This window comes from Ictidomys tridecemlineatus, chromosome 6 (genome assembly GCF_052094955.1).
Source record: "Ictidomys tridecemlineatus isolate mIctTri1 chromosome 6, mIctTri1.hap1, whole genome shotgun sequence".
Classification (NCBI taxonomy): domain Eukaryota; kingdom Metazoa; phylum Chordata; class Mammalia; order Rodentia; family Sciuridae; genus Ictidomys; species Ictidomys tridecemlineatus.
Genome location: NC_135482.1, coordinates 92,516,459 through 92,588,547, shown reverse-complemented (window position 1 = coordinate 92,588,547; position 72,089 = coordinate 92,516,459). Strand labels below are relative to the sequence as shown.

Sequence of the window (72,089 nt, the reverse complement as noted above, 5' to 3'; positions counted from 1 at the left end):
ATAGTTTCCCAGACATCTAAGATCTCTCATTCCTTTTCTTCATTTGTTTTAAATAAACTAGGTGAAAAGAAACACTTGTCCAACTCAGGCGTGGATGGGATATCTGGAGAATCACAGACAGAAACTTCTAGGGAAAGGTTAAATTAATGGAGTTCTTGGTTGAGGACAGCTATGATTTTTCTTTTTATGTAGATTATTTCATCACCCTTTTCCGACATTTTTACTGAAAGTTTCAATTTTTTTAAAAGATAGTGCTATATTTGGATAGGGGTATAGTAAGACCCATTTGCAAAAGGCTTGATTCTCAGAGTAGCATTATTGGGAGGTGGTGGAACCTCTAAGAGGTGGGGCCTAGTAGGAAGCCTTAGGTCACAGAGAGCATGTTCTTGGAGGGGATATTGGGATCCCCCCCCTTCCTCTACCTCTTTACTCCCTGGCTTGTGATGTGAATAGTTTTGTTCTACAATATATTTCTGCTGTGATGTGCTGTCTTCTCAGAGGCCCAAGGCAAAAGGGCTAACTGATCATGGATTAGAACCTACTGTGAATCAAAATAAACCTTTTCTCTTTATAAATTTGTTATCTCATGCATTTTGTTATAGTGATGGGTAGCTAATACAGATATTAAATATCAAATCAGAATTATACAACTATTCAAGTACTGTTATCACACACCAAGTGTTTGCTGTATACTAGTTACTCTGATAATAGCTTTTTACTCATTGTATTATTTATGTCTCATAATAATCCTATAAACTGATCATAATTACTCACATCTTCTATATAAGGAAATAGAGGCTCAAAGAGGTTCAGTAGTACACATAGAAACTAAATGGCAAAGGCAGTTCAAACACAGAGGGCTGATTGATGCCAAAGAATATGCTTTTAGTCATTGATATAACCATGAAATGTTTCCCAAGGTCTGACACCTGTGTAAGTTATTTTGTGATTATGTCTATAGGTTTCCTTGAGTCCCTAGTTTCAGAATTAAAGATAAAATTATACAGCCAGGCATGGTGGCATACACCTGTAATCTCAGTGGCTTGGGAGTCTGAGGTAGGATTGTAAATTCAAAGCCAGCCTCAGCAATTCAGTGAGCAACTCAGTGAGACCCGTCTATAAGAAAAATATTAAAATGGGCTGGGGATGTGGCTCATGGTTAAGCACCCCTGGGTTCAGTCCTGGAACCAAAAAAAAAAGATAAAAGTTATACAGAGATATGCATATTTGAAGTGATAATTTCTTCAATGTCCTTTAAAACAGGACAATAGGAATTAAAGACTTACATATTGCCACTGAAGCCCAGAAAGTTAAATGACATGTAAAAACAGAGACAGAGATAAGTTTAGTATTGGATCCTACAGCCCCCATCTCTATCCTATTCTCTGCATACTGAAGTGTCTGCCCAAAATAAATTACTTTTCAAAAAACTTTTAGCTTACTTGGAATCACCAAGTCTGTCACCTGACACTAATTCTGTATTGGTATAGAAAATGCCATCTCCTCGTGTCTATAAAGCCAATTTCTGTAGTTACTTATATCTCAAGAAAAATTGGAAATCTAGGCTCACTTTACAAAACACTCCTCCAACTCAAAGCAAAACAGAGAGCAAGTTCTGTGTCTCCAGTCTTGGCTTGGAAAGCCTGGCTATTTATTCATCAGATTCTGGCTGCTTTTTCTGGATGAGATGCACTGAAGTTAGAGTCTGGGTAATTTCTCCCATAATACCATTGTCTTAGTAGGAGAGGAAGGAATCCTTTTATATCTGTTTTACCTTCATTTCACACTCTGCCACTTGTTTGTAGTCTGCTTTTACTATTCAAATTCACTAAGATCAAAATTGTTCTTCCTTTATTAAATAATATGCACTACCAAGAAATGGAGCCGAGTAACCTGTAGGAATTGAGGGAGATACTGGTGAGGGCTAGAGATGGGTATCTTAAGAGTAGGATTGGCGAGGAGGTGGGATGTGAGAATCCTGGTGTGACATATCCATGGTGGAGGCAGAGTGAGAGCGTGCTTGCCCTTTGTAAAGACACGAAGGAATGGGAGAGGATGACAGCTTTGCTACCAGATCACGGTACACAAAAGCTTGAGGGTACAGTTGTAAGTTGCAAGAAGTCATTTTAGGGATGACAGAAAAGACACTCTGAACAACAGCAAGTAATTGAAGAAATTAAGTAAATATAATAATGAAAAAAATAATTATTAAAAGAAGATAAAAAAGGTCACTTTTAACATTGAAATAAGAAAATATTCTTGAAATACTTCAGCCACAAGTATGTATCTAAAAGGACCTTATGTCTCATCCAAGGGTACTTTTTAAATGAAAATTTTAATCTTTCTTAAGGTGACTTGAACTTCAGGTAATCGATTAACTAGAAGAAAATCTGGTAGCTGCATGAATCAGATCTACCAAATTCCTCCTGTGCTCCGACTTGAGGCATTTCACTTATTCTTCAATTGCCCTCTTGAATCAAACCAAACCAAAACAACAATAAAAATTAGGAAAGCGAGCATCCTGCAACTCCACTCCACGGTGGTGTTCTCTGCACACCCTTCTACCTCCTGGGACAGTCATCGCGTAGGCTGGCTGGGATTCTGAGGAAAGGCTCTGTGGAAGGGAAATACCCCTCTGGCTAAGGAATGTGGAATAAGAAAGCCTTGATTTGGATTCTGGCTCTGCCACTTACTTTTGTGTGACATTTCACAAGTTATTTAAACTTCTGAGCCTCATATTTCTCAGTGATCCAATTAGGGATTATAAAACCCAACTTGGAACACTGTTGGATGGATTAAATGAGAGTACACAAAGAGCTCCCAGCTTAATGGCTGGCATGTCATACCATGGGGTACACCACACACACACACACACACACACACACACACACAATTGCACACATGTTATTTCAAAAACTATTGGTTCAACCTCATCAACTTAGTGTTACTTCTGCCTCCCTCCACCACTCTGAACTTGGGGGAATAGATTGCTTGTGATAACCGAAGCAGAGGAAATGAAAAAAGTGGGAGAGACGAATCAGTGGGATTCAATCATTCTCGTCCTCTGAGAACAAAAGTCAAATCTGGAAAGCTCAGTTTGGTTCTGACACGGCCACTCAAATGGCTGTGTGACTGTTGGGCAAGTAAATTGTTTATGTTTTCAAACAGAAGCATTGGAATAGACCTGTATAGTTTTGTGCTTCTAAATTACTGTATCCATGAAATGGATAAAAGAGATAGAGAAGTCATTATGTAAGACAGTGTTTGAAGGAACATTCTGTTCATAATACAATTTTTCAAGTGGTTCTTCCAGAGCTGACTGGTGTTTGGATGTCTGCACTGAGCTGAAAACCACCAAGAAGATATGTTCCAAAAGTTGCATTCAGATCTGTGCCTGCCAATGCCCTGGTCTCTGGTACTTCTCAATCATAGTCAAATAACTTCATTTATTTGAAGTAGACGTTGATGTGCTTTGGAATCCTTGGGACAAGAAAAGCAATCTTTGCGACCAGGGTTTGCTGAGAGAAAAATCTCCTTGCCATGGAAGATATCTGAAACTCTGCAATTCCTCTCCTCGATTCATCATCTAGTTGTTGCAAACTAAGAGGTGAAATGAAATTCAGAAATGCAAGTTTAAAGAGGACACAAGAGGAAACATTTCCAGGGTAACAATAGGGGGAGTACGGTGTAGAGCATGCTTTTGCTGATTTAGCAAAGCAGTGAATTGACCTTGAAACAAGATGCTGTCCACACTTGATTTCTCCTTGAAAGAATTGTGATGGAGAAAAGACCATGAGATGCGGCTAGGGTGACCCGTGGAAATTTACTTTAGCCCTGCCCTCTGGCATTGCTTTAAGAGGTCCTCAAATCAGCATTTGTTTAGATCTTGGTGGCCTCACTTCTGACTCCAATTCTTCTAATTTATCATTCTCTGTGCGTCCTGTTTTCTCACATTCCTACTTTATTTATTTCCTGCAATTATGGAATTTTGAAACTTCTATTCTGTTGAGAGAATGAAAGGAGACTTTTTACCAGAATCTTTCTCAGTCCTACATGAGGGAGAATATGAATAGGACCAAAAGGAAGGGAAGGTAAACTGATGGGAACAAGATGTAACGGGATTTCTTGTCCCTTTTCTGAGTAAGCAATAGAAGGACAGGTGAGATGGATCTGGGTGTGGGATGAGTGAGGATGAGCGTCTGACCTGGGCACTTGCTGACCTCGTTTCTTCACTAGGCTGTGAGCTCTCTAAGGCTGGCCTCTGGATCGAATTGATCTTTAAAGTTCACAACAGCCTCTCATTACGTACTGAATTATGCCAGTATCCCTCTTACACACATCTCCAATTTCCTCAAGGCATAATGAAAGAGTGGAACAGAGCCAGGGCTCTGGAGTAAAGAAGGCTCAATATGAATTTGTTCTTGCTTAAAGAAGAAAGAATTATCGTACTGAATTTTCATATTGAGTTAAAGGCATCTAGTGTATTTTGTTATTAATTGTATGATACTTTTTTTGTGAAGCTTTTTTATTAGAGCATTATAATTACACATAGTATTTGGGTTCATTGTGACAAAATCATACATGCAAGGAATTTGATTTCAATCCCCAATGCCCCCTTTCCCTTCCTTCCTCCTTCCCCCTTTTCTCTTTTCTCTCCTTTATTGACCTGTCTTTCACTCTTTTAAATTTCCTTGATTGTCATTTCCTTTTTTAAAAAATATATATATTTTTTAGTTATAGTTGAACACAATATCTTTATTTTATTTATTTTTAATGTGGTGCTGAGGATCGAATCCCGGCCCTTGCACATTCTAGGTGAGCGCTCTACTGCTGAACCACAACTCCAGCCCTTGATTGCTATTTTCTACATATGCATACAGGTGAAATCTTTTTGGTACATTTATAAATGTATAGAACATGATATTGCTAAATTCATTTCTATTTTTACCGCTGTCCCTCTTTTCTCCCTCTCTCTCATTCTCCTTCTATTTCAGATCTTCCCTGTATCTTTGTGATATCCAATCTCTTCCCCTGCCACCTTCTTTCCCTTCTTTTGCTCTAGCTTCTACATACTAGAGAAGATATTTGACTCTTGATTTTTTTGAGTCTGGTTTATTTCACTTGGCATAATCTTCTCCACTTCCATTCAAATGCCATAATTTCACTCTTCTTTATAGCTGAGTAAAACTCAACTATGTGTATGTACCACATTTTCTTGATCCATTCATCTATCCACAGGCATCTGGGCTTGTTCTATGACTTGGCTATTGTGAATTGGGTTGCTATGAACACTGAAGTTATTATATGGCTATAGTATGCCAATTTTAGTTCTTTTGAATAAATCGGGAGAGTGGTACATTCCTAGTTTTTTGAGGAGATTCCACATTGCTTTCCTTAGTGGTTGGACTGATTTGCAGTTTTATGCAATTTCCTTGCAGAATACTGAAGTTGTCTGCTTACATGATTGCATTCAGCTTTGGATTTTAAGCTCTTCAAAGGAAGTCAGGGTGTGTTTTACTCATTTTTGTAGCCATCGACCCTTATACTTCCTCAAGCATGCAGTAAGTGCTCATTTGTGTTTCTTGAACTGAGCTTGTCTGCAAACCTAGTATAGCACTCGAACACCAGAAAGGCTCAATATAGTTGGTCTTAGCAGTCTACTACAATAGTCTCAAAACTTTAACTGAAAATATCATTGCCTTTCAATTGTAGAATAAATTCAATTTTTTTGTGAAGGTAGGAAATGACTGTAATGGAAATACTAAATAATTATAGAGTACACTCAAGGGGGCATATGCTGTTTCACTCTGATTTTTTTCTACTTTTGGCTTGTTTAGCAATCCAACTATTACATTAAAATGAATATCCTTTTATAAGATAACAACATTTCTAAAAATAACATTGCAAAAATAAATTATAATTTGTCTTGAAGGAAAATCTCAGGGAAACCTTTTGAAAAGCAAGAATTCCTTCAGAAAAGTAAAAGTAAAAAAAAAAAAAGTTTTCGTATTGTATTTGGGATGTAGATTCCCCTCCATGTGTTTTTCTTACCATTGGGGTTTTCACATCTCAGTTACTTGAATGAACCTGTGCCTGCCACATAAGTTTGCGTACAAAAGCTGACTCTGTGTGTAGTAGTACCAAATGTCTGCAGGTTCTGGATATAAGAAGTTCAATGGAAAGAAAATAAGAAGCTAAGAAGATTGCCAAAGTTGTAGATTCAATTAATTTAATTAGTTACTTTTTCATGACCTTCATAGGAATAATTAATATTTATTAAGAAGTGTTTCAATTCTTTCTTTTCTCACTTTTTTTTTTCTGGCCCATCAAAACAAGTCTCTCATCTATGCCAGGTAGTTAAAAACAAAACACAACTTTTAGGGTAAAAAGGAAAAAAAATATGAATGTAGTATCTATAAGTTAATTCCTGAAAAAGAATATGTCTCTCCTGAAGTTTCTCCCTTCTCATCTAGACTGAATAGCTGAAGTGAAGAAAATTTTGTCTCATTTTCCCTTTTCCAAGAAGTTGTGCTGTATTTGTTGGAATGAATTTCAGTACTTCTTCCTCATCCTTGGATGATGATACCATATAAACTCTCTCACAAGGTCAGCAGCCAGAGCTAGAGGATTTCTGGGGATACATGTTTTGAAGCCAAAGGTTTTGGGAATAAATAGGAACTCAGACACAGATATTGGCTCTTCTCTATACCATGGACTCTGGAAAAAAGCTGTTTCAATGCTTAGTTTAATATTCTGTTGCCAGAAATTAATCAAATGGACAATGGATCAAAAATAAAAATGTTCCTGGAACAACTGAAGGTCAGTTTTGACCTTAGCTAATCTGGCAACTGGACTTGGATTTCTCAGACCCCATGTTTGATCTTTGTATTATGCCTTGTCCTTGGACTCACCCCTTCTAAGGCCAAGCACAGTTCATCTGACTAGAAATTTTCCTGTGCAGCCTCAAAGATAAATGAAAACCCTGACTCACTTCTCATCTGCCAGTGTGTCTTTGTGTTGCATTAAAATAAAGCAACAACTTAGGCTGCTGTGGAGAGATTGGCAAGATTGACTTGCAGGAATGGTTTCCATATGGTGTAAGATTAGTTGCTCAAGCACAGGGCAGTTAAAGAATCCGGAGGTATTTTGTGTGTCCTGAAAGAAAGGTCAAGAGAAGAGATATGAAGGCATATCAATGATTCTCTGTATAGAATCATACAGACCTTGGCACATATCCTATTCTTTAAACTATCCAGGTCTTTTTAAATGATGCTTTAAGGAAAAAATTGCCGCTGACAGTATGCACCAATGTTTTAAAAATAAAATGTATGCATAAAGGGGGCAATTTTTTTAAATTACCTTTACATCAAATATAAGCACTTTTGCTGAGGTCCAGGAATTAAAGGTATGCAAACAGCTGAACAAATCTGTAATTTTGGCCTCTTAAAGGTCAGATATTTCTAGAGCTCTAAAATTCAATATGCATATTGTGTTAGTTAGCTTTGCATTGCTGTGACAAAAATACCCAACAAGAACATCTTAGGCAACAGAAAGTTTATTTTGGCTCATGGTTCAGGGGTTTAGTCCGTGGTCATTGGAGTCCATTGCTTTGGGTCTAAGGTGGGCAGAGCATCATGGTGGAAGGGTGTGGTGGAGGGAAGCTGCTTAGGACATGGTAGCTATGAAAGAGAGAGAGAGAGAGAGAGAGAGAGAGAGAGAGAGAGAGAGAGAGAGAGAGAGAGAGAGAGAGAGATATATCACAGGGAAGATGCATATGCCCTTCCAGAGCATACCACTAGTGACCCGCCCCTTCCAGGAGACACTTCGTGTCCAAACCATACATATATGGATATAAAATATAATTCAAAGTGTTATCATGATATAGATAATGTAATTTATTTTTATAAAGTACTTATGGGGAAACAGAGGCTCAGAGTTTTCAGTTGACTCTGACCAGAAGCTTTCATGCCTTGAGCCTTACCTGATCTTAAAATAGTTCTTAGTGTGCATATTTATTTTGTGTATATCATTTGCAGTAGATTGCATATCATTCATATTAGATTATTAATATATGAAGAGTAAAAATTAAGTTCAACTCATATCTGTATTACCATATAACATGTTACATTACTAGCAAACAGTAAGCATTTAATAATTCTTTGCCAAATTGAATTGATAAATACAAGTTAATACACTGATGAAAGGGCAATATCTAAGCATAATAATGATATTTTATGAATTTGTTCATTTAGTCACAAAACAATTATTATCTACATACTCTATGCTCCATACTGTTTTAGAGTTGATATCTTTCCAGAAGAAAATTACATTTTTATAGAGTAAGACAGGAAAACATGTAAATAACTAATTACAATACTCTGAGAAAATTTTTAATTGATTGTGTAAAAGTCATTATAAATAGATAAAACATGAAAGTATAACCAAGATAAACATGAATGCATCTCACATTTAACATGTGTGTACCTCATCTTGCACCTTGAAATAGATCAAAGAAGAAGTTACACAAGTTATCAGGTAAACAGATTCTAAACCTGGGTATTTTAATGTACCTTTCCTAGAAATTCAGTAGCTGCATATCAAAGAAACAATACCCATTGTTTTTCTAACACATTAAAAAAAATAACCTACATCATGACATAAAAGAAGTTTGGTAATTCCAAAGCATCAATATCATATAAGCTGCATTTTCTGATCATGATGCAATAAAATTTGAATTCAATATCAAAAGATTAGCTCAAAAATTCCCAAACATTTTGAAATTAAATAGCATATTACTGAATAATCCCTAGGATAAAATAAGATAAAGGAAAAAATAAAGTAACACTTATATCTGAATAATAATGAGACTACTACATATCCAAATTTGTGAGAACCAATTGAAGGGAAATGTATAGCATTATTGTATTACATACATTAACTATAAAACAAATGAGGTTGAAAATAAGTGAGCTAAGAATGCAATCCAAGAAGTTGGAAAAAGAACAGAGCAACCCAAGGAAAGGAGGAAAGAAATAACAAGGCTGCAATAAGAAAATCAGTGAAAAAAGAGAAGAAAATGTAATAAATAAAATTATAAATTCATTGTTTACATGTCAAATAAGCAAGACATCTCTGCAAATACAAATGTAGCAAACCCAAAAGTATCCTGAGAAAAATTAGGAATTTTGAACAAATCAATAAATGTCAAAGAAACTAAAATGTCAGCCAAATACCTCTCCCCCAAATCTCCCAGGCCCTGATGGCCTGTAAAGTGTAGACCTATGAATATGAATATGTAGACCTATGATACTATTTTTGAAAAATAGTATCTATTGTATAAAAGTTGTTCCACAGAATTAAAACAAAAAGTTAAGGATGTTTAACTCATTTTGGGAAATTAGTGAGCTCTTGATTTTAAGATTAAATAAAAACACTACTGAAGAAAACACATTTACAGGCAGAAATATGGAAGCTGTTCATACTAGATTACTAAATAAAGCATTAGCCAACAAAATCCAAAAAGTTGAATTAAAAATTAGAAATTATATGTACTGGTCAGGTGGGCTTATCCCAGGAACTGAATTTTTTTTTAAACACTAAAAAAGTCTATCAATGATATTCACCATATACTAGATAATAAGAAAAAAATCATATAGCATCTCAATTGATGAAGAGAAAAATCTATTGGTGTGTATCTTTTGGATATATATATATATATATGAAATATGCTACTAGCTCGAAGAATATATGTATGATATATAAAAATATTATTAAGTTAGAGATAGATGAGAAATTCTTTAAATTGGTAAAGGTTATATAATAAAAATTTTCAGAAAACATTCCTCCTAATGCACAAAGTAGAGATGCATTTTAATTAGAACTAAGGATAAGAAAAGAAACCTCCTGTTATCAATATAATTTTTCATCAGATTGGAAGACCCAAACCATGTTATATAGACAGAAAAGACATAAAATTATGAAAGAGAATAATAAACAGTTTTTGGAGACAATATTATGAAATAACCTAAAATTAATTGTTAAATCAACAAATTATTAAAAGTAGTGAGTTTTGCCACCTTGCCTATACAAGAGCAACTGACATTAATATCTACATTTATCTGTAGCAACAGTAACTAGAAAAAAAAAAGAATGGTATACATGTCACAATATCCACAAAAATTTTGAAATCTTCTTAAGTTAATTGAACAAAGAATACATGGAATCTCTATGAAGAAAACTCTGAAAGTAACAATAGTGATGGAAGGTAATCTAAATTGATGGATGTATCTTTTATTACCCACAGGTAGAATGATTTTCTATAGGAAAGGTAGCAGAATACAACAGTTACTAATATAGCATTATGTAAAAATGTGGATGTGTAACCGATGTGATTCTGCAATCTGAATACGGGGTAAAAATGGGAGTTCATAACCCACTTGAATCAAATGTATGAAATATGAGATGTCAAGAGCTATGTAATGTTTTGAACAACCAATAAAAAAAAGAATTTACTGTCAAAAAAATCAATTTTCCTGAATTTCATCTATAAGCTCAAAGCAGTCAATTAGAAACTTTGAGATTTCATAAAGATAATCTCAAAAGTTTTTCATTTAATTTTTTCACATGTGGGTCTTCAATCCATCTGGTAATATTTTCATATGGTGTAAAGCAGGGTCTAATTTTGTCTTTTTCCATATGAATGGCAAATTTTCGGAGCCCTCTCGATGTAATATTCCATTCTCTCCCCATTGATTTGCAATGTCTTCAAGCTCTCATAAAAGAGGATCTATATCTAGTTTAAGTGTTTCATTATGTTGTCCTTGTCTCCAAAATGTATCTTCTAATTTTCCAAAAAATTTCGAAGCTATTTAGAAGAGGAAGTACATGGTTTGGATATTGTTTGTTCCTCAAGTTTCATGTTCTAGAAATTTAGTCCCCAATGTAACAATATCAAGAGGTGGCAAGAACTTCAAAGGCACTTTGGTCATGGGCCCTCTACTATCATGGAAGGATTAATAGAGTTCGTGTAAGAGTGGCTTAGTTTCCATCAGAACGGGTTTTTATAAGCTAATTTGGCTTCCTCAGCTCACTTTTTTTGCCTGTTTTCTTACCTTGTGACCTTTTCTGAATGCACAGGCTTGCTTTTCCACCATAACGTCCTTACCAGAAGCCAAAAGATGCTGGTACTATGCTCTTGAACTTCTAGAACTGTAAGCTAAATAAGCCTCTTTTTCTTTACAAATTACTAAGCCTCAAGTATTTTGTTATGATAACAGAAAATGGACTGAGACAATTTCTCCCCCTTTTGTTCTTAAAATTAGTTTGGCTATTCTCGATCTTTTAACTTGTCATATAATTTTTGATTAATTTGACAAATTTTATTTAAAATATTACTGGGATTTGAAATTTTACTTTAAAATTTGAAATTTTACTTGGCTTTATTGATGAACTTTGGAAGAAATGACGTCTTTAGAATACTGAATCTATTCATTTGTAGTCATCATGCATTTTAACATTCCTTTAGTTATTCTATATTTTTCATAAAAATTTACATCTTTTCCCATGAAGATCTTTTATGCCTTTCTTTTAATTTATTGTGAATTTTATTGTTTTTGTGAATGGCATTTAAAAAATTATGCTTAAATATAATTTCTGTTAGTGTATTTAGGAACACTGGATTAAAAAATATGTTGTTTATATAATCTGATAAATTCATTGAGCTCTCATATTAATTTTAAAACTTTGCCTATAGATTCTTTGGATTTTCTACATAGGCAATTGTCCAATCTATAAATGTTGACAGTATATTTCTTTTAAAATAATATATCTTAAATTTATCTTTCTTATTTTGTTGCCCTGGTAGGAATATGTTAGACGGTGTTTATCCTTGCATTGAAAGAAAATGCTTCTAAGACCAACCTAATGATAATGTGATATGTTTTTAGGTTTTTTTTATGGATAACCATTAACAGGAGGATACTCTTAATTTGTTGAGTTATTACTTTTTAAAATCAAGTGGTGTTGAATTATATCCAATACTTTCTTCTTTATTGAGATATCATTCTCTCTCCACTCATATCTCAATACAATGAGTTATTATGACCAATTTTCTAACATTAAGCCATCTGTGTGATTAGAATATCTTACTTGTTCATGATCCATTAATTTATACTAATAGTTTTAAAAATTTTTTTATTGAGATTTTGTTAGAATTTTATTTGAGATTTTTGCATCTGACTTGACAAGAGAAATAGGCCTCTGACTTTCCCTTAATACACTCTTGGCCTGTAACCCTGGCCTTATAGAATGAATTGTGGAGATTCTTTTTCTTTTAGTTTTCTGTTATAGTTTATATAAAATAGGAATTTTTTAAATTATGAAAGCATTTCAAATATTGTTTCAATTTTGACTTATGAATTATTGTAGCAGTGTTAAGAGTTTGCTGAACATATTGGTTTAAAAATCTTTTTTGGGGTGGGGGTGATAACTGCGGTTTGAACTCAGGGGCACTCAACCACTGAGCCACATCCCCAGCCCTATTTTGCATTTTATTTAGAGACAGGGTCTCACTGAGTTGCTTAATGCTGCACCATTGTTGAGGCTGGCTTTGAACTCCTGATCCTCCTGTTTCAGCCTCCAGAGCAGCTAGGTTTACAGGCGTGAGTCACCATGCCTGGCTTGGTTTAAAAATATTTTGATATTGGTTTTTAATTTTATTGCATATTGTTCAGGGAATGTGGTCTCTATGATATTTATTCTTAGGTATTTTTTAAGACTTTCTGTCTAGGCTTAGTTTGTGATCAATTTTTATAAATGTTATGTATTTGTCTAAAAATTATTCTTTAATTGTTGAATGCAGAGCTGCATTTCTACTAATTTTAGCAAGCATATTATTGAATTATTTATTAATTAAATTATTCAATGTCTATTTTGGCCAAATCAAGTTATTTTTCTTCTTGATTAACCCATTAAGGATTAAAACTCCAGTTCTAATTGCAGATTTCTCAAATCTTGCAGTTTTTGCAATTTTTGTTTTATGTGTTTTGAAGATATATTTTTAGGTACTATGAATAAGTTGAGAATTTTTATAGTTTCTATCAGTGAATTTTTCTTCAAATTATCATTCAGTATCTCTCTTTGCCTATAACAATACTTTCCCCCTTAAAATTTTTGATAACATATTAATTTAATTTAGCTATAATAGTTTTTCTTATTTAAGTATTCAGTTGGTATGATTTCTTCCATTTATTTCTTTAAACTTTTATAAATCCTTATATCCTGTTTAGTTGTCTTGTTAATACATATTGAGAGATTTTAAAAATCAAGTTAATTCCCATTTACTGTCATTACTAAAATATTTAAATTTATTTCTAAGATTTTATTTGATAAATCTTTAATACTTATATTAAAACTTTTCTTTAATGCATCCATTGGCCTTTGTGGGACTTCTTTATTCCATTTTATCCCTTTATTAACTTTAAAATCTTGCATATTATATCTAATCTTTACAAGTGTTTCCCTGAATTACTAATATTTATATTTACGTAGCATAATCCAAAATTAACCAATAGTTCTACATATCTCTTGAACAACACAAGGTTATTAAAAGGTTTCAATGCTTATTGAAGTGTTCCCATAATTAGTCACTATTATAATTAATGCTTTATATATGGTCATTGTTTTGTTAACATGTATCTTTACCAGTCTCTTTGCATTCATTCTTCCTGTCTTTGAACAATTTTCTGAAGTAAATCTTCTTTCAACAAGTATTTGTGAATAGTGAGCAATTATAGTAGTTTTCAAAAATGTGTATTTTTTTTGTCTTTTCTCTGAAAAGATAGTTTATGGAGGAATAAAATTTTAGTTTGAAAGCTGCTTTCTCTCATACTTTGAGGATGTTTCTTTTCATCATTTTTCTGGCTCCTTTTGATGCTGTTGTAAAATCTGAGGTCAGTCTGATGGCTCTTCTCATCAATGACTTTTAGATTATTCTCTAATTCTTTAGGATTACATTTCACTATGATGTGGGTATATGTGGCTGCATTTTATCTACATGGCTGGTGAGTGCACTTCTCTGATTTAATATTTATGTCTTTCTTCAATTCAGGCATATCTTACTTAAGGCTTTATATCTTCAAATATTGCCTCTGTTACACCATCTTAAGTGCCTCCTTCAACTTTTACTACTTTTTTGTTGGATCTTCTCATGCTCACTGTGTTCTCCATGTGGTCCATTTCTTTATCTCCTGGCTGAATTCTAAGTAGTTTGCTAAAATCTTTCCTCCCATTCTCTAATTTACCCTTCTTGTTTATTATATCTCCTAATTCATGCTTCCAGTGGTTATTTTTCTCATATGTTTTATAACTTTAGATAATGAGTGTATCTTATTTGGGCTGTTATTAAGTGCCCAAGTGGGTAAAATTTCATGTTAATTTATCAAGTTGGAAACTTTGAACACAAAGACAATATACATTTAGAACCCAGTCTCATCTGCAGATTCATTTGGTTCTCATGTGATATTGTTTTCCCTTCCAGATACCAATAAGCACCCATGCAGTCTTTGTTTTGGTAGATGACCTTTTTTTCTGGTCATTTATTATCTCATTTGTGCAACAATATTCACTGCATATTAATCTTGTACACAATGTGCTAAATGCTAGCTCTTTCAATACCAAGATGTATCTGGAACAGATCTCAAGAATCTCAGTGTGCATAAGAGCTCAGTTGGTTACTTAGATATCACAGTAGCAAACACATAGAGGTATCTGTATCTTGAGGAGGTGTAGAACCTCCTCAAGAATTAATTATTAGGCTCAGTCTGTACCAGGGCCTGCAGACTGTACTTCCTTCTTCAAAATCCTGAGCCAGAGAGTTTTGTTTGTATGTTTTTAACTTCTCAACCTGGAAGGAATGAAAAATTGGCATGGTCTGTCTATGCTGTTCATCTAAGTTTTGAAAAGTTCCTCAGCTCAATCTAACCTGGACTAATGGCCTTCCACCTACGTCAGAGGTCTGCCATGATGCAGTTTCAATTTAAGCTGCTTAGAATATGAAAAAAGAGTGGAACAAATATTAGAGGTTTACTCTTCACCAGAAATGGTTATTTGGGTAAATACAACAAAACATGCTGATCATTACCTTTTTTTATGGCTACTAGTTTATCCTTCTCTATTAAGAGTAATGAAAGAGACTTACAAGGATGCATTCAACTGTAATAATATAATCAGCATCTCACAGCTACTTCCTGTGTCCAAGTGTTTCTATAGCTACCTTTCCAGCTATCCATCTCCACTTTCCAGTCACATGTATTACTCTTAGACATGGACTAACCTCACCCATTTATACTGATTTCTAATTACAGACATCATTTGCTTCTTTCCTGGGGCACACATTCATTTTCAGCATAGGAACCATTTCTCTTAAATTGGTTCATGAATATTTTTTTTCAATTTAATGTGATATTCACTAACATTCATTTTCAAACCATCTATTTATCAAGCCCCTCTTCTGTATAGGCGCTGGTCTAGGCACCAAGAATATAGCACTCAGCAAAGCGGGCAAAACCTCTGCTTTCAGGGATTCATTCTAGAAGAGGAGACAAACACTAACCAAATAAAAATCAGTCATTTTATATGATGTGGTGGTAAATGCTAAGAGGAAACAGAATGGTTAGAAGAATGACTGAGAGGGTCTGCACCTGTTCCACATGACCTTCAATTTACTTTTTCATATTTGGATGTTCTTTGGATCAGTTCACCCCATCTCCCCCTATCCATCAGATAGTCATCACTGTGCCATGCAAGGCGAATGAGAAAGATTGGTAGATCTCTGACCTGGTGGAACACAAACTTTGGTGGAATGAGATAATTATGAAAATGCATGATTATAAACTTTGATAAGATTGATGAAGAAAAAATACAGTTAGGAAAGTACATGACAGAGGATCCTGGCTTAGTTCAGGAGCTTAGAAAACAATTCCTTAAAGAAGAATATTTGATCTGAGATTTGAAGTATATGTAGGTGTTAAATGGATAAAGCGGGTGAGAAGTACAGGAAGAGTTTTGAAGACCTAAGGACAGTAACTGTTCAGGTTGTAGGTAGAATGGGCTTGGGGTATTGAAAGACACAAGATGAGGCTGGAGAACTGGGCAGGACCATGTAAAAGTGCAAATGACCGGATTTAAAAATACTTCTTAAAGGAAACTGGAAAACCTTGAAGAAATTTAAGAAGGAAAAGAGACATAATCCGATTATAGTTTTTAATCAACGAGTCTGCAGCTCTATGGGGAATGGATTAGAGAGGGGCAAGTGCTAATGCAGTGAGATCAGCTAGGGGAAGGAGAAGTATGATAGACCAGAGGCAGGCAGTGTACCTTCAACTAAGATGTTGCTTAAGAGGAAGCAAGAGGGAGAGGCATGTGCCATTTATTCAGGAGGTAATGGTGAATCAATGAAGGTAGGGATGAAGGTGTGGTGTCAGGACCAATTGGTGCTCATCTAGAGTAGTCCCACAGTTAGTGGGGAGAAATGAAAATGGCAAAGACTTGAGGTGTTTTGGAGATATAGAATCTTAACTGGAAATACAAATTTGGAAATTATCAGCTGTGCAATAAAATACATTTATTTTTCAACATAAATGGAAACATCCCTACCCCTAAATGGGTTCCCACCTGTCTTCCTCCATAGAACAAACTGTTTTTATTCAGGAATAGATTAAAAGCATGAATCCTTAGGAATAAGTGACTGTCATTTCCTTTTTACTTGCTTTTTAAAGAACTTCTTCATGAGTAATAATAAGACCAAAAACATATTACACAATTTCAACAAAATTATGTTAAATATAGAGAATTTAAACTGCATGAGTCCGTGGGTGATTTACCTAGACTAGGCAATCAATCCACATTAGTTGTTTCACAAAGTTAACACTGAAAGTATTGCTAAATCACTTTCTTAATGAGAGCTTACGCTTGAGTTTGTTTTAAGAAACACACTGTGACCATAAATAGTTCTGTGCTCCCCCTCTCAGAAGACAAGAGAAAACCCTACCCATCCTAGGGGCTGGCTTTGTCTACATAAGCAATTCAGTGACCTGGCAAAGTTACAGTCTGTCACTCAGCCTTTGGTGGGCCATGAGCTTTCTCAGCTAATAGAATTTGGCAAACCCAAAGTGATTTAGGAGAGAGCCATGTGGAAAGAACTCAGTAATTTTTCAATTTTGCCAGTGCTTTCAACCACTCACCTTCCCAAATACTTTGCTTCAGGCAAATTGACTTACGAATATCTTATATTTTCCATGTCTTTTTCCATTCCCTCTCTAGGGACCAAGGACTTGGCATGAACCTCAGCCATAATAGTCTCATGGGATAAGGAGTTATGTGGAGGAACCAGAAATAGACATGATTTAAGAGGCAAGTTCAAATTCTTATCAAGGAAGGGAATAGAGGGAGAGAACCAGGACGATACTGTGTCCCGAGTCTGAGGGTGGAGTAGGAGGCTCTAGATGGGAAGTCAAGAATTGATGGAGCAATCAGTCTGAACCCAGAGCGAGGATATCAGAAAGGGGAAAAAGTTCAGAAGTTATCTCAGTGCACAAGCATGTCTGGGGTTTCTTCCAGAGCTGCTGGAAGGTGGCAGGTGGTGTGTAAGGATTCAGGATCATTTCAGACACTCGGTCGCTGTGCTTCCTATCACTTCATTTTTTGGAAATACTTTCTGTTTCCTTTGTCCATCTGAATCCTCCTGTTTTCTGTGAACCAGCTCAGATGAAGTATTTGATTGTCCTCAGAGCAATTTGGGTAAAAATATGCTTCCTAATAAAAATGCCAAGTCGTTTTAGTTTGTTTTTGGAGGCAACTTTTATAAACTTTTATGGGTCTTTCCCAGTGATTTTAGAGAATTTTTTAAAATTTTGCTTTTGAAAAATTCCTACTTATTTTTTTAGAAAATAATTTCAAAAGATGATTTAGCTATATTTTTAAATTAAATGTATTTCATGTTCATTTACTGTGAACCTCCTGGAGGTCAGGGATCATAACTTACATAGGTTCATAAGGCTAGTAATAATAATAGTTACTACTTTCGAGCGCTTATTGTAGTCTAGACACTTCACTTATCTAGTCCTGATTTTCATAGAAACTCTTTCAGGTGTGGGTGCTGTTGCCATTTTAGGCATGGAAAGCTGAATTTGTTCAGAAATAGAACTAATAAATGCTGGGATGGCAATCAGAACTCAGATCTGAGCCCTTTCCCTACTCCAGGCTACCTTAAAGTCATTGATTTCATTAATCTGAATTGTGTTGGTCACATAGTTTATAGCCTTTATCTCCTAGAGCTTCTGTGATCATCTCTAGAACACAGGAGCCAGAGAGAGGGGGGTGGGGAGGGAGGGAGGAGGAAGGGAGAGAAAGAGAGCCCATTTCCCCAAAAGCAAACACTTTGTGTCTCCTATTTCACAACAGAAGAAAGCTCTAGTTTCTTCTTCATTTTTCTTTTTATCTGTCTCCATTTCCTCATTCATAAATCTGGTCTATAAAAATTTATTTTCTTGTATTATACTTCAATCCTTCCTCTTACCTCCCTGATATAATTTTCCGTCAGTAAATTCTCCGTTAAACCTATGCTTAAAACTTTTCTGAAGATTCTTTAGATAACTAGCTAAAGTCCAAAATGTTAATCTGTCTGAAGGGAGCTGATTTGTATGGGCTTCCTTGAGTCAGGGATCAAATTTTCGTAAGACGAGTAATAATAAGAGTTGTTATTTATCTGGTGCTTTTTATATTCCAGATATTTCGCCTTTCTAGTCACAATTTTGGTAGAAACTCTTCCAGGTGTCGGTGATGTCATTATCATTTTAGGCTTAGAAAGCCCATGCACGTTCCCAATATGTGTCACATGCTTTTTAAAAAAATAGATAAATGCATAAATGAATAGTGGTAGTAAGGCGTGATGAGTGCTGTATTATCCAGGTATATTATCGTGTGTTTGGGAGCTCAGAGGCTTGAGGGAAACTCCAGAGAGACTCGTTTGTGGGACCCTTGATGGCTGATGAGTGGCTGCCAGCTAGGGAAGGCAGGGAGGATATTCTAGACAGAATGAACTGTTTGTACCTTAGCACACACCAGAAAAAAGAAAGAAAGAAAGAAAGAAACACAGAAATCTTGGGCAGTGTGTGCCCTCTGACAACTCTGGGATATTCCCCAAGTACAATAATTGATGTTCACTCCATGCCAAATGCTTAACCTGGGCTATTTTATTAAAACCTCACAATAAACTATGGGTTAATTCTGTTATTGTTCCCATTTTACAATGTAAAAACTGAGGCACATTGAAATTAGGAAATTTGTGAAAATTTGCATTTAGTGAGTACAAGAATCGGTTTGTCTGACCTCAGAGCCCCCGTGCCTGACTATCATGTCATGTTGCTTTCTACACACTCTTCCACGGGCTTGTTGGTGAACAAGAGTCAGTTATTGACACACGTATTTATGGGGGTCACTTGTATACTTCCCTCAGCAGAAACTTCTATGCTTTAATAGCGCTTCACAAAAATCCCCTAAGGAGAAAAGGAAAAGGCAGACCCCAAAAGGAAAGGAAAATCCTGAAAGGTGGAAGGATTAGGAATCAAGCAAACTTGATTCTGAATTTAGTTGCAGTACCGGAGACTCTCTTGGGACAGGAAGTGATAAGGCCACTGTTGTTAATTAAAATCAGGACAGTGAGTGTCAAGAACCACAGAATGCAGGACTCAAGACAGAAATAGGTCTTGTTCCCTGGGATTTGTGTGCCAACTTTTATAGAAGGAAGATGAAGGATCCTACCAAGTTTCAAGTGATCATTTTTGATCACATTCAGCTTATAAGACTGTTACCTGCCTTTAAGAATTTTCTTGTATTTTGGGCATTATTATTCACAAAGGGGTCAGCTCTTGTACATGGGTCTGGAGCAATAATCACATGTTGGAGCCCCAGATTCCAAGGGCTTTTGGAACAGATTTGTGTGAAAAGGAAGTAAGAAGGAGGATGTTTATTTTTAATAAAGAGACCCTGCCCTAACTTCCTGACCAAAAACCAGTCTAGACTTTTTTTTTTTTTTTCCATTTTACACAATGTCCGCAACAACAGAATAAATTTAATAAAACCAAACAAACTGGGGGTTGAGTTTTGGCACAGAAAGTCAGACTGAAATAGGCTCAACTGCTTTTGAGTCGAGACTAGTGACTGATTTACAAACCAGCAGTAGATTAAAGCTGCATTGGCCTTAACTGAACCAAGGTTGTTTTCATTGTAAGTAGACAATAGAGCGGGAAAATGTCTGGGCTAGTGCTTGGGCATGCACTGTTCAGTTCATCAATTCTGCCCTCCTTGTTTTTTTTTTTTTGATTCTCAAAACCCCAAATGTTACATCAGAAAAAAACCTTTACAGTCATTTCTCCATCACCCTATTTTAGGTGGAGGAAATAGTCTCAGAGAAGTTAGATGCCCTTCACTCCCCACTCATAGCATGGCATCAGAGCAAGACATCGCTAAGTTACTAGACAGTACCCAAGAATGGGGTAGATTCGGTTTTGACTCTGCTGCCTGGGAAAGTAAGTGCTGGAACGAATCCATAAGCACACACTGGAGCGCAGCTTCAGGGAGCCGACTCTCTAGTCATTGGTAGGCTATGTTTTGGGATTCTTTCTTGTCTTTCCTCTTTCCTTAGCCGCTTTAGGGTGCTTTACTGAGTCTTCAGCATCTAAACAAAAGTGGGTGTGTCTATGGAGACCTTGTTTAAAGGAGTTTCTGAGCCTAGGCCAAAGTCAATGTGTATTTTTACATTTCCGAATGTTTTCCACTCTTCAGAATATTTTATCCCTTCTATATGCATGTGAAGAAAGATAAGGTTAATTTTAACTTTTATTTTACATGTTGTAAAAATGAGACACAGTAATGTTCACAAGATGACATACAGGGTTTAAAGGGAAAGTTGGGATTAGAATTCAAACATCTCATCCCTCCTTCTTTACTGCAGGCCAGGCCCTCCCACCAATCCCCTCCATTAATATGAATTACAGAATTTGTACAATAAATGGATACAGAAAGGTATATCTGCTTCTACAGTCAATTTTACAAAACATGTTCCTAGTTTATTTGCTTCCACATTGGAGTCCGTTTGGAAGAAATGTATAACACTTGGAACATAACAGCCAGGTCTATTCTGGACTCTGATGTTTTTAAATTTTACTATTTGTGCCTTAAGAGACAAATCCTTTCCTGGGCTTTTGTGTGATGAAATGTATGCCATGCCTTATCTACATGTTGAAACATGAAATTAGATCCCTATCTATTACCGGACAGATATCAACTATAAATGAATTAAAGATTGAAAGGTAAGAACTGAAACATTTGGGAAGAAAATATTTGGGAAAATGCTTCAGAACATTGGTCTGGGCAAAGATGATCATCTCCTCCTCCTCCTCCTCCTCCTCCTTTTTTTTGTACGTGATCCTAAAAGCATAAACAACAAAAGCAAAAATTCACAAATGAAATGACATCAAACTAAAAAGCTTCTGTACAGCAAAGGAAACAACAGAATCAAAAGATAATAGAATGGGACAAAAATATTTGGAAAGTAATACATTTGCCAAGGGATTAATATCCAGAATTTATAAGAAATTTAAGTAATGCTCCACATCTCTAACCGTCAAGGAAATGCAAATCTAAACCCTGGTTAGAGTAGCTGTTATCAAAAGCACAAGCAAATGTATGGAGGTTCCTTGAAAAACTAAAACAGAACTAGTGGACAATCGAGCATTCCCACTGCTGGGTGTATACCTAAAGGAAATGGAATCAGCCTGTCAAAAAGATCCTTCACTCTGTCGTCACTCAGCATTATTCATAACGGCTGGGATACAGAACAGCCTAAATGTCCATTAGTTGATGAACAGATCAAGAACATGTGGTATATATACACAGTGGAATACTATTTAGCCATAAAAGGTAAAATTCTGTAATTTGTGACAGACTGGAGGACATTATGTCATGTGAAATAAGCTCTAGAATCTGAAAATATTGATCTCACAGAGAGGCAAATTCAAATTATTATCAAGGGAGACTGCTTGATGGTTATGATGGATTTCCTGACTCATTCATTGAAAGTGGGATAGCGGCCACCAGAGACTGAGGAGTGGAGAGGGAGCAGGATGGGGAGAGGCTGTTTAGGGGCTACAATCTACAGTTAGATAGGAGCAAGGAGTTCTGGTGTTCTTTGGCACAGTATGATGAATATAGTTAACAATAATATGTTGTGTATTTCCAAATAGCTAACAAGTAGGATTGTGAATGTACTTACCATCAATAAATAATCTAGGTTTAAGGTGATAAATGTGTTGATTACATGGATTTGAACATTATACAGTATATACATGCATCGAAACCTCATTTTGTAATTCATACATATATACAATTATTGTGTCAATAAAAAATTATTCCACCTCTGACATTTATTTATTTATTTATTTGTTTGTTTATTTATTTATTTATTTATTTTAGGGCATTACTGGGGCACTTGGCCACTAAACCACACCACCAGCCCTGTTTTGTATTTTATTTAGAGACAGGGTCTCACTGGGTTGCTTAGCACCTTGCTTTTGCTGAGGCTATCTTACGCGCCATCCTCCCGTCTCAGCCTCCAGAGCTGCTGGGATTACAGGCATGTGCCGCTGTACCCAGCCACCTCCGACTTCTAAAGCACGCTTGTTTTCCTGTGGTGGGTTATGAAAAATCTAGATGTCTTAAATAAGCAAAACCTATGGTAGTCCTTTAAGAACTGAACGGAGAAATAACTCTGATGGGAGGAATAGCTGCTTAGAGAGGTGACTTCATTCTCAGGAAATTTCTCCATTCACTTGAACTTTCTTCCTTTTCATACAATTGTGACCATTTTGTTCCTATCTTAGAATCTCAATCTCTCTACAGAAGAAAAACAAACAAACAAAAAACCCCCTTTTTATCTTGAAAAATTTCTGCATATCTGTTGATGTAAGGGGTGTGTCCCTTATAGAAACATGGTCAGGAATTTGTAGAAGAGCCTGGGAATTGAATATCAGCTCCAAAAACAAAGCAGCCTTTGCTGTGGTTTGGGTCCTATTCTGGTTTTGGTGACTAAGAACTGTAACTAATATACGTCCTCTTCCAAATATGTCCTTTTTGAAATTCTGCTTGATGGTTATCACAGATTTCCTCATTCATTCATTAGTTATCTGAAGACAAAGTACTTAGAAGCTGAAAACATTGTTCTTAAAGCCGGACATTTTGAGAACCATGTGGAAATTGTGTTTCGTGACCTGAGCTTTCGGGAAACGGCTCATGCTGAGATACTAAGTTGTAATTAGAATCACACAGTTTGGGAGATGGTGAATTTCTTTTCAAGGAAGCCAGCCCAGAGGAACTTGAATATTCTGTAATTTGGCAAGTGGGGAAATGAGGTGGTGGAAAAACTAGAGGTTATAAGCTGATGACAGTTCTCAAACTATAGCTTTAGTAAATTGCCATTTTCACACTTGGTCTGGCTTCCATCATCCCATCCAGACTTATGGGCTACCATTCTTTCTCAAATGCCAGCTGGACTCAACAGATTCAATGATTCTCTGGCCCTTGAACCTCTTACCTTACAAATCAATATCACCTTATTGACCACCACCATTCTTGCATTTCACAATCATGAAAATACCTTACCACAAACCACCCTGCTCTTCCGTGAACACTGAACATTTCTACTTGTTGACTTAGACTCTTTCCTCTCCATCTCTGGTATATCATTAGTGGTGTTAGAGGGAAAAGAGATTGTGGAGTGAGGAGAATGAGTCAATCCAAGAGAGGAATTAGATCACAAGTGATTGTTTCTCATTTCCACTTTGTGACATGTTTTCCAAAGTGTGTTAGAGTGAAGGTTATGTGAATCACAAAGGAGTACCCTCTGGGACCAGTAGGATGCCGATGGTCACGTTGTGAGTGGTAGAGATTACAAGACAAGGCAGAACTGCCAATGTTTTTGATGTGTATCCATTTCCCTCCAATATTTCCTTCCCTGAACATTCCTTTTTGGTTATCAGCCCTAATATTATCACTGAACTTGTCTGAAACATGTCACGACATGGAACAACATCCCAGGAAGAGCTGGAGGTAAAGGAAGAAGTAGAGACAGAGGTCATGAGTTTGTAGGAATGCAGCTAAGGATGGACAACAGAATGGGTAGCAAGGAGAAGGACCTACCAGATGGGCTGAGGGGGCAGAAGTGGAACAGGAAGGTAGGACCCTGGTGACTGTAGACAATACAGGGAAGAGATATTTAACAATAAATGTGATAGGCTCCAAGACTTTTAGTTTGTATAAATGAGCATTATGGTCACCATTTAGAGGTAAACCTATCATCAGTTTTTGCTAACTCACTATTTACTAGTCAAGTCTTTGCCTTCTCTTTATTAAGTGAATGTTATCATCACGGATATATTTGAATATTGACTAAGTACATTAGAAATTCAGACCATTCTTCAGATTTCCGGTGAGTTTCATGTTTGTCCTGTACTGGGGAATCCTGGGGCAGAAAAGGAGTGGAGTCAACATTAGACTACCTGGGACTTGTTGTGTTCCCTGATGCATCTTTATCTGTAGTAGATAAAGGTGCAATAAGTGCTTGATGAAGGGATGAGTGAGTGTGAGAGTGAATGCTCCTGTACTTGTGTGGGAAGTTTGCTCCAATTGTGTTTGTGAGAACAACAGACTTTTCCTCTAACTCCAACCCAGTGAGGGTGCTATCTATTACTTACACACACACACATACTCATACAACTTCATCCTTTCCTCATTCTTTGGGGTAGCATTGGTGCAGTGATCTCAGCCCCATCCTTACTGTGATGCTGACAAAATCCAATTTTTCCTTCTGTCCAATTCCACTTTCATTTCCCTGGAGGTCCCCTCTATAGAGCACCCCTCCATAGACTTCCTACAAAGGACTTTAGTCCCATATTCTTTTTCCTGGGAAACACGACCTATGACAACATGCTTATTTCACCACAGATTGAATTATGTCAAATATATTCTAGATTTTCTTCCTTAAACCTAGGTTAACTCTATGTTACCATATTAAGACCAGTGGGGTCTATTGTAGGAATTGAATCCTGCTATTAAGACTTGGTATGATTATTTGGACAGTTAAACACTAAGGTCTCAATTCCACACAACTTTTTCTAACCCATAGAAGCAGCTTATCCCCCTCACCCTTCCCACACTCCTGATGATTCAGATTTTTCCTTGTTCACCCACAATAACAAGGACCTAATGGTTCCAGAATAAAAAGAAAAATGTGACCTATCTTAGAAATGATTTGAATAAGGGTAAATTTGTTTCAAATGCTCATAATTCACTTGTTTCTTTGTTTATAGACTACGTTTGCTCCAAAGGTTCAAAACTCAAATGATGTTGTTTAACTCCCCCCTTTTTCTATTCCCCAGGTCTCTCCATGTTAAAGGTTCTGCAGTTAGGAGCCATGGGTCAGATTCATGCCACTTCCTGTTTTATTTTTCTTTGCTTAGAAAACAAGATATTTTTAGAAAGATGAAATAAATAGTGCTGGTTCTAAATTCAATTGTGAAATAAAGTTTGTCCATGATGAGCCTCTTCCTTTTTTGTGTTGGGCTTTCCATTGTGGCTTCTCCTCCCCCAGCTCTGGGGACCTCCTCAACCCATTGCCAGTATCTTGCGTGCTCCTCTCCACAGGAAACTCTTCTTCTTTATCCAGATTTCTCTGTTCTGCTGCTCCCTGACCATGGCCCAGTCTAGTGGCGTCTATGTTTCCTTGTGATAGAAAGTTCTCTGTTCTACAGTTCATCACCCAATGCCAAGTTTACTCTGCCCTTAGGAGGCACCATTGCCTGCACATCCCCAATTGGTTAATAAATGTTTAAATGGATAGATGAGAATATGAATCAGTGAATGCTTTCCCATAACACACCATTCAACACCCAGTCCTACCTACCATCCACCCAAGGGCATGTGTATTAACCAAGGTCTGATGAAGACAACCTTCCTTTGTAGCATGACCCAACTAGGCACATTGGGAGAGGAATCTTCTGACAAATGGGTGCTAATTATATTAACCATGTGTTTCTTGATGTTTTCACATTTGGGGCCTTGCTGACCCTGGAGAGACCCGTCCCTTCCTAGAGTTAACAAGTTATTTGTTAGCACATCTTTTATATGCAAACCAACCAATCTAGAGTCCTTACCTTGACCACCTCCCTGTAGGACTCTCAGGACTTTCACACCTGGGGAGCTCACTATCTACCTGCCCTAACCACCCATGAATGGGTTTCAGGCAACTAAGGACAGCTCCTGTGTCTGAGAGCTTGGGGAAGCTATTCAAACCTGCCAGTCCTCAGCGTCTTACCCTTCCCTGCCCACTGCTTTCCATGGAAACCACAGGAGCTTTTGCCTGTGTTTCCCCCTTGCTCCTTCTACCTCCTGACCCACCCTGGTGCTTCTCATGTCCATTATATAACATGTTCCTTCCTTGGGAACTGTGGATAACAAGTGACCTTTTCAGTGGTAATTGTCTCCTGATCTGTAGGCCTCATTATACCTGAGTAAAAGGTTCATTTTTAAAACAGTTATTTCGAATACTCTTCGGGTCCAGCTGTGTTCCCCAATACTGGAAGCGTTCAGTCTCCACTGTAACTGAATGGAGATAATTCTCTACTACGTTATAAAGATTTCTACTTTGGGTAGAAGGTTTGACCTAACCATATAGAGTAGCCTCTTTTTCATAGTTTTACTTTCTGCAGCAGTCATGGTCAGAAAATATCGAATGGGAATTTCCAGAAATAACCAATAAGCTTGAAATAACTTGCACTGTAGCATATTGTTAGAGTTGTTCTATTTTATAATTAGCTATTGTATCATAAGTATATACATATAGGAAGAAATGTAGCATATTTAGATTTCAGTACCATCCATGGTTTCAGGCATCCACTGGAGGTCATGGAAAGCAAAACAGTGAACATTTATTAAGCACTTACTATCTGCCAAGTGCTATACTAAAAATATTAAATGCATCACCTTATTTACTCTCCACCTCTGCCCTCCACAACAAAAAGCCATTCTGCCAACAAGAAAACTTGAGTCTCAGAGAGGCTGTGTAATAAGCCAAAAGCCACACAGCTAAAAATACCACAGGTAAAACTTAAAACTTGTTCTCTCCTTTAAAACACCCTGCCCATGAGCTAATCCATTTAAGAAAAATCTAGGAGGAGGCCTCTCCTTTTCCATAAGGTCTGACAATTGGAGAAATGACAAACAGGAGAGGCAATAAAGTTTAATTTTTTAATTCATTCAGTTATTAAAAGATTAATAAGCAAACTTTATATGTGTCATCACCTTGAGCTCTCATAAAATCTGATGAATTATTGTATTATATTTGAACTGAAGTTCCCAAAGTCACAGAAGATGTGAAATTCAAACACAAACTTCCCTGTCATTGCTCTGAGACCTGCCCCACTTGCATGCCTTCTTTCTATCCTAGACTTCCAAATCTTTTTGCAAGTTTTATTGCATAACATCACTACTTCCTTCATACTTTAAAGCAAAGGTGCGGCAGCCTTGATAGTGAAAGTGAAAGTCAACAAGTGATTCCATGATCAAAAGTAGCTGAGATATGTCCAGATTTTCCAAGAACAATGCACCCTGGGGTGAATTAATATAGTCTTTGGAAGAAGTTGCCCAGTGACGGGGCTAGAAATTGTAGAAGTTTATAACACTATTTCAGATCCTTAGTGAATGGATGAGAACCTACAGAAATCCCTTCTATTTAAAGAAGTTCCATTCATTGGACACAATTCCCCGGTTCTTCTCCAAAGAACTGTACTGGTAATGGAGATAGGAGAAAACAACTGGCAGTTTTGGACAACTACAAGCTGAGAAGGAATCACTCAATTAAATACTTTAAACATGCAAATACACATATGCAATAAAATAATATATAATAAAATCGCTGTTGAATGCCATCAAGTAGCAAAACAGACTGTAGAGATGTTAAAAATCTATATGGCCAGGGTTGACCACAGGCATGGGGGCCTTTCTAGCAAAATAATTGAAAACGTAACTGACTATCAAGCAAAACATAATTCATGGGTCCTCCTGAAGTTTGGGGTCTGAGAAATTGAAGCAAGAAAGAGGAAAAGTTGGAAAGAAGGAGGAGAGAAAAACAATTTATTGAATCAAATAATTTGGAAATGTTAAAAAAAAATGATAAAACAATTGGCTTATGAGTACCAGACAAAAGGAGGCTGGATTAGAGGGCTTAGGAGCTGCTTGAGCAAGTCACTGAAAGTGTCTTTTGGGGATAGGACTGGGCAGCCATGAGGAATTTCCATGGAGATGGTAAGAAGAAACAGCTTGCCTGGCGGAGGACCTGGGCTGGGGGATCAGTCAAGACTCTGGCTCACAGGATGAAGGCCGCCTTCTGGGATTTGCCTATCCTAGGACTGTTTTCCAGCTTCCAGCAAGAGGCTGTTGGGGCCATTTCCTGCAGCCCTGGGATGGACAGATGACCCCTCAGAGCCCTTGGCTCTCATGTGGCTGAGGCATGCCATCCCCGGCTGCACTCACAAGCCACGGCCAGCTGCTGGCTCCCCACCCAGGGGCTGCGGAGTTTTCCCCACAGAAAGGAACAACCAAGCCTTTCACTCCCGGGTCCCTCACTTGGACGGGGCTGTAGGTGTACCTCTGCGGTTTTTCAGTTCTTTAGCACTTAGGCACTTTTCTGCAGAGCCAAGGGCCTTCTGGGAACAGTGGAGCATCTGTGTGTTGACAGTAACGACCTGTGGGCCAGAGACACTCAGCCAAACTCTCCCTCCGCTCCAGGAGCTGGACTGTACCCCTCACCTGCAGTGAGCCCCAGCCTGCCCAGCACCAAGTGCCCCCCTTCTCTCCCTCACTGACTTCCTAGCTCCTCTGCCACGTTTGTACCAGTTCTCACCAGGATGGTCTCGACCCACCACCCATCCACACCCAGAGTGAACAGTCACACGCATGTGGCTTATGGCCCGCTGCTAAACTGTGAGCGCTGAAGGGTGAGGGACACACGGCTCGGCTGGGCAGCTGGGTGTTTACAAAAGGTTCGGCCTGCAAAGAGATGCCAGTCTTCTCCTATAACATCATTGCCTTTGTTTATTAGACGGGTTGTTGATTTACATGGGGAATTGGGAATGCTAAACAAGCATAGAGTTTTCACATGGTCTGTTTATGCTGAATTCAGAAACTTGGGGACATCATTTAACATCTGACAAAAACACAGAAGAGTGCTTAAAAACCACCCTTTTGTTCTTGGCCCTGAGTCAGAGAGAGACGGGCGCTTATGAAGGAAGGTCGAGTTTCAATCCTTAGACAACCTCCAAACAGCAGGAACTATGTTGTGTGGATCATGTGAAGTAGACAAACTCAGTACTAATGATACATTAGAACAATTTCTCTCTAGGAATGGCTTTCCTTCATACAGGTGTCATAGGATTTCTAAAGCTGTCCACCACAGGTGGGCCTACACAGTATGAATGTGCAATAGCAAAATAAGTGAGTAGCCAGAGAGTAAAGGGAGTTTAAAAGAAAGAAGAAAAGCCAATGAGATTTTTAAGGAACAAAATGGAATAAATTCTTTCTCTCTCTCTCTCTCTCTCTCTCTCTCTCTCTCTCTCTCTCTCTCCATGTGTGGTTGAAAGTCCTGGTGAATGTGTTGTTTGGTCTCCCTCAGGTTTAAATGGCCTGTTTTTGTTCAGCATAAAGTAAGTATGTGGTAATAAGTGGAAATACCAAGGAGAAGTCAGAGTTCCACTTTTGGAGTTTTTTCTTCTGATGTTCGATTTTCTCTCTGAAAAACATCATAACACTGAAATTTAGATTTAGAGTTAATTCTTGCTTTAGACTTAGAAAACTAGGCCATTTTGATTACTTTGGGAAGTGCTAAATCATTTTCAATTTTTATCTCATGAGCTCTTTTATACGGGATTTTGATTCATTTCCCATTGATACCTTAAGCAAAATGGCAAAATTCCAAATTCAGCTCCTTTGAATATGCAATACTTTTCCAAAAATACTTTGTTAGTTCTATTCCCATAACTAGTTCTATTCCCATAACTGTTCCCATGAGCATCCCGATTCTGACCAGCATACACCCTCATATTCATTTGCTGTTGATCAGATCCAGTAGAGCCCAGAAATCTTATTCAGAAGGAGAAAATGCAAACTGTTTTACCTGAACCCTCACACTTACCAACAATTTCCCTTCTAGAAATCCATCACAAAAGTTTTTCACATGCTCTACTGTAACTTCAGTTATAGGCAGTGTATCCCACTGATCGTCAAAAGTTCGGTAAATTGCCAAAGCTGGCAGCTGAGACTTCTTTAGTTTGAAAAATGATATCACCTTTTCATTTTCCTTCATACCACTGTCCACCAGAACAAAGAGAATCTGCAGTTGAAGAAGTTTGAAAGAAAAAGCTCTATCAGAGGTCCTGGGGATAAACAGATTCTTTGTAATTGTTGTCCTTTACACTGATTAAACTTATGGTGTCATGTAAGTTAAATCTCAGTTTAAATCAAAATAAATTTTGTGTTGCTTTAGTATTTTATTTCTTTGGTCAGATTTATTTAATTTTGAGCACATAGAATTGGAAGAGATTTTATTGATTCTAAGGGAGGAAGTGGGGCCTACAGGTTAAAAGCAAAGAACAAGTTTTAAATTTTACCTCTGGTATATTTAGTTGTGTGGCTTTTGGCTTATTATACAGCCTCTCTGGGACTCAGTTTTTTTTTTGTTGGCAGAATAGCTTTTGTTTGGGGACAGTGTAAAAAGTAAATGAGGTGATACATTTAATATTTTTAGTATAGCATTTGACAGATAGTAAGTGCTTAATAAATATTAACTATTTTGCAATCACATTCCAAACCCCTTGTGGGTGCCTGAAGCCTCGGATAGTACTGAAATCTAGATACTACATTTCTTCATATACATATATTCTTTTGATATAATAGCTAATTATAAACAATAAAAATAGCTAATTGGAACAATTCTAACAATATGCTATAGTGAAAGTTATTTCAAACTTATTATTTCTGAAAATGTCCAATATTTTCTGATCATGACTGACCATCGTGAAACTATGACAAAGGGGGCTACTGTATATTGTTAGGTCAAACCTTCTATCCAAACTAGAAATCTTTATAATGCAGTTGAGGATCATCTCCATTCAGTTGCAGGGAATGCTCCCAGTGTTAGGAGAGCTGCCTTCAGAAGGGCAACTTACTTTATTATCGGCTGGTTGTCATGGTTAGAAAGGTCTCTAGCTGAGCAGCCTTGAAGTAGTTAAGTTTTATTGTTTTGGAGATATCAAGCAGAACTTCATGAAGGAGGAAAAGGGAAGAAATAAGTATTTCTTGGCTATCTAGTAGGTCCCAGGGCTCGATAGGTGTATATGTGGATGAGAGTATGGTGGGGGGTGTTAACAAATGGTGACTAGTAGGTGATTTTATTTTCTGTATCTTTATGTCTCTATTTTATCCCCATCTATCAATGCAGAAAAAATATCCTTAACCACTGTGGGAAAACATGATTATATAAGCCTTTAATGTTACCAAACATAACAAGTTTGATTTCAAATGATGCTATTTTTTTTATGACTCACTCTTTCTTGATTTCTGAAACATACTGGCTTTCCTTATTTATCTCTCCTTCCTAGCCCCATCTTTCTTCTGATGTTATTTATTCAAATGTCATGTCCCATTCCCAACTTACCTTTCCCTGGAAGAGCCTAGCTGCCTTCCGGTATCTGTTCATATTCTCGGCGTACTCTGGAGATGCTTTGCTTATCACCAGGAGAAGATGAATCTCAATCATGGTGTTAAATAGGCCAAACCCAGTCTGGCAAGTGTGTTATAGTAGAAAGAGAGAAAGGGGGGGGCATTAGTGTCAATGCAGTGAATGGTAACACAAATGCAATTGGCCTCCAAGAGAGCTCTCAAAAATCTCCCCATCTGTTTTTTTTTTTTCCATGCATCAGTGTAGGTCCCTCTTTCCCACACTGCATAGGTTGGATGGAGAAACCAAGAGGATATTGTAGAAATGATGGAGTGTGACTTTGAGGTCATAAAAGTCATCATGAATTCTGCCTTGCTCTTCCCAATATCCCTCACTCTGGGGAAAGCCAGCCACCAGTGTGGTGCACTGAAACAGCCCTATGGACAGATTCACAGGGCAACAGTGGGGACCAACTTGCCAGCCACATGAGTGAGCCCTCTTGAAAGAAAATCTTCCAGCTCTACTCAAGCCTTCCAATGACTGCAGTCCTGACCATTGGCTGCAAACTCACCAGAGATGCTAGAGCAGAAGCACCTAGCCAAGTCACTCCCAGATGGTTGACCTACAGAATTGGCATGAGATAATCAACATTTACTGTCTCAAGCTAAAATTTTAGAGTAACCTGTTACATGAAATAGACAACAAATATGCCATGAAACATATCAGTCGCTTTTTTTTTCAACTCCTTTTCATGTTGCAAAAGGAACACTTAAAATATGATTCTTGACTACAAATTAGTTGAGCATACTTATTGAATATTTATTCTGTGCAAGGAACTATCTTCAGCTTTTATTCTTATAATAACTAATTGAATCCCTAAGATCCTGGTTTTTCAAGTGAGAAGACTGAGGCAGAGATAGATTAAATAGCTGTAAAAGTTACATAAATGATGGCTTGGGATTCACTTTAGGCAGTCAGGTGCTAGAGTCCAAACTGGCTGGATCAGAATCACCTGGAAGAACCCCATGCAAATCAATTTAACCCCAAGTGTGGTGGATCCAGTCCACCTCAGGTCAACATGAAGGTGAGCTCTGCAGGAAACCGGAAGCATTGATCTTATTTGCTGATCGGCCATTCGGCATGAAGTTGTCAACGACTTAGGGGACTGAGATAGCCACTAGCTGGATAAGAAGGGGAGAGGAAGGGTGAAACTGTGCTATTGACGCCATTCATTTCACTTTCCCAAAACTGTGTTGCAAATCTATTTTAAACAAACCCCATTGCTTTCTACCTCTCCTAAATACAGAAATCACTGCTATAAACATCAACATGTGCATGATAAGAGATTGGCCCCTCAGGGGGCCAACAGGCGGACAAGGAAGGCCTATGGAGTTTTTATCCTAAATACTTCTCCTTGGCATTTTAGAAAGAAAATGTGTTCTTCATTATTGCTGCTGACACAAGATTTTACATCTGGGAGAACAGATGATCAATAATTGACTCTTGTTTTAAATGTGTGTGTATCCAACTTCCTAAAGCAGAGATGGAGGATAATTTTTGGAAAGAGTCAAGAAAAAAAGTGGAGTCAATCCTGTCTTAGCAGAAGGGATTGGACAACAGAGGTGATTAGTGGAATCTGTGATTAGTGGCACAGCCTGGTTTTTCACCTTGAAGTCATCCACATGTTATTAAAAGTGCATGGCAGGCCAAAGGTATGGCTGTGATTTTTCTGCCCTTTATTACTGGTGCAAACTTCTGCAATACCAGTAGAAGACAAATAGCTGTAAAAGAATGGGTAGCTTTCCAAATGAGAAAAAGAAATTTTTTTTTTTTGAGAAAAAAGTCACAATAAAAATTGAACTTGTTTCTGTAAACAAATTCTCTCCTGATTTCTTCTTGAGATGATTAGCCTCCAGTAATAGGGAACTTTAAAAAGATACATTATTACTATGCAAGGTGACAGCTGGACCAGGCTGAGAGCTCAGGCAGGACAATCCTTGCCCTGCCCTGGCTGGGCAGGATTCGAGCAGGCTGGAGCCATTTACCTTGGAAGTGAAAGTTCACTTTTCTGGGCCTCTGTGCACCCCTTTTAGCTGAATAGACACACAATCACAATGACCTAGGCTAAGAATGTGTTCTTCATTATTGCTGCTGACACTGTGATGTGTGTGTGTGTGTGTGTGTGTGTGTGTGTGTGTGTGTGTTTGGAATCTTGGCCAAAGTGGAAATGGAGTCAACACTCTCTAAAGATGGTGTGAGAAGTGGATGTGATTTTAGTCAACAGGAAAAGGGGTGTTTCCTCCTGTGTGGAGCAGTAGAAAACCCACAGAATGCACTCAAACAGACCCAGCACGAAAAACAGGGTAAGTGCAGAGGCTGTCTCTGAAGTTCAAGTTACTAACCTAATGGCTCTAGGAGGTTACTTAGCTTCTCTGAACTCCCACTTCCTGTATTATAAAATGGAAATAGACAAGATGAGCTAATGTTCTGCCTTAAATTATGTCTTCTTAATTTACTCATTGTGTGACATTTGGTAATGTCATTGGGTCTTGAATGTTCTCCTCTACAAAATTTCCTCCCTTTCACCTTAAACAATCAATTAAATGATTAAATAAGAATTAAGGGAGGATTAAATGAGAAAATGAGTATGAAAGGGCTTTATAAGTTCTGAAAAAAATAATGTGTGCATTAGGAATTGTTTCTAGAGTACGCCTAGCACTTCTAAGTTGATGTAGGTCACTAGAAGATGAAAGGCAGGACATGTAAGATAATTGGATAAGCTGTAGAGTGTGAGAAGGCCAGAGGATGATCTGGAGGGTCGGTTGACACTTTTCTTCATATTGCTTGCAGCATGTGACATCAGAGGAGGACAAACCTGGATGCTGAGGCCCCTGAAGATTCAGACAATGCTAGTCAAAATGCGGTTAGCATGTGGTTCCAACAGGAAATGTTAGCGTCCATAAAGAGGTACACACAGAAAATAGGAATAGATGTTTGAAAATTTTATGTTGCTCTGGCATGCAAATATGTGATCAGTGGGCTTATTTGTTTATTTTTCTTTTTTGAGACTTGGTTTGGCCAACCTACCTGGGCTAGCCTCAAACTTGAGATCCTCCCTGCCTCAGCCTACCGAGCAGGTGGGATTACAGGTGTGCAACACCATGTCCAACTAATCGGCCTTATTTTTTTAAAGTGCATTTGTCTAATAACTTACTTTTATTTTATTTTATAAAAATATGGGTCACCAGTGCTTTAGGGGGAAAAAAATCGACCTTCTGTATGAATTGGAATCTAACTCAAGAAATGTGATCTACAGCGTTGATCAGGATATGGAGGCAGCAAAACTCAGAAGGTTTTTGAATCAGTCACGTAACTTTGCATTTTGGTTCTCTTTCTTATTAGTTGTGTGATAAAACATTTGACTTTTCTGTCTCTGTTTCTCTTTGTTAAATAGGGAAAAGTCCATCAGTCCTAAAAGGTTACAGTATGAATGTTAATGTAAACAACATACAAAGTTTTCAATTAAGGATGGTTACTTCACATTCCTGGTTAAAAAAGCAGAGCTCTGGGAGGAGAGGGTCTCTGCAATGAAGACAAGTGCCCTCCCTGACACGAGAGTTTAGGGGGCTGGCCCCAGGGACGTCGTTTACCTTAGTGTTGTATTCTGTCACCAATCGAAGGCTGTTGGTCTCAATGAAAATGCTTAATTTGGCAGCTTCCATGTTTTCAACTTCTTCACCCTCTAACTTCAACTGTTCATTATCCACCTGGGAAGCACAAAGAAGGATCTGGTTGTCACCATTTTATCTTTTTTTTTTTTTTCAATAATTGCTAAATATTCTTAGACTACTATGAAACCAGCCTCCAGTAAAGTTTCGAAGACAGACAGAGAAGTGAGCCAGGAGGGTTTTCTGCCCTTGAGCGACATGTTTCTTTTTTAAAGATTATTTTTATGTAATGCAATTACTGATATATTTAATTATGAATTTTCCATTGGTTCTGCCTGTTCCAAATTCTACTTTTCTTCGTTTCTGGCTCAGTTTTGAATTGACTGAATTTATATTATCCCTCCACATTTATTTTATTTTATTTTATTTTGGTTTAGAAGCCACACAAGTTTTAATTATTCCTTTAGGGATTACTGGCATGCATTATACAACATGAATTTTTACATATTAGAATCTAATATTAATTGGCTATTCCATCCTTATCTTGACTTTAGAACATTCTCATATAGTTTATCTTCTGACTTCCTTTCCTGACCACACAGTTGACTTACAGATGCTTGTTTTGTGTTTGAATTATAAATCTCACAAGACATCATCATGATTATTATGTAGTTTACACTTAAATTTATGCACACATTTATATTTTAGTGTTTCTTCATTCATTCCTGTGTTTTTGAGCTTCTACAAAGAATGTTACCACCCCTCTGCCTAGAGAAAACCTTTTAATATTTTCTTTAGTATCAATCAACTCTTGGGTGACAAATTCTCTCAATTTGGTTGTTTAACATGTGATTTATTTCAAGTTTGTTTTTGAAGTCTGTTTTTGCTGGTGGTAGAATTCCAAGTTGACAGTTATTTCCCTTTGTGTTTGAAACAATGTAATGCTCAGTATTTTGTGTTCTATTATTTCTAGTGAAAAATCAGCTGTGACCTATTTCTGTCCTGTCGAGAGTACTTGGAGGGTAGTCTTTTTTCTCTAGTTTAAGATTTTCTTTTCTTTTGCGATTTGGATCTTATACTAGGGCATGGCTAAGGGTGGATCATACACATTTCATGTGTATACAGTTGTATGTGTATAAGTGTTTGTGTGCATTTTTTCATGATCACCCTAGTCCAGTTTCGAGGATAGAGATGATTTGTGTCTATGCTCTGCTGAAGTCCACATGAGGGCTGATGTGCTTATGATGTATCCTGGCATTAGGTAAAGATTTTGGGATCCAAAGGAGATAGTAAGGAACTTTTAGTAGATTTATTTCCAACTTCCGCTGTGGGGCCTGCACACCAACATTTATTCTGTTGTCCCTTTGAGAATCTCTCAAAAATGCTGATAAATGTCTCATCCTTAAACTGTTTTTTTTCCCCCTAGAACTAGAAAAAGCCCCCAAGATGGAAAGCTGCACCCAATATTCTTAGTTTCCATCTTCTAGACCTTGGTCTAGACATTTTCCCTTCTTTTACAATAACCTAGTTGTAAAAATTATCTAGCTACCTGGTCCATTTTCTCAGATTTGTATTTTAGAGTTCCACTATCCTCCGTGCCATAGTTTGGATCTGGAATGCTCCCTGAAGGTCCCTGTATTGAGAGCTTGATTGTCAGCCTGTGGTGCTATTGGGGGTGGGGGTGGGGTGGTGGGGTGGGTGGGGGTGGTGGGGGTGGTTTAACCTTTAGAAGTTGAGGCCTAGTATAAGAAAGCTAGGTCCCTGGGAGCATGGCCTTGAATAGAATATTTCTTCCTGGACCCTTTCTGCTTCTCTCTGCTTCCCAGCCACCATCTCCGCTCCATCACATGCTCCCTGCCATGATGTGCTGCCTTGCCACTGGCCCCAAAACAGCAGGTTAATTGATCATGAACTGAAACATCGGCAATCATGAGCCCAAATAAACCTTTACCCTTATTAAGTTGACTGTCTTAAGCATTTTGTTGCAGTGACAGAAGGCTGACCCACACAGGTACATTAAAAGATAGAACTTCATAATTCTAGTTCTTGTTTCCAGATTTTCCATTATCTTCCCTCAGTCTACTTCTGCCCATAACAACATAAGATAATGCTTCCATTGCCCATAGCAACTATGCATATAGATAAAATCACCAGTGTCAGCCCCTGAACAATTTTGTGCATTTCCTAAAATAGCTTGGGTTGCTTTAGAGATCCCTGGGCACCTCTTTATCCCTTTTCCCTTCATCTGTTATTTTATATGAGCTCTACCCAATCTGATCTTGCCTTAGTTGAAAATCACCCTTTTATTCAAGATACTTTTTTCCCAGTCTACCCAACAAAATCAGAAACAAATTTCACTTTAGTTTACAGAGGAGAGAATTCAGGGGAAGGGAAATTTAAGTCCCTACATAGTAAGAATCCAAGATTAATCTTTACTGTCATACTGGTGATGACCCTTATTTTCTATTTTTCATTTCTTTTATTTAAGTTGATTCTCCATTGGGCTAATTAAAGGCAATATAAACTTCTGAAAAGCTCAATGTTCAGGTTAAGATGACCCATAGGGTTAATTTTATTAATCCTGGATATAATCTAGTCATTCTCTTATAACCCATTTGTTCTAGAATTATTCATTGAGCACCTGCTATACGTTTGGCATGCAGACTCAGATTGCCACCATTCACTTAGAAGACCAATTAAGTGCTTTTTATTTTAAGACCTTTGTGAAATTTAAGTTTATGAAATAAATACTACAGAAAACGTTCTTATTTCTGAAAAAGATTTTGAAAAAAGTCATCCAAACCACAGAATATTTTAAAATGTGAAGTCTCTGTATACATAACTGTTTTTCTTTTTTTTTCTTTTTTTAATTGGTTGTTCAAAACATTACAAAGCTCATGACATATCATCTTCCATACATTTGATTCAAGTGGAAACATAACTGTTTTTAAATTCACAAAGTTCTAAGTAGATTACTTGGGAAAGAAAGAAAAAAGCAAGAGAAAAAGTCTGGGATGGAGACCTTACCCAAATTTCTACCCCCATCCCTACCCTGAATTATTAAGAATGAGTGAAGAAATAAAATGAACACGCAGAAAAACATGGACATTTGAGGCTCTTCTGGATCTTTAAGCTGCTGAATCCCGGATTGCCAGCTGGCCTGTCTCCTTCATACTTAAGACTTTGCTATTGCAACCACCAAAATCATCATTATTACAAAAACAATCAGGGCCCTTTTAATATCAAATATGTCTAAATGCTTCCTGATTATTTTTCTAGGAAATCTTAGGCCTGGCCCCTGAGCCCCAGCTGACCTAGCTGTGGGGTGGGCCAGGAGTCCCCTCCCGCTCCCTTTTCCAGGCAGAACTTCTCATTTCCCAGAACAGGGAGAACAGGAAGCCCTGGTTACTCCAGGTGTTTCTGAACCTAAGGAATGCAGTATTGGGAGGCAGAGGAGGTGAACTGATGATAACATTCCCTAAGCAGAGAAGGAGGTTTAATAAAAGCCACCCTCCCGCAGTCTCTTGGGTTTGTCGTACCTCTTTTAACAAAACGTGTCCAATGACTGCATTATTTTTTAAACTAATGAACTCTGGAACATTTATGTGTAGGGTTACTGGAAACAACATTGGAGCAGAAAATCTGCCTTCTGTGAAGATAATTATTTGCATAATGCACTGGAAAGAAAATCTGACCCTGGAACCAAGAACATTTTTTAAAAATATACTTCTCCAGTGTTTGGAAAGAATTTTACTTAAGATAGCCTATTATTTTTTTCTTCACAAGAAAAGGGATACAAAATAACAGCAGAGCAGTAAAATGGGACGGTTTCTAAGCATTCCCCTGGATTATCTGAAGGAGATGTTTTTGTTTTGTTTTACGTATTGTATTATCAATTGTTCCTTTCCTGTTTTTTTGCTATTTCAGTAACATTTGTTTGAATTCCTTTGGGTTTCTCTGACAACACAGCTTTTCAGAAAATGTATTAAAAATCATCTTAGTTTACATTCAGTTAAATACCAAGGTATATTAAATACCTTGGGTGGCAGTGAAAAAAATAATTTGTTAAACAGTTGCCCTCATGCCCCTGGGTTTATTTTCCTAAGCTGCTCATCTTACTGCTAGTGCATATTTTAGAAAAAATGTTTTAATAACTTGACATATATTGCTTCATGCATTTCTTATCAGTTTATTTTTATGCACTAGTTCCTTCTGATTCTCTTTGCCTGGTAAGTTACATTTCTTATAATAGGCACCCAATACATAACTGCAAGAGGAATGGAGAATGACTTACTGTGCTTCTTTTACTATCCATTGGGTCAAAGTTAGGCTAATTATATTTTTAAAAATAGAAGTGACTGAGAAGAGCCAAAGCAGGGGAAGCATTCAAATAATATCCAAAGTTCCATTTTAGGACAGATGCATTCACCCCAGGGATTTCATCTGTGTTCAGGAAACAGTAAGAATCCTTTGGGAGAATGTAGAGGTCTCTCTGTTGTCACACAAAAGACAGACTGTGGCCCCCAACAGCCCTGTCGTGACATACGGCTCAATATTGTTCCCTGAATTTTACTGAAACTAAAAACATTCATCTAAGTCAGCCCTATTTTGGAGAATGATATGTTCCATAAATACAGCTTATTCTGGCCTTTTATTTCTCCTATATCTTAATCATCTATAATATCATTAGTTTTTCACTTAATCATGATTTCAGCTTATCTTTAAATATGTTCTTCTAATCGAAAAAGCTGTAAGTCTAAATTCTGAAATTTATTTACCAAAATATATAAAACCTAGATTAAATCTTGAGATATAATCCTGGCTTTCGACTGATTAGTGACACAGGAATCGGAGAATGGTTTAGGAGAAAGTAGTTGAAAAGAAAGGTATGTGTTACAGAACAAGGGATATTATAGTAGACAGAATCCAGTGTGAAAATGAGGGTTTTCTTTAGGGTTAAGTGCTTTTAGAAAGCCTTGATAGCATAATAGAAATGGTATGATTTGAGATCAACAGTGCTGGGTTTGGAATCAGACATCTGTTACTTTCTAGTTTGGAAACTTCAGATAATTGAATTTTTCTTACTGTAAATGTAGGGATAACAATCTTCATCAAATGCTTGTGAGAATTGTAATAGAACCAATCATAGATTAGACACACACACACACACACAACTAGCAAACAACTAAAACATAACAAACTGTGGATCTAAGATGAATGCAAGTACCAGAAAATTTGTGATAGGTTTAAATTTCCCAAATCCTAAAATTTTAAGGGGTGGTGCCATCACCACCCCTTTAAAAAAAAGTCATTCTAAATTCCTGAACAATAATCCTTTTAAAATGTGTACTAAATTTTTGAAAGAATAAACTGAGAAAGAAGTGTTTATCTAAAAGCTGGCACCACATAAGTCGAGCCTCTCCCAGCCTGGCCAGTGAAGTGCGCAGGAACCACCGTGTTGGTTTTTGGTAGGGCACATACATAATTGGGCCCACAGAGGTCTCAGGAGTTCATTTGGAGTAGGTCCATCACTAGTGGTAAAGAAAAAACAGATGCTAGGGAGGAGTGAAAACCTCTGAGAAGTCATCAAGGGGCTTTACAAAGACTAAGTTGTAAACAGAGCTCATGTTCCTGTTAAAGAGTGTGAAGCCTGGAGAGAGAGCAGTTGGAAGCAACACCTGTGTTTTCCTTCCCCGTGGGTGTATCTTCTGAAGGCCCTTAATTCAGGCCTTCTTAAGATCTACAAACAAAAAACGGGGGAAGGAGAGCCTGTGGAACTGAAGTTGGTGAGGACTTTTGCATTGAAGGATGACTCTCAATGGTTCGATGGCAATGGGAAAGACATCTGCCTCACCATCCATGTCTGCCTTCACAACGTTTTCCACAATAAGGCTGGGTTTCGTTCTGTTTCTCCATAGTGACAGTATAGACTAGCAACTATCGTGCAAGTGGAAAAGTGGCTCAAAGGTGCTCTTGTAGCCTCAGACATACTTTGGGAGGTGAGTTTGGTTTCTCAAATGCTTCTTCGTACCTTTTAGGTGTTACAGGCCTGTGGATGTGGAATACAAAGATGAGACATAGAGGGATAAATGGAAATAGAGACATGGATATACAGAGGAATGCTTAGGCTGATTTGGGGATTCCAGAGAGGCTCTCTGAAGGACAGTATGCCTGAACTGATTAACCTGAAGTATGAGGAGGAGTCAGCAGGGTGAGGCCCGGGAAAGGGAGTCCTTGAGCTAGAAACATTCTGGGCAGAGGGGACTGGATAATCATCATGTGTATAGCTGGGGACTGAGAGAATAAATGCCAGGGTAGAAAACTGCTAGAAAAGGGACTAGAAAAGCAGGTGGTGGCTCTGTCACAAGAGGCCATAGGTAACATTGAATATCTTGCAAAAAGTGGGAAATGTTGAAGAAGTTTTAAGAGAGGAATGCCTTGGTCAAATTTCCATCTTAAATATGCCATAGTGGTACCAGTCTTGAAAACGGATATGAAGCAGTAAAAGGTGATCAGTTAAGAAGCAATTACAATCACAATGAAAATGATGCTTGGAGCCTAAATGGAAACGAAGTAGGAAGAGTGGAGTAATATAGATTCAAGATAGGAGGTACAATTGGCAAAAGAGAGAAAGTGAATGAACATAATCATTCAATAAAATAGTGTATTAGATGGGGGAAAATGATTTAGCAGGTGCAGACAATAAATTCAATTTTGAGCATGTCAAGAGTATAGTGCTTAGGATGGTATAAAATGGTTATCTTCAACGAGCATTTGAATCATGAGAGAAGTCCATGTCATAGTTAAAATATCCCAAATCCTCCACAAACACATCATGGTCAAATATGAATTAGTTTGCTTAAGGAGAACATAGACATTCATTAATCTATTCACTCCTATGCTCATTCTCTACAAATATCTCATGAGCTCCCAGTGCTGCCACAAGGCAGACACTCTTTTAGGCTCTGTGGATTCAGAAATGAACAGACCATCTCTTGCCTTCACTGAGCACAGATTCCATAACCTAGACTGAGAAGAGCATTGGGTCAAGAAGTAGTATAGGTAGAGGAAGAGAGGGCTCAGGAAGACTAAGAGAAGTGGGCTCTTAGAAGTCAAGAAAGGAGAGAACACTGAAGACAATGTCAACCAACACTCTCTATATGGCAGAAATGTTGAGCAAAATAAGACTGAAAAAGCATTTTTGCTTGGCCACACAGAGGCTGGGCTGACCTGGGTGAATATAGCTTTCATGGAGCCATGGGGCATATACTACACAACAGTGCCCAGCTGAAAGGAAGTCTGAGACACGGAGTATAACATACTCTTAAAGGAAGTTTGAATGAGAAGTGACCATGAGAAAGAAAAGATGGCAGCCACAGGGAGAGAAGGGCATTGGGTTCAGAAATCTTGAAAGCTCTATCCTGGGCTCTTGTTCTCATTTCAGCATACTCTTGACATCTTTACTTTGACATTTCACCAGGTATTAAAAATCAACAACCAACTAAAGCAGTAATAATCCCTATTTCTGCATATGCTCTCACTATTCCTGGACACCCTGGCTTTGCACTTTATCATCTTTCTGTAATTTTGATGTCTATTATTTGCTGATCATTTACTTAATCTCATTATCTAGACATCAATATGCTTTTCTTTAATTTTGACCTCTCTACAGACCCTTAATACCTACCCAAATCGCTCTCTTTTTATGCCTACCGATTCATCCCACCCATCATTTCTATAACAATCTTGCTAAAACACATTCCTGTTCATGTTACTCCTATGATCTAAACGTCTTGGGGCTTTACGGTGCCAACCAAATTTAGTATAACCAAATTAAATGGTGTTCTAATTTCTCCACAGTATGTGTTTAAACGGTCTTCTCTATTTTGTATTACTTTCTGCCTAACATGTACCCTGGAATCCAGTCAAATTGGCCTGGTCATTGATTTCTAATTGAATTCGATTATTTCCCCCTTGGCCATATGGGTTTTTATCTCTCCTTGACATTCCAGTCCAGTGCTGTTCTTCATATTTATTTTTTCCAGAATTCCCAGTTTTTGTCCCTTGAAGCTTGTAACACTTTATAGTCACACTGTTTACATTGGATACTTGAGTATTGGTTATAATCTATACTTTCAGATCTATGAAAGCAAAGATTTTTCTCCTTTTAATTTATAGATGAAATAATTGAAGCTAAAAGTGCTAAGTGAGTCGCCCAGCATCTGGTGGCCGGTGAGCCACCAAGCAGCTCTTCAGAATCCTGTTTCCCAATTCTCACTTGAGTCTTCTTTCTACTTCATCACAGCACCTGTTTGGCAACTCTTGGTTGAGTCACTATCCTTGTCAACAATGTCCCTGAATCTGGCACCAGCATTAGTGTTAAAGACATAGAGTTCTTTCCAGTCCCACAAGTTTATGAGCCCACAACCTGAACAAAACTTGGGAGGAGGCTTAGGTTGTCCACCCAACTTACCAGACGAAAGAGGGAAATGGAGTTCCTGGTGATGTTGTAGTGGGCCAGGACCTCAGAGTTATTGCTGATTCCAAATGACACATCTTGGAATTTTTGCACCATGCTATGGAATACAGACACTACTGGTATTTCCAGATCCTAAAAACAAGAGGAAAAATAATGCATAGGGATTATTTTTGAAGGAGAGAGAAAAAGAATAGAGAAGTAATATGCTCACTCAAACCAGAAGTCATAGAATTAATTTAGTGTTTAGTGAAAAAAATTATCCTCTAGAACATAGGCTTAATTTGCAGTGGCATTTTGAGTTTTCCAGGAGATGGCAATTAATAGGTTACTACTAAAATTGTGGCTAAGCCTGGGATTTTTGTCTGGCCTTATCATAGAGCTGAAGATTATTAGTAGTCAAGAGGCTTCAAAATCAGAGGCCTGTGGAATTGGGCTATATTGACATTGATTACTTGAGGAGACAAATGTTTTGGAGACTATTTGTGGAGAAAAGAGGAAATGCAAAAATAAGAATTAGGTGCTATCAAAGGGGCCAAGAAAAGAATGAGTAAAAGAAATGAGAATGGAAGCTTAGAAATTTCATTAAGAATGGTTTGTGTAGGATATGGGACAACAGGTCCCTCTTTTCAAACCTCTTTCCTGAGCATGAAGCTGTGTGCTTTCCTGAGCTTTGTGCACGAAGATACCTTTCACATGTCCAGCTCGGCAACCCAGGGGTCAGGGAGCAGGGAGGTCACTTCTGAGTGCTGAAATGGGCATCATGTCCCTGCTGCCACACAACGTTTGCCCATAGCAGCTCCAGGTGATGAACAGGTATGAGTGTGTTCTACCCTGCATCTCCCTTGGCTGAAGGTGATATGCAAGGAGAAAGAAGATGGCTAACTTAGCATTTGGGTTCAAGTACAGGAAGTTGGTAGCTTGCTCTTCTGAAAGGCCAACTAGAGTTTGGTAGAGAGTGTGAACACTTGTTCACCCAGGCTTCTTCCTCTTTTGTGATCTGCTCTTTCCGATGGAATTGCTCAAGGATCCAATGATGGCCTCTGGTGGCTGTTTAAGTCATTGCACACTCTTCCTATCTTTCTGAGGGTGGTTGTTTCTGTCTACGTCTCTCTCACTACTGGAAACTGCTCCTTGTCTTCCCTCCACAATGCATCTCCTCACAGCTGCTCCCGGCTGTGTACACCACGGACAGGGTAACCCTGAGTTGGGATCAACGAGTGGAAATAGGCAAGAAGGTCTGTAGTGAGGAGAGTTGGGGCGGGATCAGCTGTGGGAATTGCCAGATGCCGCCACCAGGGATGAAGGAGATTGCTGGAAAGATGCCCTCTCATTACTGGCTGCTTTGGTTGGTCAAGCAGCCAATCTGGAAGATGGAGGTTAATACCTTCAATATATCAAAGTCATCATTTTTCAATATTTCAGAGAAGGCAGAGACAAGGAAGAATGAGGGTCTACCAAGGGAAAGATTTTAGACAGAGGTAGCTAACACTTTGGAGCTTTGGCACACATAGAGAAAGTGTCGCCTGTATCATAAAAGGTTTATGCTTGCTTCTGCCTGTTTCTATGAGAGAATAGACAAGGGCATTTAGAACAAGAGCAGGGTTTGCTTCAGGTTTTCTTCCTGCAGATACTAACTTAGTTTCCAAGTATCTGGGGACAAGGAGATCCAACCAACAGACTCAGAACTCTTTGAAGCAAGTAATGAGAGAGACCTAATGTGGAGACTGAAAATACTGTAAAATTAAAAAGTCTGAATACTGTAAAATTAAAAAGTCCGAATTGATAAGCCGATTCTGGGCCCCACTACTTCTAAGGCATTGTCATCTGGACAAGAGGCCACCACCATGGCTCCTTGGAAGAAAAAGTTGCCTGGCTCATGGGGACACAGCAAGAGCAATATGTGGACAAACCTGGAAGAAGCCTACGATGGCCACCTCAGCAGCAGAGATGAATTCCTCAGCAGCTGGGACATCTGTGAGCCATATAGGTCCCTGGGCAGTACCAGGACCATCTAGAGAGAGAAGCAAAAGATGTCTGGATTCTGAGGTAAAGAAGCAGCTTTGTAATTGCAACTCATCTAAGGCCAAGGAGATTTTAATTTCTTGGAAACCTGTTACCATTCCAAGGCTTTTTAAAAAAAATCTAACATATGGAAGTGACTTCCCCTTATGGTCACTCTCTGAAGGATTCTGTTAAACTTCTCTTTGCAAGGCAACACACATCTTTATCATCTTTATCCAGCATATTTTTGGAAAATTTTTCCAGGTTTAGAAGGAAAGTACCCAGAGAGCTATCACACTCCCCTCCCTTCTAGAATTTTTCCCTTATGGTCATGCAAGCGCTTTCCATTTTACCTGAGGACTCTTCAACTTCTCCAGCAACTTCTGGGGCCAGTTCACACGTGAGGAGAAATAAGAGTAACAGGCATCTGGAGCAGCTGGCTTCCATTGTTCCTCTCCTGCTCCAACCCTGGACTCTGTATTTGGGGATGCCCATTCGGGGCAGCCCACTCTGTGGTTAACTTCCTGTGCTTTGGGAACTTTGCAGCTGGCTCTAGGGGAACCTTCAACTTCTGAGATAAATGACCATGTTTAGTGACAGGGCCTCAGAATACAACCAATCAGAGTCTGACAGGTTCATTTGAATAAAAAAGGTTATGTACTCTCTGCCAAGTATTGGCCTAAGCACTAAGAACACAAAGATAACTATGGATCCACCCAAGCCTTCCCAGCTGAGGTTGTTCATGGGAGAGATGGACACATAAGCAGATCGGTTAAATATAAAATAGAAAGTGATAAAAAATAGAAAAATCCATAAGTACCCTGGTTAAGTAGGATTTTTACCAGCAACACAAGAGAATGATTAGTCATGGAGAATTTCAGGAAGGGAAAAATAATTGTGGGCAGAAAGGCATGCTGGGACATGCTGGCAATAATTCTTTCTACGATAAGCAAAGCACCCGAGTATTGGCTTCATTTTGTAGGTGACGGGAACCTACTGAAAAGTCCTAGGCATGAGAGAAACTATGTTTGGTTTGGCCCACAAGTGCCTATGGGAAATCCAAGATAAAATTTCCACAGGCCTTGTGATATATAGGTCTCAAGCTTAGGAGAAACTCCCATAAGTAAATAATTATGAAAGAACTCAGATTCAGAGTTTTCACCATCTGTATTCTGAACGCTCATTACCCAATGTACTACAGTAATCCATTCCCAAGGATGTAAATACTCCCAGAACTGTGGACCCCCAACCCCATTCCTCAGGAAAACTGGAATGGGAACCCTTTGGTTTACCATATTTGTTTGATAGAAGAAATCAGGGAAATGAGGGTCTCAGTCAGAACAAAAAGTAGTTGTTTTATTCTTACTCTCTTGTGTTGTTTACAGTAGTATCTCCCACAAAAGAAGAACCCCAACTGGCAGGGCATGTGACAGGGCATGGAGCCAGCAGCAACCACCAAAGAATCCAGGAATTGGAATGAGCTACTAAACCTAAGGCAAAAGGACTGTTCATGGTAGTTTGCCAATTTCCTGGCCTCTGGTTGCTCGGACAGGAAGAAGAGAGGGAAACATTAAAGGGGATGGAGAACTTGAAAGAACGGGCTCTGACTGGGGGGTCAGAGGAAGCAGGCAGGGTAAGCCTGAGTATGAAGCCACAAGGCCAAGGGTGGGATGAGGTTCGTCCCTGTGGAAATGTGGGTGATGTGGGAGAGGGAATCTAGCTGTGGACAGGAGGGAGGAGGGACAGGGTACCCTTGTGACTAGGAGGGTTCTGGGTGGCAAGGGGAAGTTGGATGGGCAGATGCACTCATTCTGTCCAATCCTTCTTAATGGACAGGTTCCACTCCCAGGTGAGGTGGTCTTGCTTGTCGTCGTCGGTGAAGAAGGACTTGTTGTGGTATGTGCCCCTGGCCAGCATGCCCTTGGGAGCCTCCTCAGTCGGGGTGAGGAATTCATACTCCTCTGGCCGAGGCCCATAGCTGCCAACCATAAAGGTTGCTTTATCCACTAGGAAGAAAGAGAAGTTCATGAGGGTAAGAGTCTGTTAGAGGAGAAACACACACTGCAAATTAGGGAACTTGGTGCAGAGCCTCTATTAGAGGAAGCCAAGAAAACGATAGTTTCCAAGCCTGGCTGAATGTCAGTTTTACCTGGAGCATCTTGTTTTTCTTTTTTTTATAATAAAGGGACTTTCAATAACAGTTTCCTTTGTCTCTCTCCCAAGGACTGTGGTTCAGCAACCTGCTGTGGGTCCCAAGAATCAGTGTTTGATAAAAGCATCACGGCTCATTTCCTGATTATCAGGAAATTTGGGAATCCAGGCTCTTTTTATGTAGCAGATTATACCATTTGAAAAATTTTAACAAGTTGATGCCTCAGGTCTGGTCTCAGCATTGCAACTACCTGTGTCACGTAATGTTTTGGGCCTCTATTTCTCTATATGACAAACTTTAAGGACTGTTGTCTACAAGCTATCATTCTATGAACATATTAACTGGAGGAGACATTACAACAGATGGTGATCAGAATAGGCAGAATTCATGGATGCAATAATTGGATGGAAGGAAAAAAATCAGCAAGTTGGTAAAAAATAAAGCATTGTGGAAAATGATGAAAATAGCTAAACAAATTTATTTATGGGTGAATAACTGGATTAGAAAGTATGAATAAAGGTAAGGAGCTTCACAGGTACTATATAACTGGCCCTTTAAGCGTTAATATATTTGCAGGAACAGCTACAGACACATAATCTTCCTCTTGCCAAAGTGAATTAACAGGGTTTTCTATGCTAAAAGGGAATAGGAAATTGAACTATTCATTCATGAAATCAGGAGTAGGAAAGTCCAATTAGTCTCTTACTGGTCAACAGTTTTCTCTGGGATTTGAGTAATTGATCGGTTCTGCTGTCAAGTGAATTTATCCACGTCTTCCTGCTCCATTGTTTGTTAATTTGTGGGATTAGCCTGTGCAGTACTGTTTCCCCCCCTGTGGGGAAGAGAGTCTGGAGCAGAAAGGAACTGTGAAAGTGCTTCTGTCACTTTCCCATCTTTTCCTCTGAACCCATATTAATCAAAGAAAACTGAAGGCGAGTTCCTGATGCATGTCAAGAATAACAACAGAATAAATAACATGGTTATACTATTTTTTTCACTTAGATAGCTTTTCTCAACCCTATAAAGATTGACTTACTTAAAAAGTTTTTTCTCAGCAAGAGAAACAATAAGAGAGGTAAATAGGGAGCCTACATCCTGGGAACAAATTTTTACCTCTCACACTTCAGATAGAGCCCTAATATCCAGAATATACAAAGAACTCAAAAAATTAAACAATAAGATAACAAATAACCCAATCAACAAATGGGCCAAGGACCTGAACAGACACTTCTCAGAGGAGGACATACAATCAATCAACAAGTACATGAAAAAATGCTCACCATCTCTAGCAGTCAGAGAAATGCAAATCAAAACCACCCTAAGATACCATCTCACTCCAGTAAGATTGGCAGCCATTCTGAAGTCAAACAACAAGTGCTGGCGAGGATGTGGGGAAAAGGGTACACTTGTACATTGCTGGTGGGACTGCAAATTGGTGAGGCCAATTTGGAAAGCAGTATGGAGATTCCTGGGAAAGCTGGGAATGGATCCACCATTTGACCCAGCAATCGCCCTTCTCGGACTATTCCCTGAGGATCTTAAAAGAGCGTACTATAGGGATACTGCCACATCAATGATCATAGCGGCACAATTCACAATAACTAGACTGTGGAACCAACCTAGATGCCCTTCAATAGATGAATGGATAAAAAAAAATGTGGCATTTATACACAATGGAGTATTACGTAGCACTAAAAAATGACAAAATCATGGAATTTGCAGGGAAATGGATGGCACTAGGGCAGATTATGCTAAGCAAAGCTAGCCAATCCTTAAAAAACAAATGCCAAATGTCTTCTTTGATATAAAGAGAGCAACTAAGAACAGAACAGGGAGGAAGAACATGAGGAAAAGATTAACATTAAGTAAGATTGGCAGACGAGTAAGACGAGTGGGGGGAGAGAAAGGGAGAGAGAAGGGAAATCATATGGAAATGGTAGAAGACCCTCAATGTTACACAAAATTACATATAAGAGGTTGGGAGGGGAAAGTGAGGGGAAACAAGGGAGAGAATTGAACAACAGCAGATGAGGTAGAGAGGGAAGATGGGAGGGGAGGGGAGGGGGTTAATAGGGGATAGGAAAGGTAGCAGAATACAACAGTCACTAATATGCCATTATGTAAAAATGTGAGTGTGTAACCGATGTTATTCTGCAATTTGTATTTGGGGTAAAAATGGGAGTTCATAACCCACTTGAATCAAATGTATGAAAGATGATTATCATGAGCTTTGTAATGTTTTGAACAACCAATAAAAAAAAAGAAAAAAAAAGAAAATTGAACACTGCCTTCCACGATCCTCCTCCCAACACACATAGGCCTTTTCTGCCTTGCATTTCTTTGACACTTGAGTTTTTCATCTAGGATTTTCTATTTTACTTTTGTGAGTATTTTTATGTCCTTTATCTCATGCAAACATAATTTGGTTACTTTTCCCATATGAATAATGGAACTGAATTCCAGAGGCTGAGTGTTGAAGGTCAATGGCTGACCCTATCTAAACTAGATATCCCCAATGTTGACCTTGCCAATAATGCCTAGGTCAGAGGTATTGTGTGCCTTTTCATAGGGCGGGCCTCCACAGCTTTTCTCAGATTCTTCTAAGAGTCTATTTACTAAAATTTGTTAATAATCAGAGAGAAGCAGATTGAGATAGTATAAAGTCTGGATTCCTTACCTTTCAGCCCAGTCCGGTAGGTGTGCTGGACATACTTCAGGCCTGACACAATATCCTTGTTCACCTGTTAGGGGGAAGGATCCACAATTCCATTCTTTAATTCAGATTAAAAACAGGCTTTCACTTTTCCTCCTCTTTCCTACTGATCCTGCCTAGCTGTCTTCTCTGTGGATGAAAAAACTAAAGATTTAATCAGAATGAGGATTCCTATAATTACTTGGTGTGATTGCAAGGCAGAAATTGGAGAGAAGAGATCGCAAGAGTCAAAGTTGCCGATCCAATTCTAAGCATTCAATACTGTCACTTTTATGGTTTTGGAGGAGAGGGGTGGTTCATGAAAACATTGTTCCGTTATTCTTCATCATATTCCTCCTTCCTCAATGGTCTAGTAGTCTGGAGCTCCCCTTCCTCAATATTACCAACCAAAAGACCGTCCTTGTCTCAGGAAAGGTTATGAAAATACCAGTGGGAAGTATTTTGTAAATATCTTAAAACCGTCACCTCAGAGTGACCCACTTAGCATATGAAAAACAAACGACAGGGAGAAAAGTGGTAATGGAAAACCAGGTCTGGGAGATGGTCATGACCACCATTGAACTGAGCCTGGACTGGGAGTGAGACGATGGGCCACATGCACTCATCCTTTCCTGTAAGTAATGGAGGAAAAGTCCACTTGCATCAGGCAAGCATTTGGGGTGCCCGTCCTTGTCAGGTGTTGTCTGAGACACTGCCGCTTTCCCCAAGACTTTCAAAGAAAATTCCCTAAAGCAGAATGAAAATAGAGACAGCCCAGCACTTTGTTTTTCCGTGACTCATTTTACCTGGGACTGAACTGGGTTGTCTGTTAATTTCACACAGTGGTCATGTCTATACAAACAAGTCAGAGCGGACATGGAGTCATTAGCCGGAGGGCTTGGGTAACCAGTGACATGAAGAATTAAGACATCACCAAATAATTTTCCCCCAACGATAATTACGGCTCCCTTTACGTGTTGGCTACTGTAGTTTCACCACTAGAACCACAGCAGGCCACATTTTTGGAGCGTTATAAAGTTCAGGCAAAAAATAAATAAATAAATAAATAAATAATAGAAGGGCCTTGAGAGCAACTTTCAGAATGAAAGAGGATTTTGGGATGTGTCAGTGGTATGATACACGCAGATTCCCTTGGAAATCTTTCAAGAGACCTCAGTAAAGATTTAAATTGCTTTTCAATTGTTTTCAAGTTTGATCTGGCGTTTCCTGTAACTGTAACTTCATGCTAGGACAGACCACAGGCAGGTTTTGTGTGGGTCACACAGAGCCTTTTTTTTTTTTTTAATTAAAAAAAATTTAATGGTAGAATCTGACCAGAGAGTAGTTTTTTCTCCTATTAGGGACAAGGGCCATCTTTACCTGCCCTATTTCATTTGCTGAAAACCGGCTTACTAAATTGACAACGCGATAGCATACATGATTGAAAATTGCACTGATGTGTAACTCATTCTAGGTGTTTTGAATACAATGCTTTATCAAACCCCTGGGTGCTCTAGTAATAAATAATATGACAGGAAACAGAAATCCACAGTTCAGTGCCCATTACAGAGTACAGGTCAAGAAAAATATTTCCCAAATGAAATAATTCTCAGGCCTATTTGTATTGGTGGAGAGTAATCTTCATCTACCCTGAATAGTATCCTGTACCTAGGGGAAAGAAAGGACCAGAATGCAAGGAGAGAGAGCAGATGAAGTCTTGGTGGAGCCCAGTCCCTGGAGAATATGACTGAGTGGGGAATACGGGGCAGCCAAGGCAAACACAGACTATGAAGCCAAACAGTGCATTTCTGACTTATTTGTTTTCAGAGTCAAGGCTATTTTTCTGGTGTTTGTGGTTCCTCGTTGGAATTTATGCCCTATTCGTTAGGTGTCAGTTCATCCCTTATTTAGTTTTGCTCATACTTGGTCACGTGCTCTGCAACTGCAATGGCAATTTTCAGATATTTAGCAAAGAAAACACTCTCTAGATTTGTCTCATCATTGAGCCATTAGAGCTAAGGCTTTATCTATTCCATTTTCCTATCTGTTGATCCATTTATTTGTCTTTTTTTCTCATTATAGATACCATTTAGAGAGCTTTGTGTGAAATATTGGAAAGAAAGGGTATACAATTTCACCCTGCCACAAGGAGCTTAGGTGGCGCAAGGAAGAAATGTCACAAGTAGTACAGTGTGTAGCAGCATGCAGCTCATGGGTGTGTTGGGAGTTCACAGAGTGAGGGACCCTTTGGCTTCGAAGCATCCTGACTACAAAAAGGCATGAAGCTAGGGTGGGTCTATACAGGTAGGGCTCAGAGCTGAGAAGAGAACTCTCCAGACCCAGGTCAGGAGATAGAGTGGGAGACAAACAAAAAATATGCCAATGTGATAATGCAAGGAATTTAGTAGTTGATTATAGGGATGATGAAAACCCTGTAGAAATACACAGGGAAAGATACTTACTTTGAAGTTGATTTTGACTCTGTATTCAATACCTTCCTTTAGCACAAAGGTTTCTTTTTTGAGGGCTTCAAGATCCCCTGTGAAAAAAATATTTAGAAAGAATTTAGTCTCCTCCAAAGCAGCTGCAGAAAGAGATGAATGAACTAAGCATCAGAGCCATTTGTGGGGCTTATCGGAGAAACATGATCCACAGGGACCTCAGTTTCAAAGAGCATTTGAGATCCGATCCTGTGCAAAATCTTACAGTTCAGTTACAAAAGAATCTTGGTGAAGACTTTCCCTCTGAGTTTAACGACGATGCTAAATATATATAATGTTATCAGTAATGAGTTATAAAGATAATTTTTCCCAAATATTTTGACTTCAACTGATGAAGGTAAATCCTTTCTAATTGTCAATAATAAAACGTTTAAACCATCACAGAGAAAATCTGAGTCATCTTTTATTCTATGGAAAGTTGATAAACATATATGTAATCTGACCTAGAGATGATTAAAATATTTGCTCCTACCCCTCAAATAAAGCTATAAGAAAAATATGTTCATGTAAGCTATGTATTTTTATAGATTTGGTAATGTGTGTGGCATTTTCTAGCTTTTAAAAACTGCTTCTTTTGATTCTTTTTTATCATTCTAAATAGATATTCGCTTTGGCAATTGCTTTTGAATTTGCTTTTATAACCTCATTTTTCTTTAAGGAAGAGCCCTTCAGTTGTAAATGTCTCAGGCTTCAAATAACTGGAATCTATCCCTAATACCTGTACTCTGGTTCAGGAGGTAATTGTGCTATGTTCTTTTCCTGAGGTTTAATTTGACATTCAGGGTGTGTGTGTGTGTTGTACAGCTCTGTGTGTGTACTTCACTATGAAAAGTAGAATACCTCTGCCGTGCAGATCAGCAGCTTCCTCATGATAGGAAACCAAATTGGGGTCTTCTCTGCAGGCAAAGGGGACAGAGACCAAACTTCCTCTGCAATATCACCAGGCCCTCTTGATCAGCTTCCCTTAGTGCTAACTCAGACTTTATCTTGCAAAGTGACGGTTGTACCTGGTAACATTGCATCATTTTGTACAGGAAGAGGTCTGAGTCCTGGTGAGAGACAGCAAGTGTCTCGGGGGAGAGATGCTGTAGCCTGGAGGTCTTTGACTGTGTGCCTGTGCGTCTGCTCTAAGGGTTTCAGTTGAACAGGAAGTGTCTTCTCAGCCTCTGATTTCCTCCTTCTGACAAAGCAGTCCATATAAGGTAAAGAGTCGATCTGTCCTGTCAGAGGGAAGTTCCTCGCTGCCAAGCCCACTGTTCCAGAGTCTTGCTTTGCTTTGCCTCACCAGAGTCTAAATTTTGAATATGGCAGTAATTTCTTTTTCATTCAAGATCTGCCTTTACTGCCTCCCTTGTCTGGTTCTGGGACATTTGCTCATCGCCCGCCCCCAGGTGCCCTTTTCCCTCTTCACACTCAGCTTGCCAATCTCTCCCCATCTCCTCAAGACCTCAGACTCAGAAAAGGACTTGACTCTTAGTCACAACTGGTGAAAGAAAATCACCTCTTTATTTGTACATATTTTGCAGGAAAGCTGCTGATATAACAAGAGCGAAAGCCCTGAGCTTGATTATAAAGTATTTAACAATGGGATTTCTAGCTCTGTTCAGGATACCTTCAGGTAAGTTTTATTGCTGATGTAACATTAATACTGTCCTTGGTGTTTAGATTGTGTAAACATTACAACTCCAGAAGCACACAGCTTGCTTCTTAATATTTTCATTTGTAGTCTTTCTTAAATGAATAGTCATTTTCCTGTTATCATGGGGAAATAAACATCTGAAGTAAATATCATACAAGGAACTACATCAAGGGTCTCTGTCTACCTCCAACTCCTTCAGTTAAACCGAGTTAAAGTTTTTTTTTTTTTTTTTTTTTTGTCATCAAATATGGTAAATATCGTGTATTCTACCAGTATTGATCTACTAACTGGTCCCTAGCATGTATAACTCTGGGAGTCACCTCACTAGGATCTTCTTCAATGAGGACAGGGAACAAAGACTAGATTTTTCCCTGTGATATTTTAGGTCCTTCTGAACAGTACAGATATACGTGTCCACTTACCGGTAAGATCCATAGTGATCGGTCCTGGTGCACTGTCACAAACCAGGGTAAGTCGGGTAACAGTGACATTGGGGACTGTTGGGTCTGCAAGATAAAAAAAATAATAAGCACAGAGAAGATATCTGTGTATAGTGTGTGTGCATTTCAAACAGAAGAGACCAAATATAAAGAAAAAAAATGGTTCTCTATCTGGAGGAGTAGAAGTGACAGATTCACCATGCTTGGTCTCAATGGCCTTATAAATTGCAGTGATGCTAGCTCTGCTCCAGGCATTGCAGGCTCATCTTAAAGAACAACATTGTGGGCTGGGGATGTGGCTCAAGCAGTAGCGCGCTCGCCTGGCATGTGTGCGGCCTGGGTTCGATCCTCAGCACCACATACCAACAAAGATGTTGTGTCCGCCGAGAACTAAAAAGTAAGTATTAAAAAAAAAAAAAAAGAACAACATTGTGTATTTCATGAGTGGCTGTAGGTCAGCTGTTCTGCCCATTGGGCATAGCATGTTCATGTCTTTGGGCCCTGTCAAATCCTGCTATTGTGTATGTGGAAGAGATGAATGGTCAGAAAAGGACTGAGCAGGCTGGGGATGTGGCTCAAGTGGTAGCGCACTCGCCTGGCATGCGTGCAGCCCGGGTTCGATCCTCAGCACCACATACAAACAAAGATGTTGTGTCCGCCGAGAACTAAAAAATAAATATTAAAAAATTCTCTCTCTCTCTCTCTCTCTCTCTTTAAAAAAAAAAGAAAAAAGAAAAGGACTGAGCAAGGGAAAGAGAGAAAATGTGAGAGATAATGGAGAGAGGGGAATGCAATTCTAAGAGGGAGTCTGGAACCCTTTCTAAATCCTCTCTATGTGTGATTTTTACTGATCTCATTGCTGATTTACATCCTATCTCCTGTGAAGACTTAATTCTACAGTCTATAGCTTTATTGAGCATGTATAAATTGTGCCTCACCCACCTAACCCTGCAGTGGGTCCTCTTTCCTTTGCCTCTGCTCTGGAGTGGCTGCAGTGCATGTCCCACCTGGGGCCATCCACCTGCCCTCTCCCTGTGCACACACACCTGCTATCACAGGACCGTCTCCCAGCAGCGTTTTCTTGTACTTAGTTAGACTTTCATCATCTTTATCCATCTCCTGAAGCTCCTTCAGGGATTTCTGAGGTGGAGGCTTATAATTGAGCTTGCTGTCTAGCTCATCGTCACCATCATCCAGCTGTGGCTCTGGGTCCTTTTCAGTCATCTTGATCTAGAAGAGAGATGATGAAAGTCCTTTAGCCAAAGCCACTGGATATGGAAGATGTTTGAGAAGCTGCTGCTAGCAACCTTCCTTATCCTAGTGGACCTCTGAAATGAGCAGCGATTTTCCAGATTTGTTCCTAACTCAACCTCATTATGTTTCATAAATAAGATTGCATTCTAATCATTTCTCTGACCCTCCTGATTTTTCTTTACTGCAAAGAGTTTCTCCTATTCATTGAATACAACTGTCAAGAAATAAATGGTCTGTGAACAATACAATACAACTGAAGAAAACATAGCACAAACGTTCCCCCTAATAATAATAAATAGCCTGATTCAAATAGATACAGGAATGACCAGTCTTTCCAATCCAGATGGGCTTTCTAGTGTCAAAGCTCCCTGTATGCACCCCTGCAGTTACAGTGATTTAAAGAGATAACCACGTAGAGTACCCACCAAAGAAATGGTTGGCTTCTTCCCATTAACTCTTTCCTGAAAGCCTGCAACACTCAAAGGTGACTCATGAGGAACTGTGGACCTTTGTCATACCTGCTTGAAGTGTATGGATAGTTCCCCGCCCCCCAGCATTGTTAATAAGTCTTGAGAATGGGCACCAGGTTCTATGTTTTTCTTAAATCTCCAACAGCGTTTGTACGGTTCAGGCATTATATACATTTTCACGGATTGACTCATCAGGTTTTAGATCTCAAGCCCTTCTGTTCTTTTTACTTGCCACAAAATAGCAAAGGAGTCTTGAATTCCCCTGGACAAAATTTTAAGTGTAAGTTTGTTTTTAGTAACCATCCATTCGCCTCCACTTTCCCGACCCGCTTACTCTTAAGTCCCTTCCTGGCCTTCCCAAGTGTCCAGTGATTTTTCTCTCAGACCCCATCTGGGTAGACCCTGGAATGTTTCTTCCTTTATCATTTCTTACATTGACTTGTTTTGTGTGAAAACACTAAAAGAATACCTACTAAATCTATGTATGGGTGTTAATGACTGAGAGCATATGTGGTCACAGATTTTCAGAGCTGACATGAATCTTGGAGGTGATCTATTCTATCCTATCATTAAAAAAAAAAAAATTGAGATCCAGAAGTTAAGAGAATTGCCTGCGTTCACATAGCTGGATGTGAGCTGCCATGTCCTCAATAAGAGGAAAAATTCCTACTGGAAGAACTTAAGGGCCTCTGACGGGTGGCAAGACGTCTGGTTGTCAGGGAGATAGCTGGGCCAGGAAATCTGGCTTCCTTCAGTTATCTGGAGGGAAACTCACTGCCAGCCTGTGGGTAAAGCCTTCATTCCTCTTAAGGAACACCTCTTAAGACTGTATCCATCATATCTTACCTGAGAGACACTGCACATTTCTTTGTAAAGTTCTTGAAAGTGAAAATATTTTCGTCCAAAATCAGTTGTGGTTTTGAACGTCAACGTCACTGTCATTGGCAATGGGAAGCAAGATGGTTTGGAAGTGAGGCCAACAAAATCAATTTCAACAGAACAAAAATAAAGAGGAAGGAAGGAAGGAAGGAATGAATGAATGAAGGAAGGAAGGAAGGAAGGGAAGCCAAATACTAGGAGCCTAGATTAGTTCTGAAAGGAGCCTCCGTGCCATGCCAGGTCCACTTCCTGTAGGAAGGAAGCCTATAGGCCTGTTCCCTTGGCAACTCCAGTCTCAACTGAAGAGCAAGCATCATCAAACCTGAGCCTCCAGAGACTAACAGAAAAACTTAGCGACTAATCGAACTCATATTCCAAGCTACACTCAGGGTTGGAAAAAGGAGGAGGAGGAGGAAGAGGAAGAGGAAAAGGAGAAGGAGGAGGAGGAGGAGGAGAATGCAGTGTGTGGATGTTGTAGTTATGGGTAGTTTAAGGATAATCGATCATGAAGGGGCAGATGAAGAACAAACCGGATAAGACTATTCAGATGAGACAGATTCACTTCTGGGGGCCTAGGAGACTAACAGCTAACCCAGTGGAGGCCCCAGGATAAGTCTGCTGACAGGGCATCAGGAAGGCTATTTACAGTAATGAGGGCACCTCAGCTGCCATGGACAGGCCTTTCTGGAATATATTGCTTACTTCTAATAAGTCACTGCTTAATGCCTGAGTATCAGATGGTGACATGACACTCAGTCCGTAGCTCAAGGTGACTTCACCAACCTGCAGGGAATTGAAATTCTGCAGCCTCAGATCTCAGTTTTAAAGGCAGTATGAATGAGGGGTAGTGGGAAGAGGCAGAGATAGAAATCGATATGGTCTAGTGTGATAGATTGGATCTAGTGGAATATTTGCTAACTGTGTGACCATTGGGAAGTCAATGTAGCTATTATCTTATTAAATCTAATATTTTGTCAGTTCTGCACTTTCCCGATTCATTGCAAACATGATTGTTTCATAAAGATGAGAAATATTTTTTTTGTTCAAAGACATTGAAGAATGAAGGGTAATGAGGGGTTACTGTATGAACTTGGTACTGTCAAGAGGAGGAAATTGGGGACCACATTTTAAAATAATTTGGTCTAAATACAGCATAAGAAAAAGAAATATGAGGCCATGTGATGCAAAACTAGCTCACTGAGGAAAGCTGATTAGAAAAATGTGAAAATGTATTAATACAACAAATAAAAAAACTGGAAAAGCAGTTCTTGGAGAAAGACTTTTGAAACAAAATTGAGATCACAACTAGTTGGTAAGCACCTCTTGTTTACAAGACATGGCACTTTAGCACACACTGATGTTTTTTTTGATACTGGATGGAATGGAGGAGGGGAAAGCTGAGCTATCCAGCCATACTGAGAAGGCCCTTTTGGTGTGATTGATGGTTCTTCATCTTTTGGGGTATTATAGATCTCTAAAAATCTGATAAACATTATGGTCCTTATCTCAAGGGAAAAAAGAACAAACTCATTAAATTGTGCAAATGATCCAGGGGTCATGGACTCCAGAATCCTTCATAGACTTTACAGGAGCCCAAGTTCTCTAGATTAGGAACATGACCTTGAAATGTAACCCCCTGGAAAAATGAAGCAGAGAGTTGAGGGTTAGCAGGGAAGTTTGCTTCCCCAGGAGGTCCAGGCAGCTAGATCATTGGCACATACAGCCTCAAACTCATGATCATGTCCATCCATCCAAAATGCTGGATTGTGTAGAAGAAGATATGGTGACAACTAGGTCTCAGGGAGGGTAGCCATCACACCAGGCAAAAAGCACAGGTGCCCAGGGAGAGCCCATTAGAATACTGTGGTCAACCTATTTATTTTGGATGATTTTTCTCCTCATTAAATTGGCCTTATTATTGCACAAGTTTGGTTCTGGATCTCTAGTAGTAAATCCTTGAGCAAATATCCAACCGTTATGGATTTTATTCTCAGCTCGGGACTCAGGGAATTATATCACATATCTATGCTTTCTTTTCTAAACCTGTTTATGCTGATTTTTCTTGACCTGCAGTCATGTGTCAGCTAAGTTACCAGAAACTTAATTATATTGTCTCACTCATGTAAATAAGAGAATATCTATTCTGTTTTATTTTTTAACATTTATGCAATTTCCACAAAGAGGCTACATTCAAAAATTTAATTTAATTTAATTTTTTTCACAGATGTAAACCTTCTTTTCTTTCATCCAACATCCCTTTGCATAATAAAGGATACAATATAATAACAGTAGATAGTTAACTGAACTCTTGTGATGAGCTCCTAACTTAACAATTTAGTGGTAAGTGCTTTAAATGCATTATTTCATTGTAGCATCACCGTGTTGCAAGGTAGACTGTTCAAAATTAGAATCTGGGACAGAACACAATATTGAATATTTCAACTACATAAAAATTTTAAATTTCTATTCATAAGTAGTAATACGTAGTAAAAAGAGTAATGGTTTAAGCTGTCAGAATGAAATATTTGTAATATATTTAACAAGAGATTAATATCTGGAATACATAAATACTTTCTAAAAACTAATTTAAAATTTTATTTTGTATATTTAAGGTGCTTTAGCATGATGTTTTGAAATAAACACAGATGTGAAAAACATTAAGAGTCAAGCAAATTAATATCCATGTCACATGGCTATCCCCTGCCACCGCTTTGATGATAGGAGAACCTAAAATGTATTCTTTTAGCAAACATTATGAATAGAGTAGAAAAGCATAGTACAATATCATTATCTCTGGGTAACCTTAATTCTCCCAACGTATTTGGTTTAACAATGATTTCCTAAACAATATGTCTATATATTTAATGACAAAGATTTTCCCTTTTTAGCCTCTCATTTTACAGGTATTTGCTGAAGTAAGATTAGGAGTTTTATGCAAATTCAACAGGTTGATTTCCAATCCCATCATCTAAAGAACAACCAATTTTATTATTGATATTAGTAAGTGTTTTCTTAAGTATTATCTCATTTAGTTCTCATGACAATTCTGTGTGCACCTTCATTTTCTTACAGATCAGGAAACTAAAATTCAGGTTAAATGACTGCCCAAGAAGATAGGTCATATAAGGGACAGAATTAATGTCTGAGACCAGGTTGTCTGACTTGTAGGCACTATGGTTTGCTGCTTCAATTGTCTTGACTAAGAAGTCATGGTAAAATTAGAGCTTGTTAGTCTTCTTGGGAATCTACCTGGAGGTGCACAAGCAGTGGTAAATATTTCTTTGCAAACTCTGCAGGGACAGCTTTAACAAAGCAGGGAAGTGTCAATATTGAGATGGTTTCAGTGCAACTATATTCCTGCATTGCCTACTGCAAATTTCTTAACCTCTCTGGGTCCCCAATTTTGTGCTCTGCAAAATTAAATTGTTGCATTAGAAGATCCGGAGACCCCTTCTTAATTCAACGGCCCTCAAGCTCCCTAGTTTAAAGAACACTGTGAAATTAGAAAAGAAAAGCGGAAGTGAAGAGGTTGTGGAGAACCCAGCCCTTCAGTGTAGAATATTCTGATTCTGGTTGGGCTTTTCTTACTTTCCTCACCCACTACTCCACAAAGTGGGGTTGGTTTTAGTGTGTTTGTTTTTGTACTTTGGTTCTTTACCCACAAAAAGTGAAATGGAGAATTAGTCAAATATATGTTTAATGAGGCTGATGTGGACTCTGTCAGGCCCCAAAGCACACATGGCTCTCTGTCACCAGACATCTCTATTCCACACAGGCTGACACAGGTGGATTTTCACAGTGGCATCCTCTCCCCTCCCTGCTCATGCCTGCCATTCAGCAAAGCAATATCAAGTTTTCGATGTGCTGAGTTGGGGATTTAATCTTTTCAGGCTCCATTAAAATGCTAAATTGAATCAGGATGCTCATGGCATGCATATAACATAATAAATACTGATGTTTTTGCTTGCAGATACAGTGAAAATGTGAAGACAGTGGAAGCAAAGCACACTTGAGCATATACCTGATCTTAGGATGGAGCACGCTTCTCTGGTCTATTAACACAGCTCCAGGTGAGTTGAGGTAAACTCTTGGGTTCACATGAAACAAATCACCTGGGTAACTTAGAGAAGCATGACTTTCCTATGTGATGGAACATGGACTTAGAGTCAGGTCGACCATGGATCCAAATCCTGGCTCTGACTTATTACAGGACTTAAGCAAGTTATTAACCCCAGTAAGCCTGAGTTTTACCCTCACCAGCAAAGTAGGAATAATAATCCTTCCTTGACACTTTGAAAGGTTGAAGAAAAAAAGAAAAACTTAGGACTGTACTGGTCAATGGTAGATGCTCAACAAATATTAATTCCCTTTTCTTCTCTCTTCTCCTGCCCCAATGCTGTTTTGTGGCATAGCTTCAGTGATGCTGGGATCTGATGGCCTAGGTACACCAAAGGCTTTTACCCCAGACAGAAGCTGACCAGGTCCATACCTTCCTCCTCAAAACCAGATTCTGCTTCTTTGAGCAGTGGGCAAGAGGCAAGAAGTTATGGGCATTGCAAGGACTGTTTATAAACAGAATCAAACTTAAAATTGGACTATAACTATTCTTTTTTCTTTTGAAAACTTCCACATAATTTAATTTTAGATTTCATTTATTGTTCCCTTGCCTAATTGAAGCCAGAAGTCACTCTGAATGATGAGAAACGTCAGTGGACTTCAGTACCAGCCAATGGAAACTATTCCTTAGGGCACTGGAACAACACTTAGCTCCAGCCCTCCCAAAGCTGGGTCTGTTCGAGTGTGCTATGCTAGATTATGCATCTAGACACATAGATCAGAGGTGGTGTTTTGTTTTTGGTTTTTTTTTTTTTTTTTTTTTGGTACAGGGGATTGAACTCGGGCACTGAGCTACTGAGCCACATCCTCAGCCCTATTTTGTATATTATTTAGAGATAGGGTCTCACTGATTTGCTTAGTGCCTAGTTGTTGCTGAGGCTGGGTTTGGTCACGGAATCCTCCTGCTTTAGCCTCTTGAGCTGCTGGAATTACAGGCATGTGCCATCCTGCCCAGCTAGACCAGAGTTTTAAAATATGAGGTGGAAAAGGAAAAGATAAGAGACATAGAGGGGGAAGAGGCGGAGTGAGAGAGAGATGAGGAAGGGAGAGGAAGGATAAGAAGGAGAGGGAGAGAGAGAGAGAGAAGGGGAGTGGCCAGAGAGGAGAGAGATGTGGAAGTACCAGAAGCAGGGGATTTCCATCAGAGAAGTTTCTACACAAGTCTCAACATGCTCGTTAACATGGAGTCTCCACTCTGTGTTGGCTAGGTTATGTCTTCCCCCAAATCTGGGACTACAGATCTAGAGCAAGCAGGTCACAGAGAGCTGGACCATCTCGGAAAGAGTGTCACCATTTCAGAGCTGGTCCAGGATTTGACTGCTCTGCTGCCTGCCTGGCAATTTGGTGCATTTGGGAGTTTCGAATCTGTTATTACTAAGGACACCAGAAGGTGCTGGGTTCTGGAGTCCACCCTGGCCTCTCAGGGTTTCCAGCAATATAGGGGACTCCCTCTGTTCTCTGTGCTCTCATTAGCTCAGCCCCATGAACAGCCAAACCTTCGAAACCGGATAAGAAGAAGCACAGCAGTGCCTGAGAGGAGCACACCTTGTTAGATGCAATAAACTTTATAATTAATCCAGATGAGGCTACAAATTTATAGAAGTAGAATTAACATTCTTCTTCGTGAAACAGTAGATTATTTCTTTCTGAGTGTTCATAATATGCTCTTCTTTTAACCTGGCCTTTCTTTTCTTTTCTTTTCTTTTTTTTTTTTTTTTTTTTTTGCAGAAGGAATGAGAACTAATAGAACCATTAAGCATTTCTGAATTCCCACCACTCTTTCATGAGTTTTATTTTAAATAATCCTTTTAAAAAAATGATGCATTAAGGAAGCCACTACTAGGCAAAAGTTTATCTACTTCAATGACTCAATATATTCACGGAAGTTTTAAATTAAGCATGAAATGTTACTATTCAAAAACAACTTTTTATGACCTTGTGTACTGAGAGTACCAGACCCTTGGAGGAAACCCAAATGAATTTTACCAGGCCTGGCTGTGGGAACCAGACTTAGTAAGTGCTTATGGAAAGATGGATGTTGAAGATGTTTCAGAAGCAATAAAACCCCAGGGCCTGCCTCTGTAGGTCTCCAACATCCTAGGTAACGGTAACATTATCTAGGAACAGGGACACTCAGAACATGGAATTAGAGAAAACAATTCCACTAAATGCTGTTCTGAGGTATGGTAGCTATTGATTTTTTTTTCCTTTTCTTTTTGGTACCATTATGTGACTTTAGTGAAGCCAAGTCTGAACATGTCTGAGCCTTAATATTCTTCCCCTGTCCTCTCAGGATAATAATTTGAATATACCTAATACTAGGCCTGGCACATAAAAGGTACTGAACAAGCATTGGTTCTCTTTTCTGTCTGCTTCATTTTTATTCCCAGGGCTTCTCTCTTACTGTTAGCTAAAGTTTCTAATATATTGTGTTCCCATAAACTTCTCTCAGAATAACTTTGCTGTTCTGAGCTCCCAGGGAAGACAGAATCTTAATGTTGCTCAGTGAAAATTTCCCTAGGGACAAACACTCATGTTCTCCAAAACAAGGAAGGACTAAATTCCAGTTCCTGAAAGATGTCGGCCAGAGATTGGTTGGCTAATACACGGTTATTCCTCATGGGTTTCATCTGCCCAGCATAGAAGGACAATGAATTGTTCTGTTCTCTGAAGGACACACATCTCACAAAATAATAAGTTAATCTTGTTACTAAATCTGTGCTATATTCGGTATTAGGAAGGACATTTTCTTATAAACTGAACAAAAGGAAAAGGCAAGGTTAATGACATCTTTGGTGACTGGACCTCCACCCAACAGGTCACCATAAAACCCTTGATGTCCCCTGCTTGATCATCCCTGCAATGAAGACTCAGGATGAAAGACCTCCTTGCAATGGCTCTTGGTGTCCATGTGAAGACCACCAAGTGAGGGTCTACCTCCCTCACCCTGAATGAAGAACTGCTCAGGGTTTATCAGATACCTGCAGCAAATTACCCCGAGTCTAGAGTTCCATCATGGACTGTATTTACAGAACATGCCACCTGAAAAGTTGGGAAGAAAGTACTTGAGGTCAGGTCTAGCACTTCTAACGGCAGCCAAACTTGAGACCTTCACAGTTTAAAGACCCAAGGTCCACTGTCCTGTCGTAGCCAGGCCCACTTGAATTCTTTTAGAACCTGTTTCCTTTAATAAATTGCTTGGCATCTTCCATGTTTGCTTTGAGTTCTCTCCAAAGTAAGGGGCTATTTTATTTTTGGCAGTAACAGTAAACATCTTTCTGCCCATCCCTCTACAGGAATTTAACCCACAGTTCTTGTTACTGGTAGAAATTCTATCACTGTGTGGCAGATGAGTAAGTAAGTGTGTTCCACGGCACTTCCCCTTGTACTTTAAGGTAGGACTTCCTTGTGCATTTCTCTCATACCACCAGTCAGATCTTTAATGGAAAACAGTTTAGTGTTTGACAGCTCTGAACCATTTTTTTTTTCTTTCTCTTTTCAACCAGTTTCTTTACACTGTCTGCTTAAAAACAGGAAACCACACATCTCCACCCCAGCACAACCCACCTTCCACCAAGAGTCCATATCAGTTTGTATCTACAGGCTTTCGGTTTCTGAGCTTGGCCAAATGCCTGCTCCTGCCTTGCAGGAGACTCTTCCAGGCACTCCCCAGCAGGTATCTTCCTGGCCCTTCTCCAGAACATTCAGGATTGCATCTCCCCTCCCTCCACAACTGTCTCCCCTGAGTCATCCTTACCACTCCTGCTCTGACTTCCTCTTCTCTGCAGAACTGTTCCAGCAGCAGCTTTAGCGCTTTCTTATCATTAGGTTTGTGTTAAAAAAAGAATGCCACCCCCCCCAAGCCCCTCCCAAAATCTAACTGTGGAGGGCAGTGGCTTAACTCAGTGACTTCCTACATCGCTCTGCACCCACCTGGAGCCTCCCCACCCCGAGGCATTTCAACTCACATTCAGTGCTTCACGTCTCTGTCCGGGGTGCCTCTGTCTCTCAACTCTGACTTCTGAGTACTGGCAGTTAAAACAGGAAGGAAGTTAGTGAGAAAAAAAAAAAGTGTTTTAAACCTACTTGAAGAGGAAACCCTGGGCTGTCTCAAATCCTGTTCCTTTGCACTGCCTATCTCTTGATCAGCCAACTCTGAGCAGCATTCTTGCCAATTAATGGCACATGTGGGAGCCCATGTGACCTGATATGCATGAATGTACATGCAAGGGGATGGAGCCTATAGCAAACGAGAATTATGAATAATTGTGCAGATATGTCTAAAAATCAAGTCACTCCAGTGCTTAAGCTTAGTGAGGCAAGCAGTCTAAAACCAGCAGTAATGAATTCAAATAGCTTTACTTTGTTTCACCAACTTCTGTTCCTCCTAGGTGCCTGCCAGCTTCTTCATCAGCCAGCCATGTTGAAAGTGTGCTGGCAGTGAACGCAGAGTGGAAATTATGAATGTTAAGTGCATATACTTGGTGCTAAATTTAAAAAAATTTGTCCTCAAACAAATTCTTGGAGTTTTATAGGTTATAATTTCAAGATGTAGCTTCATATGGCACCACCAACAATAAAGTGTTGTTTGTTTTTGTTTTTTTTTTTCTAATTTTTCCTTCAAATTAAACAAAAGCTGAAGCACTCCCTTTGATCAAAACTAGGGATGCAGATTACAAAATAAAATGTGACTTCATTAATTCATAGTGTTCTAGCTCAGAATCTGGGACAATTTCACAAGTGCTAAATTTGGTTTTATACCATATCTGAGGAGATGATTTATGAGACAATTAAATGGGAACAAGTTGCCAAGACCATATTTAAATCACGTGAGGAGAAAAAGTTTTTAAGCACCTAAGTCATACTCATTCTATGATATTGTCAATAATAAATGCTTGTTTGTACTAATATTTCAGTATTTGTATTTATGTCAAAATGTTTAGAACTATTCAAGCAAATCTGTTTAAGAAATGAACATTAATTTCAACAATATATAGATAGAAAATGGCCCTTGAAATGAAGTACATAATTTTATTATAAACAGAAACATATATTAATATACATAGAAGGTAGTAGATTTTCCTAGCTGCTGGCCCTCTGGAGGGGGCACATTTATTCATTTGATATTTCTGCGACGACTTCTTTTCTTCCAGCTACTGTTCCAGGCACTGATGTACACAGCAGACAGACAAACTCTCTGCTGTCCTGTGGAGTTTATGTTCTAATGAAGGAACAATTGAAAAATAACATATGCAGAATATATTAATTGAACCAAGAAGGATTTAAAAATTATAAATTCCTGGTCTATCTGATGCTTCCCATTTCTCACAATTTCAGGGAAGACATTATTAGCCTGGCATGACATTTTGTGCCTGCTGAGCTGAGCCTGGCATGCCCTCACAATTTTTCTTAATGCAGGACTATAAGCAAAGGTGTTGGAGATATTCAAGCCCCCAAATACTGCAGGAGCAGTGTGTGTATGTGTAACCTATGTGCTACTGTTGGGGGAGGGGAGAGCATTCATAATTTCATCAAATTTTCAAAGTAGTCCCTGACCTCAAAAAAAAAATAGAAATTATTTAGACATCATTTTAATGATATAACTATGAACTTTCAGTAAGTTCAAGGGAAACTGATAGGGTCTCCTAAAATATTTTAGCATCACGTTCAGGGCAGTGGTCTACCCCAAATGACCCCTTCTTGTGTTCTGTTGCAGGTCATTGTTCACCTGTGTTATCAGATGGGAAAACTGAAGAGGTTCCTTTAAGAGAGTTAAAATGGGAGACACTCCACTTCCAGTCCATGCTGATGACGGTGGGTTATATACTGAGACTCCCTCTTCCACGTCTAATGTACTGGTACAAGAAGGGGCCTGTCATGGTAACAGCCCGTAAACACTGCAATGCCTAATGAAATCAACAGATCTTGGAAACCTGCTTTAGAGTTTTTAGAGAAATCATTAAACTTTTTAAAGTATTTTCCAGCCATTGCAAGGATACAGCTAAAAGGTAAATTCTTGGCAACTCTTCCATGGGGTAAGGCCTTTGCCATGAACCTGACCTTTTTGGGGCACAGATATTTCGTAGAGGCTACAATACACTAAGAAGGCGTTCTGCCCTAAGGCTGTTCATTCTGAAAAGAGTCCATGCAGCATCCACAGGAGCCCTGCTGAGGGAAGAGCTGAGCCTCAGGCAGGCGTCCCAGTGCCAACTCCTCCTGTCAATGTGGCCTTGGGCTAAATGGTTTTATTTCTCTGAGCCTTAATTTTTTCATCTATCAAAAAGGGATGATACTGATCTTCAAAATTGCTGGAAGGGTTGGAAAAGATGTGTGATATCTAGCAGTTTTTACTTCACAGTACATGCTTAATAAAAGACCCGGGCAAAAAAAATGCATTATTGCCATCATTATCATTTTGATCCTTTGGCTGTTAAGCAAATATTAGAATAACTAAATCTAACTGCTCATGACCACTCCACGTCAGTCTCAAATATTACCTCCTCCTCCTTTGAAGCTTTGCATCCACGATTCAGAGCAAATGAATTATTTTTTTCCCTAGATTTCTAGAATGTACAATTTTATAATATGCAATATATATGACATATTGAACTACACTGTGTGTTGTGTCTTTTTCTGAAGTTCTAAAGTGTGTAATTATGCAGTATACTTTAGAACTCTAGTAAGCACTGTTTTGTATTGTTAAGCAATTATTTTGTGAATATTGAACTTATATTTCCAGCTAAATATAAAATGTTTGAAGGAGTGTCTCTTCAGGTCCTTGCCATTGATTGATTGGGTTATTTGATTTTTTTTGGTGATTAGCTTTTGAGTTCTTTATATACCATAGGGATTAGTGCTCTATCTGATGTGTGAGGGGTAAAAATTTCAATAGATGAATGGATTAAAAAATGTGGCATATATACACAATGGAATTTTACTCAGCAATAAAATAGAATAAAATCATGGCATTTGCAGGTAAATGGATGGAGTTAGAGAAGATAATTAATGCTAAGTGAAGTTAGCCAATCCCAAAAAACCAAATGCCGAATGTTTTCTTTGATATAAGGAGGCTGACTCATAGTGGGGTAGGGAGGGGAAGCACCGGAGGAATAGATGAACTCTAGATAAGGGAGAGGGATTGGAGGGGAAGGGAGGGGGCTTGGGGTAATTAATGATGGTGGAATGTGATGATGATTATTATCCAAAGTGCATGTATGAAGATGCAAATTGATGTGAATATACTGTGTATACAACCCGAGCTATGAAAAATTGTGCTGTATTATGTAATAAGAATTGTAATACATTCTGCTGTCATATATAACAAACAAACAAACAAACAAATAAAATGGTTGAAGAAAGGATTACATCTTACATACCTCATATTCCTTGGAATGCCCAGAATAATACTTAACTGAATTGTGTAATAATTTGTGTAAAATTCTTCAGTAGAAATATGTGTCTACATAGAACAGCTATGCCTGCATTCTTCCCCTACTCCACCCCTTGTTCTTCCAGGAGACTATGGCCTTGGGGAGGGATGAATGTGAATATGGTCATGTGCCAAGAGGATAACTGAGACTTTTACTTTCTTCTTTTCTGTGTATGCTGTCATGTGTCACTTAATGACAGACGTATTCTGAGAAATGTCATGAAGTAATTTTGTTGCACAAATATCACAGAGTTACACTTTACACAAACCTAGATGGCCTAGTCTTACTATGCACGTAGGCTACATGGGATAGCCCATTACCCTGAGGGTATAAACCTGTGCAGCAGGTTATTGCACTAAAACTGTAGGCAATTGCAAAACAATGGCAATGGTATCTTTATATCTAAACATATCAAAACACAGAAAAGGCAGAGTAAAAATATGGCATAACAGATTTTTTTAAAAATTAAAAAATTGTGTGTAGGGAACCTACCATGAATTGAGTGTAGAAGACGAGGAATTATTCTGGATGAATCAGTGAGTGACGGGGGAGTGAACGTGAAGGCTAGGACACTGCTGCCCACAACCATAGACTTTACAAACACTGCACACCGAGGCTACACTGCATTTATAGAAGTACTTTTATTCAATAATGATTACCCTTAGCTTACTATAAATTTTTACCTTATAAACTTTAAAAAAATTTTTAAACTCTTTTGTAATAGCTTCCAATGAAAATGCATTATGCAACTGTACATAATATTTTTCTTTATATCCGCATTAAATAAGCTTTTTTCTATTTCTATTTTTTAACTTTTACACTTCTTTGTTAAAAACTAAGACACAAACACACACTTAGGCCTAGGCCTCTGCAGGGTGTCAGGGTGATCACTGTCATTTTCTTCCATGTCTTATGTCACTGGCAGGGTCTCCGGGGGTAGAAACATGCATGGAGCCATCATTTCCTAAGGTAACAGCTTCTTCTGGAACTCTCCTGAAGGATCTTCCCAAAGCTGTTTTATCATTATCTTTTTTTTTATAATTCTGAATAACAAAATAATGTAATTAAAAGTATACTATAGTCAATACATAACTATATTATCAAGTATTAGGTACCACACATAACAAACACTATGTTATGCTTTTACACAAACTGCAGTGCAGTATGTTGTTTATTCCAGCATCACCACAAATATGTAACTGTTGTGCTGCTATATTACTATGGCTACAGTGTCACTAAGTGATTTAATATTTTAGCTCCACTATAATATTATGGGACCACATCATCTATGTGGTTCATCATTGACAAAAATGTTGTTATGAGGTACATGATTACATATGACATACTGAACTACAATGGCTGTATTTCATAATTTTGGCATAAAGACTCTTCTTCTTCTTTTTTTGGTACTGGGGCTTGAACACAGCAGCACTATACCACTGATCTACATCTCAGCCCTTTATATTTTTTGAGACAGGGTTTTACTGAGCTGCGATGCTGGTCTAGAAGTTGCCATCCTCCTGCTTCAGCTTCAGAATGCTGGGATTACAGGCATGAGACACTGGGCCCAGCCATAAGGACTCATTTCAAATTTAACAAACAATAATTCCCAATTAGATGTCAGAAACTGCCTAAAGGTAAAGACAAAAAAAGATAAACAAAACATAATCCTAGACCTCCAGTTGCTAATAACTTAATAAGGGAAGACAGAGACAAACTTGTGGTGAGCACAGGGAAAGAAAACTTACATGAGTATTGTGAGGGCATAAATAAGGAAGTGGCCACAGTGCTCAGTCCTGGAAGATAGTAGGTGTTGGGCGTTTGATGTGGGGAAGGTTGCAAGTGGAAGGATATTCTAACAGGACAATGGAAAGGTTCTGACCCAGTGATTGTCTGGAGTCGGGGGTCTGTTTGTGTGTTTCCACAGGGAGAACAACAGCCGATTTGGATTCCAGAGAAACTAACCAAAGCGAATTCTACAGACCAAAAAAAAAAGGTGATTTGACTCAAATCCATAACAGCTGATATCCAGAGCTCCAGCTTGGCTATTCTTACATCTGCGACAGTGATTAACCAGGATGCTTTTTTCAATATTTATTTTATTATTGCCTTTATCCACATCATAAAGTTCTATTTTATTTTTGAGCTCATACAGACCTAAGTTAATGTTTTTCTGATCAGTTTTATTTTTTGACTGTGGAGTTTTTAAACATTGCAATGGAGATTTCACCTAGGTAAAGCTACAAGGCCTTTACTATAGTCTTATGTGTTGTATGTTACGTGTGCACACTTCTGTTTTGTGTTGTATGTCTGTATGTGCGTATGTCCATATATCATATATGAGGAGCGCTCGTGAATAAATGGATCTGAATTTTTTTATTCACGTGATTTTAATGGTTTAATTTAGATTGGGTACACAGCTGTTGAAAATTGTTTAAATATGTGAACAAATAAGGAGGTTAACAGATCTGTTTGTTTACTTTCACCTTTCCTTTTCATTATATTTAATAATTCTGTTCAGGATAATGTAAATTGTTCAAAAAATT

At 38.6% G+C, this 72,089-nt stretch overlaps 2 protein-coding genes and 1 long non-coding RNA gene across 4 annotated transcripts; 1 reads left to right on the top strand and 2 right to left on the bottom strand.

Moving 5' to 3' along the window:
• Positions 1-29,176: 29,176 nt before the first annotated feature.
• Erp27 (endoplasmic reticulum protein 27) lies at positions 29,177-47,057 on the bottom strand. The gene is made up of 7 exons (XM_005331883.4): positions 46,324-47,057; positions 45,880-45,980; positions 43,964-44,101; positions 35,473-35,589; positions 31,820-31,945; positions 30,299-30,496; positions 29,177-29,896 (listed from the first exon to the last, which is right to left on the bottom strand). Exons 1-7 carry the CDS (start codon positions 46,463-46,465, stop codon positions 29,849-29,851), a joined length of 870 nt encoding a protein of 289 aa, XP_005331940.3. The 5' UTR covers positions 46,466-47,057; the 3' UTR covers positions 29,177-29,848.
• A 248-nt stretch (positions 47,058-47,305) lies between these two features.
• Positions 47,306-66,228, bottom strand: Arhgdib (Rho GDP dissociation inhibitor beta). 2 transcript variants are annotated; one of them, XM_040280961.2, is made up of 6 exons: positions 66,082-66,228; positions 56,441-56,624; positions 55,377-55,460; positions 53,277-53,353; positions 50,800-50,863; positions 47,306-47,976 (listed from the first exon to the last, which is right to left on the bottom strand). In XM_040280961.2, exons 2-6 carry the CDS (start codon positions 56,616-56,618, stop codon positions 47,777-47,779), a joined length of 603 nt encoding a protein of 200 aa, XP_040136895.1. In that variant the 5' UTR covers positions 56,619-56,624; positions 66,082-66,228; the 3' UTR covers positions 47,306-47,776. The 2 variants fall into 2 exon arrangements, with proteins under 2 accessions (XP_040136895.1, XP_013216827.1); XM_013361373.4 differs by lacking the exon at positions 66,082-66,228 and adding an exon at positions 65,871-65,998.
• LOC120888347 (uncharacterized) lies at positions 61,970-69,474 on the top strand. Its single transcript, XR_013423063.1, has 2 exons — positions 61,970-62,067; positions 67,830-69,474. It is a non-coding gene; the product is annotated as an uncharacterized LOC120888347 (long non-coding RNA).
• The last annotated feature ends 2,615 nt before the right edge of the window (positions 69,475-72,089 follow it).

Coding starts and splice junctions, on each gene's coding strand:
- Erp27 (XM_005331883.4), bottom strand. CDS start 46,465: ATGGGCATCCCCAAATACAGAGTCCAGGGTTGGAGCAGGAGAGGAACA. Junction 44,102..45,879: donor CCATCGTAGGCTTCTTCCAG/GTTTGTCCACAT, acceptor TCTTGTTTTTAG/GATCTGGAAATACCAGTAGT. Junction 35,590..43,963: donor CCATTTCCCTCTTTCGTCTG/GTAAGTTGGGTG, acceptor TGTGCTTCCCAG/GTGGATAATGAACAGTTGAA.
- Arhgdib (XM_040280961.2), bottom strand. CDS start 56,618: ATGACTGAAAAGGACCCAGAGCCACAGCTGGATGATGGTGACGATGAG. Junction 55,461..56,440: donor AGACGGTCCTGTGATAGCAG/GTGTGTGTGCAC, acceptor TTTATCTTGCAG/ACCCAACAGTCCCCAATGTC. Junction 47,977..50,799: donor CTACCGGACTGGGCTGAAAG/GTAAGGAATCCA, acceptor CTTTCTTCCTAG/TGGATAAAGCAACCTTTATG.